This window comes from Onychostruthus taczanowskii, unplaced genomic scaffold (genome assembly GCF_017590055.1).
Source record: "Onychostruthus taczanowskii isolate IOZ18803 unplaced genomic scaffold, ASM1759005v1 scaffold211, whole genome shotgun sequence".
In the NCBI taxonomy this organism is placed as follows: domain Eukaryota; kingdom Metazoa; phylum Chordata; class Aves; order Passeriformes; family Passeridae; genus Onychostruthus; species Onychostruthus taczanowskii.
In genome coordinates, this window is record NW_024499363.1 from 249,064 (window position 1) to 319,619 (window position 70,556).

At 44.6% G+C, this 70,556-nt stretch overlaps 3 protein-coding genes across 9 annotated transcripts in view; 1 reads left to right on the forward strand and 2 right to left on the reverse strand.

Annotated features, from left to right (window-relative positions):
- The window catches only part of ZYX (zyxin), a 12,837-nt gene extending 8,613 nt beyond the window's left edge, over positions 1-4,224 (forward strand). For 5 of the 7 annotated variants that reach the window (XM_041404528.1, XM_041404527.1, XM_041404534.1 and 2 more), the window contains exons 4-10: positions 321-413; positions 713-1,219; positions 1,528-1,669; positions 1,754-1,923; positions 2,081-2,259; positions 2,520-2,640; positions 3,032-4,224. In XM_041404528.1, the coding sequence (XP_041260462.1) occupies positions 321-413; positions 713-1,219; positions 1,528-1,669; positions 1,754-1,923; positions 2,081-2,259; positions 2,520-2,640; positions 3,032-3,142 (1,323 nt within the window). In that variant the 3' untranslated portion in view covers positions 3,143-4,224. The remainder of the gene's footprint in view (positions 1-320; positions 414-712; positions 1,220-1,527; positions 1,670-1,753; positions 1,924-2,080; positions 2,260-2,519; positions 2,641-3,031) is intronic. The other 2 variants (XM_041404529.1, XM_041404533.1) reach the window with 1 other exon arrangement.
- Positions 4,225-7,671: 3,447 nt separating this feature from the next.
- On the reverse strand, positions 7,672-41,489 carry EPHA1 (EPH receptor A1). The gene is made up of 18 exons (XM_041404525.1): positions 41,423-41,489; positions 38,271-38,338; positions 26,272-26,547; positions 24,247-24,637; positions 19,600-19,755; positions 18,352-18,684; positions 17,037-17,161; positions 16,775-16,934; positions 14,209-14,305; positions 13,379-13,434; positions 12,980-13,102; positions 12,691-12,876; positions 12,200-12,261; positions 11,602-11,811; positions 10,865-11,014; positions 10,031-10,224; positions 9,559-9,714; positions 7,672-8,692 (listed from the first exon to the last, which is right to left on the reverse strand). Exons 1-18 carry the CDS (start codon positions 41,487-41,489, stop codon positions 8,614-8,616), a joined length of 2,889 nt encoding a protein of 962 aa, XP_041260459.1. The 3' UTR covers positions 7,672-8,613.
- A 17-nt stretch (positions 41,490-41,506) lies between these two features.
- LOC121335943 (olfactory receptor 10AC1-like) lies at positions 41,507-55,666 on the reverse strand. The gene is made up of 4 exons (XM_041404547.1): positions 55,544-55,666; positions 52,091-53,084; positions 47,717-47,797; positions 41,507-41,733 (listed from the first exon to the last, which is right to left on the reverse strand). The coding sequence occupies exons 2-4, from the start codon at positions 53,082-53,084 to the stop codon at positions 41,507-41,509; spliced, it is 1,302 nt and encodes a 433-aa protein (XP_041260481.1). The 5' UTR covers positions 55,544-55,666.
- Between the last annotated feature and the right edge of the window lie 14,890 nt (positions 55,667-70,556).

Here is a 70,556-nt window from a genome sequence, read left to right on the forward strand (position 1 = left end):
CCTGGGGCCTTGAGCAGCCTGGTGTTGTTTGGGAATTAGCCCTGCTGTGAGCAGAGTGTTGGACTACAGATGTCCAGATATCTTTTCCCACCTAAATCTGTCTGAGAGCTTCCTTGGCCTGTGCATTTTCCCACTGTTTGTAGACCTTTGAGACTGTGTCCTCTTCATCCTCACCAGCTTTTTATCCATTCAAAGCAAGGAGCAGATCTGCACCACAGTCCAAAGTATCAAAATATGCTATTGTAAGAGTGATACACCCGTTTCTGTGGCTGGTCCTGTAACATGCTCTGCTCCCTTTTTCCTCGTGGATGGCCGTGTAGGTACGTGGCAAGATGAGCAGCATTGATCTTGAGATTGACTCACTGTCTGTAATGTTGGATGACATGGAGAAGAATGACCCCTTCAAATCCCGGGTGAGCTGTCCAGAGTGTTGCAGGTGGAAGAAGAGGTGACTGGTTTGCTGAACAGAGGTAGTGAGAAAGCTGCTACTGAAGATTAAAGTATGTGGGTAAACCATAGCACGGAATTGTTGGTGAAGGACTGGAAAACATGGCTCTTGCAACTTGTCAGTACTGCTAAACATGTCACAGTGTGGAAGCCCTTCATGTTCTGGGTCTGGGATAGCTGCTGGCTGATTCACTGCTATAGATGGCCTATTTTCTCTTCCACCTTGCTGATACCTGCCTGTTTTCTCTGCTGCTTCTCTTTACAGATAACTGCAGGATTCACAGGTTCTCTGGAGAAACCATTGGCCCCAAAAGCCCCTGTGGAAATACCATCTGCACCCAAAGATACTCCTCATTCCTTTCCTTCCAAGTTCACGCCAAAGCCAAGTGGAAGCTCATCTTTCAAGCCCCCTGGGGTGGATTTGAACCCGACCCCAACCCCATGGGCAGCCCCACAGCAACGCAAGGAGCCCCAGGCACCAGTCCCTCCACCCCCCTCTCTCCCTTCTGCTCAGCCTACCCCTAAATTCACCCCATCTCCTGTTGCTGGCTCTCCTAAGTCCGTGTCCAAATCAGGTGACAACGTTCCAATGGCTCCCTCAAATTCTACGAGATACCCTACCTCCCTTCAGACTCAGTTCACAGCCCCTTCACCTTCAGGCCCCTCCTCTCGACCACAGCCCCCCAATTTCACCTATGCCCAGCAGAGGGAAAGACCCCAAGTGCAGGAGAAGCCACGCCCAACAGAACAACCTGCTGCTGCAAGAGACACGGTGAGGGAAGGAGCCCTGGGACTGGTGTCTTTGGACAGGCACACTGGGAGTGAAATTGGGAGGATGAGGGTGGATCTGCCCCAGGCTGTGGGAGGCTGTTACCCGTCTGAAAGAGAGATGTAACTGTAGAGATTGTAGTGCAGAGGGGTAGGACTTCGTGTGAGGGTGGGAAGAATCAAGCACAGTGGATGGCAGATTGTTCCTGGAAATGAACAGAGAGGACCTGTAAAGGCTAGGGAAGTAGGTTAATTAAGGACAAGGTGGGAGGGAGTCTGTCTTTTGAGATTTAATGTTTCCTCTTCCTGCAGCATAGACCCACAGGTTCCAGTGCAGATCCACCTAGGGGAAATTCCTGTCTGACAATGAAGGAGGTAGAAGAGCTGGAGAAGTTGACCCAGAAACTAATGAAGGATATGGAGCATCCACCTCCAGCAGAGGCTGCAACTTCTGGTGTGTGCCTTCAATGGACAGCAGTAGGATCAAGACTGTGATGGGTTTTCATCTCTCCTGATCCCTTTCCTCTTCCATTGACAGAGCTCTGTGGCTTCTGCCGGAAGCCCCTGTCACGAACCCAGCCAGCTGTGAGGGCCCTGGACCGCCTCTTCCACGTGGAATGCTTCACCTGCTTCAAATGTGAGAAGCAACTGCAGGGGCAGCAGTTCTACAATGTGGATGAGAAGCCTTTCTGCGAGGACTGCTATGCTGTGAGTCACTGGGGTGAAAGCTGCTGGAGAGAACTGAGCTCGCTGTGGTTGTTCTCTCTTGCCTTCCGTTCCTCCTTCCATCTTTGCTTTCTGTGGTGTAGCCTCACAGGGGTGGGAGATTGGATTAATGTGTCTTATTTGTTTTCTTTGGGCTCAGAGCACCTTGGAAAAGTGCAGTGTCTGCAAGCAGACCATCACAGACCGGATGCTGAAGGCCACTGGTAACTCATACCATCCCCAGTGCTTCACCTGTGTGATGTGCCATACCCCTCTGGAGGGGACCTCTTTCATTGTGGACCAGTCCAACCAGCCTCACTGTGTGGATGACTACCACAGGTATGGAGAGAGCACGAGCATGTGCTGTATGAGAGAGGGCAGATTCCCTCACACCTGCTTCTTTTTGCTGCATTATGGGGTTGGGTTGCCCGTGTCATCTGTCAGACATGAAGTTAAAACTGAGTCAGCAAAGTATGAAGATGTCTTTCCACCTAAACATTTATTATTCCTCTGCTGCTAATGCCATTGAACATCGCTGAGAAGCCTGCCTTGAATGTCACCGTGGTGGTCACGGTCTCCTCCGTGGTTCTGTGTTGCAGGAAGTATGCTCCACGCTGCTCAGTCTGTAGTGAACCTATCATGCCAGAGCCTGGAAAGGATGAGACAGTGCGTGTTGTTGCACTGGAGAAAAATTTCCACATGAAATGTTACAAGTGTGAGGTAAGCCTGGTGCCCCATGCCTACTCCTCCCATGTCTTCCATGCCCATCACCAGCAGCTGGGCACTTTTGTTGTCTGGGCTGACCAAACACTGAAGTTGTTTTGAATGAATCTGGAGTGTTTTTGAGGCATGTTCAGAAAAAGATTAGACATTGACAGGCGTGAACTCGGGGACTATGCAGGGTTGTTGCGTTCTCTAACACTCCAATACATCAGCTGTTTGTAGGAGGGGAACTTGCTGGGATTGCTCTCCCCTCAAAACAGCATTAGCACCACCAGGGACAGAGCAGTGGGCTGGGAGTGATTGTCCTGACCCTGTGGGGACATTTCTTATGTCCTTGAATGCCTTCACCCTGTTCTTGGCCATCACTGAGCTCCCTCTTCCTGTTTAGGACTGTGGGAAGCCCTTGTCCATTGAAGCAGACGAGAATGGGTGCTTTCCTCTGGATGGGCACGTGCTGTGTATCAAGTGTCACACCGTCCGTGCAAAAACAGCGCGCTGAGGAGCTCGGAGGGGGCATTCCCTCAAGACCCCCGCACTCAGTACTCCTCCCCTCCCTGCGATTGTCCTACCCCTCTGCCTGACAAGGCAGACTGCTGCCAACGGAGACTATGCCAGCGCAGTTTTTCACTCATGTAGGATTCACTGCTCCTAGACTTCACTCTGCACACCCACCAAGAAATGACCTCCTCTCCTGCCACCGCTTCCTGGCCACAGTGTATTCCAGGCTGGGGGCTGTGATCAAGGTGAGTGCACAATTGCTGTTCCCTCAAGACTCTGGAGGAGAAAGATCAGAACTCCACCACCGCCTGGTGGAAGAAGCAAGAAGGGCCTGGTGGCAGGTGCTGGGAAGGGCTGAGAGCATTCTTCACTTCCATGGAGCCAAGAACGATGATTTGACTTGAGAAAGGTGGAAGCCTGCACCTCGGCACCACTTCTGTCTTTTGTATCTTGTGACACCTCATTATCAGGATGTCTTCCTCTGCCTGCTCCCTCACTGGGTTAGAGTGTGGAGGCATAAAGTAGTGGGAATCTCTTACTGTTGCTGGAAAAAGCTAACCTGCTGTAGCTTTTGTCTCTAATGGGTTTTACTGATTAACTGTCTTGTCTTTTTTTTCCTTAGCCAGATTAAACTGGCAGTGTTTGAAATACTACTCTGAGTTTGGAAACTTCTTTTTTAAAAAAAAAAATCTTCTTCCCCTTCCCAAAATGAATTACTTCCCAGTGCGGTTTCTGGACAGCCAGGCTGGGAACCAGAGTAGCAAAGCAGTCCAAAGAAAGCATGTTTACAAATAAAGACTGTCATAAGGACGGGCAGCACATGGTGAGGAGGCGTCTCAGTGCATGGATGAGGATTCAGCAGACTGAGGAATGTCTCCTGTTCCAGTAAGGTTTCTTTCACTGCTGTCAGTGAAAGCTGCAGTGTAGTTTGTAATTGCAATGTACTGTCTGGCTCTGAGTGTTACTGCACCGAGCCCCATTTCCTGGACTAGAAACTGTCTCAGACTGAACAAACATTTTGAATAACAGCACTGTCCAACCACTGTTTGCATTCAATAAAATGTGTGGGTTTTTTTCCATTAACCTGTGTCTGCTGTGTTTGTTCAGCCACCCATGAGAGTTGCTGTCTTTGGCAGTAGAACTGCCATTGAACAGCCTTTTTATACATTGCCAAATGTATATAAGGCTATTCCACCCAGCCTCCAGAGATCAGGAGTCTGAACATGGCTTTTCTCTCTTCACCTCTTTGTCTCCTTTCCAGACTTCTATTTTTCTATGCCTGAAGAGTAGTTCTCATTTAAAACAGTGCAAGATTACAGTTCAGTACAGCAATATTGTAGTCTGCTTTACATATCACTCGGAGATGAGTATTCCAGTGAGATGGAAATGGGTTGTAAAAAAAGTGCACACTTTGCTTTGCCCCTAACTATTGCTTCTGAGAAGTGTTTGTGCTTGATGTTTATGGTACTGTGACGGTCACTGCAGGTGAAACTCCTCTTTGTGGTAAGCACTAATGTTTCTACACTTCAGAGACCTGAAACCTACTCTTGATCTCTTGCAGTTTTTGGGAAAATCTTTAATGACTCCTTGCTAATTGATCCAGTAAATGTCTTAAGGTTTTCTATAGAATGAGTAGAGAATAAATCATCCATTCATTTTTCTTACTGTAGTTTATTGCTAGTTTGTAGGCATTGCTGTGAGAGGTTGTTTCTAGACCATGTTATTAAAAGCTTGTGCCCACAAACACCAAGGAGTGCAGGGAAGAACAATGCTGGGGTAGAGAAGCACTAATTCTGCTCTTCCCAGAGCTATCATAGCCTTGCTGTCTGGGTAGAAGACCTGTCCAGTGGAGTCAATGGGAAGGGATTACCTTGTGGGTTAAAGGGAGGTTTCCCCTCTGAGGGGAATGGGATGTGCAAGGGGGAGATGAAAGGCAGGAAACGGGAGTGATCAAGGATGAGAAGTGCCATGGGGAAAAACTGACAGGAAGAGGGCACAGAGGATGTGGCTGCACGTACACAGTACACTTGTCTGGCCATGCCCTGTGTGTCATCAGTGTCCTGCCTTCATAGTAGCTTTTTGTTGTTCTCTGCATGCGATCTGTTCAGTGCAAGTGGATCTGAATGCCAGCAACAGGACAGACCTGAGTGCATGCAGATTGTGTGGATGTCTATGTCCTCGTGTTATTGCCAGCAACATCAAGTCAGAGTAGCTGGTGAGTAAGGTAAGAGATTTGAGAGTCAGGATGTGGCATGGCTGTGGATCTGGCTAAATGCTGTGAAGACGTGTGGGAGTGAGCTGCTCAAGCTCCCAGGAGCTACTCGTGGGCCTGGAGACCAGCTGAAAGAGGAGAGTTTGCATCTGTGTGTGAGGACACTGGGAGACCAGGGAGTTCTGGAGCCAGCTGCTGGGTAGAGCCAATGTCTGAGGCTAACTCCTGGAGAGCTCCAGGGGGTGTGTGTGCATGCCTGCATGCCCATCACTGCAGTAGGGCTGCAGGCCTTGAGGATTTGCGTATCCTGGTGCCAGCAACTGAGGAGAGCAGCTCAGGCTCCAGGGCTTGGAGCCAGCTGCTGGATGGCTGGTCTCGGGCACTAGAGGGATCCATTGTGTACATGTGTTTCCCTCTAACAGGTTCATCCTGATCAGCCAGAGCCGGGAAGAGGATTAGGCTGTTTGTGCTGTGCTTGCATGTCTGCTCTGCTCTCTGCCTCCGGCCAGTCATGTACAGTGTGCGCGTTTATAGACATGCACACATTATAGACTTGGGGATTTTCTGTGCGTGAGTGCCTATTGGGAATACATGCTCAGGCTTGCTACTGGCTGTACCCTGAGGACATGGAACTGAACAGCCTTTTCTCTACCAGGCCAGCTGATTCAGCAGCTCCTAACACTTGAACTTGGAGGGGACCTCCCTGCTCAGAGCAGGGTCAGCCAGAGCAGGTTGCTTTTTAATACCTTAGAGGATGAGACCTGGATAATCTGTTCCAGTGTTAACAACTCTCACTGTAAGTTTTTCTCACCTTCAAACGGAATGTACTACATTTTGGTGCGTTCTCACAGTTGCTTCTTTCACTGGATACCACTGAGGAATGTCTGGCTCCTTTTTTACTCCCATCAGGTATTTATACACAATGATAAAAGCCACCCAAACATTCTCCTCTTGAGGCTGAACAGCTTCCAGCTCTCTCAGCCTCTCCCTGTATGTCAGATGCTCTAATCCCTTTAAAACCACACTGGCCTTTCACTGGACTAGCTCCATTAAGTTTTTACTCTTTTTTGTACTGGGAACCCCAAAATTGGACACAGCACTTCAGGCGTCTCACCAATGCTTAAATAAAGAGGAATAATTGCCTCCTTCCAGTTACTGGTGATGCTTTTGCTGAAATGCAGCCCAGGTGCTGTTGTCTTCTTTTGCTGAAGGGCTCGGGTGCAACTTTCTGTTCACAATGACCAGCAACTCCTTTCCAGCAAAGCTGCCTTCCAGTCCCCAGCTTGTACTGGTGCATGAGACTATTCCTCCCCAGTTGTGAGGCTCTGCCTTTCCCTTGCTTCAGCTTCCTGAATCTCTTCTCATTTCTGCCCTCTATTAAGGTCCCTCTGTGTGGCAGCACGAGTACCCGACGTAACAACCACTCCCACTTCTCTATCACCTGCAGTGACAGGCCAAAGTTTACATGTGCGTGACACAAGCTCATGATCTTGTGTCAGCCTCACCAGGGCTTACCTGCCAGGGTGTCTGCCAGGTAGCAACTTTACTGGTTACCTGTACTTCATGTTAAAAATATCTATTGCTAAGACTGATAACACTAAACACTATGGCACTAAAAACTCAGAGCTTTGCTTTTCAGCTCTCTCTCCTGCTATAGTTGCAGTGACTTGAGTAGCCATGGTCTGTGTTGAATAGAATCCAGCTTTCTTGCATCAGGTTGCAGTTCTTTGGATCTCTGCTTCTCAGCCCTCCTGTCAACTATAGTTAAGCAAGGCCTTCCCAGAAGCAGCAGTGTTAATTTACAGCCTTAAGAACTTAGAGTGTTATACAGTTGTGGAAACACTGTTATCTCTAGCAAGGCACATTGCTGAATGTGTAGCACTCATGTGCACCAACTTTGACTTGAAAAATAAATCTCCAGGTAGCTACTCTTCCTGAGTGGGAGAAAGAAGAATTCTCATTGATGTTCCTAAGACTTTCTCCTGGACAGTCTAGTTTGCAGGAGAAATGTATTTTATCAAACATAACAGTAGTTGCTAATATTTATGATTTAGGAATAATCACAGGATCTGTAAAACAATGGACGTGGACATTAGATAGATATGCCCGTAAGTGGGTTGAAAAAAAATCTGAAGTGATCAGCTGCAAAGGTATCCTTTAATCCTAATGCAATTGCACTTCCATGTTACATCTGCAGTTAAATGGGCAAAGACCATTGGCTGAAACAACTAAAGATGGATGTAAGGACCCTGCTGGGACTTATGTATGCTGAAGGTCTCACTCACATTTGAAATAAGCCAAAGAATTCCAACACAGCCTGCTCTGCCACAGGTTTATTTACAAAATATTATTTACAGACTATAACTGTCTTAAGATCTGATAAATAATAACATTTCCTCCACAGAGAAGGAATAAGACAGACCACCTACACATTTTTCTGTTACAAATACCCTATTCCAGCCAAACAGGACTATTGTCTCTTAAGAAGGGGCAGAGAAAAATGGATGCATATAGGGTTTTCTGTCCACAGCAAAAGAAAAGGTATTAAGCAGTTTGGAGAGATGTAAATCTCCCCGCTGAAGTGTGCATGTGCAAAACAGCAACACACTGAGGTGATGTGATCACTCAAGTTACAGTGGGGTGTGCTTCTACTCCCAGCTTCTCCTCCCAAGAAAGAGGTACACCACAGGGTGGTGTTCATGGCAAGAACAGCTGCATTAAAAAATACATGCCTTACCAGCAGCCTTGTCAAGACTGAATAGTTTGTTCCTGATGCATATAAGAAAGACAGAAGGGTGCTGAAGTGGGAAGGAATGTATGCCAAGGAGTGAATGAGCCCTGTCTCTACCTGTCTCTATTCTTGTGCCTGTTCCCTGAATGTCCCAGTCTATCTTGAACCCTCATCTCCAATCTTAAAACATTATCCACCACCCTCCACCCACTTTGTGTTCCATGTGATATACTGAGGGTCTGAAAGTCCAGTATGAGGACTACAGGGCCTACTTAGTGCTGCACGAAGTCGACTGCAGAAAACAGAATATTTTGTAAGACCAGTGCTCTGAAACGTTGATGGCTGCTGTAGAGCTAAAGCAAGGGGGAACAGAAATGAGAGCAGGTGGTGTTGCCTCATGAGCTTTTTCAGTTCTGGTTGTTTTGCTTTGCTTGTCCAGTCACTCATTTGGAAGCAATTGCCATAGGAATGATTCCAAGTGATATCTGGTAAGGATGGGCATTTTTCAAGCTTAAGAATGCAATGCTGATCATTCCTTAAAGCCTTGGATGCTGCACAAGATCCTCTTCTGGTGGCCTGGAAGTGACACTCCCATCTGTTTCAAGTCCCTGAAGGAAATGGGAAAAGAAAGGAAAAAATTAATTGCTATTCTTGTTCATTAGGGACAAGGATGTGGGTAAGGGCAGAAACAGTTACCAAGCATAAGTTGAGAAAGCTTCCTTTTCCTCAGTGCCTCCTAGTGCACCTACCTTTTCTCTAGAGGGAAGAAACTTCTAGATATTCCTGCCCTCCCCTCCCTGACTATCTCTGCCCACCCAGTCAACTGACCTCTTCTACCTCGTGGCTAGGCCTGTGCTCCCAGTAAATCAGGACTTGTGATTAAATCAGCTTTGTGATAGGGGCCATGTCTCAACCCTTCAGCAGGTCTGAACCTGCTCATTTGTTTCATGTAACTGCCCTGGTTGGAGTTGGCTGAACATCCCTGACAAAATAACACAGCTGTGTTCTGAATCCTTCTGAGGAGCCCAGAAAGACTTACTCTATGACACAACAGTGCCTGGCTGATTGAGTGGGGGGGATATCACTAGTCTATATGGAGTTCATGGCAAGAAAACTATCCTACAAAGTCCTACAAGAGTGGGGAGACGGTCAGGTTAGAGATCTGTTTGCCATCTATTCTTTCCCCTTGCTGTTTGTGTCTCATATAAGTTCAGAGCAGCTGAAGACCCCTGAAGAGCCTCAAGCATGGACACGGGTAATTGGGGAATTTGTCTCACAGTTTGAGCTGCTCTGAGCTCTGGGCTGATTCTTCCCTTTTAGGTCAAAAAGCCAGTCCATTTCCATTTAACTGCACGGAAAAGGAAGGAGAGAAGCCTTCCAAGTAAATCTGAGTGCCTGTTGAGATCGCACAGGGATGAGCACAGCAACTTGTAGCACAGCCTGAGGTGCCCTGTGGGAGCCTGGCTGCACTTACTCAGCAGTGAGCTCCAGAATGGACTCCATGGTGTCCAGGCCGGCAGTGCGGAAGTTGGAGATGTAGCGCTTCATGCGAATGGATTCCAGCCACTCGGGGATGGATCGGTAGGGAATGCCATCGGATCCACTGCAGCTGGGGAGACGGAGTGTTACCCTAGAGACACAGAAACCCTTCATTAGGCAGGCAACCACCTGAAATGGACAGCACTAGGAGCCAGTAACCAAAGGGGAAGCGAGCACCCTCTGCCAGGGCTGAGCCAGCTAATCTGCTCTCTGCACACTGAGGTCAGAGCAGGCCAATGGCTCTGCCCTCTGTCACCAGGAGACAGAGATGACCACTATCTTCCGCACACAGCGCACTCAAGGTGCATCTTTCCAGTCTGCATGGCTCTCACTGCCTCTCCTCCTGCCTGGGACAGGGAGGTGAAGTGCCCAGCTAACCCCTCCTCCTCTGGTGACTGCCTGCTTACCTGGGATCAAAGTCTGCAACAGGCCGGAGGAGCTGGGGACTTGAGATGAAATGCTGCAGCTGTGCCCGTATTTCCTGAAAATGAGGCCGCCTCATCCGATCGTGTGACCAGCAGCTCTTCATGAGTTCGTAGAGGATAGATGGGCAATCCACAGGCGGGGGAAGCCGGTACCCGTCTTCTAAGCTTTTCATCACCTGCACAGAGGACACAGAGAAATCTGGCCAAGAGCAGAGAGAGCAGAAGAGGAGCCAGAGACCTCTGGGAGCAGCCATTCACCACTTCACAGTGTGCTGCCAGGGAGGGGTTGGTGTAGATTACACACATAAAACACAGGGTTTGGGCAGCACGGCACAGGATCAAAACACCTAAGGGATGCCAAAAACTTAAGTGGCATATGCATGTGTTTTCAGTCCTTTACTAGTTTAGCTCCCATATGCCACACAGGACATGTTCATGAGAAGTGAGGAAAAGTGAGGACCAAATGGTCCTGGCACAGTGAGAGAAGGGGAACCAGACTCTCAGGAATAATTTTAACAGCATGTGCTGAGGCTAGAATAAGACCAGACATAATGCACCAGAGCCAGAGGAAGGAGAAAACAAAACCAATAGAAAGTATCCCCAGATCCAAATGCCATGGCTCTAAATGACATGGATTTAAACACTCTTCAATCTGGCTTCTTGCTGTTGACACCTCAATACTTATTGCCCTTGACTTGGCTGCACTGATTTTAAGCAGGGAGGAAAACACACTGCAGGCTGAGGTAGATCTACAAAAGTTTTTCCCACATGCCTCGTTTATCTTTTAAATCAGCTCTTGAACTCAATGTTTGTTACCTCTTGATTGGTCATGTGCCCATATGGCTTGTCACCAAATGACAGCACCTCCCACATGACGATTCCAAAGCTCCAGACATCACTGGCTGAGGTGAAAATGCGATGAGCAATGGCCTCTGGGGCTGTCCATCGGATAGGAATCTTACCACCCTGTAAAACAGCAGAAACATAGTGTATCCAGCATATATCACTGAGTTGTGCTTCTCCAGTGTTTTCATGCAAGGACCTTACAAAGTGGTTCAGAGATTGAGCCCACTTCATTTGAAGTGACATGTAACCACCACACGGAAATTTCTCAAAAGGAGAGAAATATTCTTGGAAAGTAAATGAGTTTAAGCCCTCTGTTCACTTGAACGCTACGCAAAACCTCTGCTGTAAGAGAGGGAGTAAGAGCCTGACACCAGCCACAGCCCTGCTTTGAAGGACACCATACATTAGAATTACTGGAACTTTCATTGAAAGAGACATGGAGATGACTCTAGTCCAAAACTCTGATCACAGCAAGGCTATCTTCAAAGCTAGGTTTAGTAACGGAGTCCAAGAGATCAGATCTCTTATTTTGCTTTCATTTTAACACCACAGTCCCTCTGAATTTCTTAGCAAACAAAATCAACCTGGATTCCAGAGACTAAAGCACCACCTTCTGAACCATCCACACCATGACTTGCAATTTTATTACAGGTTTGCCTCAGAGCCTACAGTTAATTCACAAGGCTGAAAGACTGCGTTTGCATTACCTTGGTTTCATAGGTTCCCTCTGCATCATTCTCCAAAATTCGGGAGAGACCGAAGTCAGACACCTTGCATTGGAGACTGCGTGTGACCAGGATGTTGCGAGCAGCCAGATCCCGGTGCACGTAATTGTGTTCTGAAAGGTAGGTCATGCCAGAGGCTATTCCCTGCAGCATGCTCACAAGCTGCACAGGGCTAAATTTTTCCTCGTTCTCCTGCATGGAAGAAGAAGAAGAAGTGAGAGAAGTGACATTGATCCGCTTGGTTTCTAGTCACTGACCTTATGAACATACAAAAGTGGGCAGTGGTGAACAAGCAAAGAAGCAGTGCTGCAGCCCAAAGGCCCCAACAGGTTCTCACTAAGGGACTGGTGGTGGTCTCCAGTCATCATTAAGCAGTTGCATTTCAACTACCAAAGACGCCACTCTCATCGCTGAACAAACTGGATGGCATTAAGCTTCTGCTGCTGACACTGAAAACGTCAGTAAGTAGAAAGTAACTGGATGTCTGGATCTTACTTCTAGTTTTATCTTAGGGCCCTAAATCCAGGTCAAGTGCAAGTTCTGGCAGTGCACAAGCATATTACAGATTGAACTTTCTCACCCGGAGGAAGGTATCCAGTGCTCCATTTTCCATATATTCAGTGATGATCATCATTGGCCTCCCTTGAGGAAGACAAGAGGGTTTCAGCCTTTTTCAAATTTTACTCATGCCTTTCAAAGCTCTCCATATTCCCCAACACAGAGAACCATGTTCAACCCCAGCTAACACCCCCACTTCACTGGCACAGCTGGCTGCCCCTTCTCCTTACACATCTCCCAATGATCTTGTGCTCCTCCTTGTATTGCACATCCCTGCAGCATCCCTCCCTATCCAGACTTCTCATCTACTCACCAGCTCTAGAAGATCCCTCCTAACACTGCCTCAGGACTCTGTTGGAAATCCATACCTCTCCTCCTTCCCTCATTCTCTGACATGACAATGCCTGTCTTCTCCCTGAACAGCCTCTCTGACAGCAAGGTCTCTAAGAAAGGCCTGAGATATGTGCCAGCTTCTGCTGTTATCCCAGGACTCTCTCACACACTCTTACTTACTTTTGGTGACAACTCCCTCCAGACGCACAATGTTCGGGTGATTGAACTGCCCCATAATTGTTGCTTCACGCAGAAAGTTCCACCACTGTGAGTCTGAATATGTTGACTTCAGAGTCTTGATGGCAACCACAATACGTTCTTTCCCCGGGAGTCGCAGGGACCCACGATAGACCTCCCCAAACTCCCCTGAAGACAACCAGAGGCAAAATGTCACAGACGAACTCAGAGATAGGCAACAAAACAACAGTGTGGGGAAATTGAAAGACAGGGAGAGCAATAAGTAACTCACCCTCTCCAATCACATTCTCCATAGTGACGCAAGAGACATCCAGTTCCTTTGTGAACTCCAGCACACCTCTGCTGGGGTCATCATAGGGTTGCAGGTCTACATAGGGTTTTAACCAGACCTTCTCTGTGGTAAAGGAAAACAAAAGAGCAAATTAACTTTTCAACTTTTTGGACAACATTTTTAAAGCATAACTACAAAAGCAGAAGTGAATCCACGGGCTTCTGACAATGACAGAAAAAAAATCTACCAAACCTACGTTGAAGAGTAGAACTGCTGTGGGAAGAGGCAAATTACATCAGAAAAGCCATGCCAGTGTCTGGTTTCAAACTAATGTTTCTTTTCATTCCTTCCAACACATTCTAGGCTTCCCCCTGGTTTTATTACCCCTTTGAATCTCACCTCGCTCAAAGCCCGAAGTATTGTAATCCGACCGTGCGTGTCTCCGACGAGCCCTCCTGGAACATCAAAAAGAGTTGTGAAAATAAAATGGTCAGCAAATAGCAAAGGGAAAAGCAAGACTTCCAAGGTGTCTGCCCTAGTTGGTTAGGAACAGAGTTCAGGGTAGCATAGAGCAAAGCGGGACCAGACACTGCCCCTACTTGGAACAGTACAGCCGGCAATAAAATGTGATGCTTCATTAACATTTAAAAATAGAGCTTTGTTTTCATAGAAGGAGTTTTGTGCTGAGTTACAGATGAATTTCTGTTTATTTCATGGGTTTTATAGGCTGTCAGTAGAATATCTGATCTTCTTAAAACTAAGCAACAGCAGCCTTAAAGACATTGAGAAGGAAAGTAGAATTCTGTATATGGGTAAAGGACCCCAACAGTAACGGTATATGGAAAATGGTTTGAAATTACTGGACACATGTATTTCCACTCAACTGGTCAGCAGCTATAGAAATGATTGTACCATAACAATGTTTTTAGTCCTCTGTCATGATAACAATATGATACTGCTGGATTATAACAAAACTGAGAAATCACAACATATTCCTCTGTTCCCAACAGCAAACATTATATTACAGTATCAATCCCTCCAATCATGCTAATCAAAATTATTTACTGAGACCCTTTCCATCTTGCTGCAGCATGCTGGTGTTTTTCTTCTCTAACTAACCTTGGCCTATACAATATTCTGTGAGAAATCCGGGCCTCCCTTTCTCAAGCTCCCATGGCTCCACTATTCCTACATCTATACCTTTCTCAATAACAAAAGTCAATACTTACTTTCGCCGAAACATGAAAAATCCCACAATTAGACCAATAAATAGGAGAACTCCAAAGATGATAGAGACTATGACTCCACCAGACAGAGCTCCAGTGTCTGCAGAAACAAAGAGAGAGGCCATATGACTTAAGACCAATATGTACTTGCCTGGAACATACCACCCAGCTTCCACCAGTTAATGGCATTAGGCAAGTTACAGACCCTTGTCTTCCAGGCAGCAGAGCCACCAGATGGGAGTCCTATCACACTGTTATTCATGTGCATGGAGCACCTTCTGGTGGTGATCTGGTTGACTCTTATCTACAATCTTGGTCTTCCAGTTGAGTAATTTATCCCCATGTCTGATTTCCTACTTAAATTCCATTACACTTTCAAAAGTGAAGAACAGATGTTCTTTTCCCCCCACTTCTCTCCAACAATCCTTTCAGATCAGGCCCTTCTTCCTGCTGATTTAAACTATGGCAAAGCAAAGACATGATTTTCCTCAACAGTCTAAAGTGACTCTCTTCTTGTTTATTAAATTAATTATATGCTCCCCTCCCATCAATATCTGGGGCTGGTCCCTTACCTAATTACCCTAACAAAAGCCCCTCACTGCTTAGGACTCCTGAAATAAGTACTGACTTACAAACTTGCAGTCTATCATATTCCTATTTTCTCAAAACTGAGAAAATCAGGTGGTTTCATTCTGTGATTGGATAGCTGTGAGAGAGTGTTCACATAACACAGGCTGTCTCCTTCCATTTAGGTTCTCAAGATAAAGCTAGGCATTTCCACAGAGTACATTTGAATTAATCAGAGAAAATGCTATATTACCTCTGCTGGTCTTTTTAAAACTTATTTCTCATAATTAAAAAAAAAAACAACAACAAAATTAAGAACTTAAAATGCATTTGCATTAATTGAGAAGTAATGAGACTCTACATAATTTTTAATATTTTTCCAAAAGAGATTTAGGAAAACATCCAGAAGAAAAAAACTCCATAAATAATTTTTTAAAACAAATTAAAATATTTTAAAGCAAGGAACAAATGATACACAGATCTGTGTGGGAAAGTGTTTCCTAACATCTAGTCGAATGGCCAGCATCCATAAAGCCTAATTAACACTAGTTATTCTTCCTCTGACTCATCTCACTAAAATTATTAAAAACCATCAGCTTACTTAAGCAGAAATCAAGAGACAGAGCTAATGTCTTTGTTTTGTTAAAATCAGAAAGCTAAGATTTGGAAAGTGAAATAGTATCTTTTATTAATAAATGGAGAAGCATTTAGATATACAGGACTTCTGCAGGAATTTAAGAGATCTAAATTATCAAATTCAGATTTAAATACAAAATTGCCACTTTTTGCAAATCCTCCTACACTAATATTTCTAGACTATAACAGCTAAAAAATGCTCCTAGTATTATCAAACAAGAACCTTCAAATGAAACCTTGCTGGCACTTCTTTTTAATCCCTTTCATATTCAAAATACCTTTGTCTTGGCACGATAACATGATTAACTTTCATTTGAAATAAAGCATAATATTGATGAAAGTATTTTCTAACTTATTCTTTCTTAATCAAAACAATTTTTCATGATAATTTACATATTTTTCACAGGGCCTGGGTAGTACATTATTTAATTGGTTAAACATTTTTGTTATCATCATTTGTCACTGTGACTTCATGAAGATTTTACCAAAAGCTCCTGGTGCCTTTACATTCCAGTAATGGTATCCCAACTCCTTATCAGCTTTTACACTGTTAATCTAACTATTTAGTTACATTAAAGTATGCCTTAGCTTTCTTCCTTGTGTCCTTATTTCATTACAATAAAATTAGTCTTTGAAATGCAGCACTTTTCTAAAGTTATCCATAGGGTCAATAGGAGTCTGTGGGATGAAGAGAGAGCAAATTCCACTAGAGAAAACTTTAGATTAAGGGGAAGCTTCTGGGTGACCCAAGGAAAGAGGAGGTTGTGTGTCACGCCTATGTATGATGTTCTTTGACACAGGAGAAAGGTCTTCTTGTGGCCCTGACAGCTTGGCCTTCTACACATTGTACTTTGGTGAAGAACTTTTTTCAGTGGCACATACCATCTCTTTGGGCAGAGCTACATTCAGGAGCTGGCCTACATACAGTGGAACTGATAAAGCTGGAAAAAAAAAAAGCTGAGGTTCTCTGAGTTCTCCTTTTCACTAGGAACTGGCACACAGAAGGAGGCATATGGTAATCATTAGACCAGCACTCAAACTTAGAAATATTTGCCAAATTAAAATGTCTTTCAAGAACTAAATGAAGGTCTGGTTAATTATTATGCCAGTACAATACAATAAACTGAGACAGATCAGATCTAAAGGGGAAAGTGCAAGCAAATTTTTTAAGATGACAAGGAAACAAGAAAAACGTCTTTTGTCTCTACAAAGCAACAGGCGTAGCTCTGGTGACAAGGAACTCAGGAGAGTGGTGTCTTGCCTTACAGCCAGCAGAACACAAAAAGAGATCCATGTACCACGAGAATGTACAATCTGATGGGGAAGTGAGTTTCTCCCAGATGAGATACCAGTGCTTGGCCTTTACCTGGTGGAAGGGTGCGAAATTCCTGCTCCGGGGAGTAGGGCCCAGGCCCCAGGGGTGTGATGGATCTCACACGGAGCAGGTAGGCTGTGTCTGGCTGCAGGTCTCGCAGAGTGACATTCGGCTCAAGAAGGTGCTTCACTGTGTAACGTGCCTCCTCCCCCTGCAGGAACCAAACAGGATCAAGTAACAAATGCATGCTGAACAAGAGGATACTTCCACCCCTTTGGGTGAAAGGGGGAAGAGCAAATCAGGCAGGCCTTACCTTCTCAAAGAACATGACCTCATACTCCACCGAGGTCCGGCTGCGTTGCCGTGGGGCAAGCCAAGAAACAGAAAGACTACTGTCATCTCTCTGTGTCAGAATAAACTGGGATACTGTCACTGGAGCTGCAGTGGGAGAGAACAGAGAACATGAGGGAGAAATACAAACAATGAAAATTATGTCCTCTCTCCACCAGAAGCTCTGGTCATACCATGCAACTGGAACTGAGTCGCATTGCCACTGTCATTTTTTTCTTGTGTGGTGGAAGAGAAAGGAGGTCTCTGGTTCTAATTAATTGCTTTCTGTGAATGGTGTGCTTCTGCCCAAACAGTGGAAGCATAACTGTGTTTGGCCCTCAAAACAAAATCCATGTTCCAAGAAATTACATTTATTCCAGAACTGCACTGAAAGTGTCCAATCTGAAATAAAAAATATCAGGATTTTATGCTCCTACAGCAGCAGCACAGCTACCCTATGTAATGATTTATGAATGCAGCTGCATTGCATAAGTGTACAGTGAAATTCAATGCTCAAAATCTCTCAGCTGACTGCAAATGCATGCTGTTCATGAATAAAAAGATAATTCTCAAGAGTCTGCAAGGACTGAGGAGTTAAGCCTGGCTCTCTCCTTGTCCTTCATCTTCATCAGGAAGTGATGAGGCAAGGCAAAAGTAGCTCTGCTTTTCTAGCTCAGAGTTGTGCTGCCCCCGCATAGCATCAGGAAGAAAAGTCATATTTAGTTACTAAATTAGAACTCGGGGAATGCACCAAGGGCTGTTGAGCACTGTGATGTCACCTTTCTATAATCACATTTCATGGTGCTCTGGAAAGTTTACAGGACAGCCAAACTAGCCAGATTGAAGCTAACCTACAGAAATGTGTCAAGATTTAACATCCTCATCCCTACGTGCTTTCAAACCTTTTATTTTCCAGTTACACCAGGGTTTCAGTTGTGTTTGGTGTTTCGCAATATCTGAGTCACAGGAAATATTTCATGACACAGCCCTCATTCTTCCTGTCACACAGGTAACAATACTTAGGCTGTGTGACAGGGAGGGCTTCATCCTCCTCATCTCTGTTAAGTTCTTGGTGGATTCATAGCTCTTGGTGGATAATGATTACTGCTACATTGATTTGCAAGGAATATGACTAATGGACTTCACATGCCAGAGGCAGAGTTACTTTAGAACCCTTATCATACCATACCAACACATGTATCAGGCAGAAGGAGAAGATGGAGAAAGCTTAAATATTCACAGAGATTCCTCTTCCTTTTCATGATGAGCAGGAAGAAATTCTCTCTGCTTCTGCTAACCTGCATGTCCAACTGAGACCCAGACAGCTGGAGCAGTTCTCTGTGGAGCAGGACCCATTCCTGAGACACCATTATGGGCTTCCACAGTGAATGTGTAATTGGTGTAAGCTTCTAGGCCATCCACATCCACTGCAGGTTTCGTGAGACCAGAGGCACTGGGGGAGAACACCACGCCAGCCTCACAGGGCTCACAGGACAGGAATTGACAGCGCTGGCAGAAGACTGTGTAAGTCAGGTCCTTCCTCCCGCCGTGGTCACTGGGCGGCTGCCACCACAGACTCAGCTGGGTGCCAAGGAGGGAGAAGCTGACATTGCGGGGAGCCGAGGGTGGGCCTACAGGGAGCACAAAAGGAAGTGTTAGATCCAGCTGTTAATGCCCAAAGTTCTGTGACAGCTTCCCATCTCCTGATGCACTTCAAATGGAGCCCTCTAGCCACCCCAGCCTCTCCCTATCTGATCTCTCATTCCCATTTTCCAACCTTTTGTTTTCTCCCCCATATCATTGTTCACGGAATCACAGAATGGTTTGGGTTGGATGAGATCTTAAAGATCTTCTAGTTCCAACCCTCCCGCCACGAGCAGGAACACCTTTCACTAAACCAGGCTCCTCCAAGCCCCATCCAGCCTGGCCTTGAACACTTCCAGGGACAGGGCACCCACAACCTGTTCCAGTGTCTCATCACCCTCTTCATAAAAAATTTCTTCTATGTGTCTCGTCTAAATTCACCCTCTTTCAGTTTAAAACCATTGTCCCTTGTGCTGTCACTACAGGCCTTGGTATAAAAGCCCTTTCTTCGTCTTTCTTGCAGACCCCACTAAGTATTGAAAGGCTACAAGATGATCTCCCTGAAGCTTTCCCTTCTCAGGCTGAAAAACCCCTCCTCTCTCAACCCTTCCTCATAAGAGAGGTGTTCCATCCCTACAATCATTTTTAGGGCCCTCCTCCGGACCGATCCAATAGATCCCAGTCTGTCTTGTACTGGGTGCTTCAGACCAGGATGTAGCCCTCTAGATAGGTCTCATGAGAGCACAGTGGAGGAAGAGAATCCCGTCCCTCGCCCTGCTGGCCACATGCTTTTGACGCAGTCCAAGATACACTTGTCTTTCTGGGCTGCAAGCTCACACTGCCAGCTCATGCCCAATTCTTCACCCACCAGTACCCCCAAGTTCCTCTCTGTGGTGGTGCTCTCAGTAAGTTCATCCCCCAGCCTGTTTGGATATTGTTCTTTCTTTCTGCGTGCGACTCACGGGTGCAAGCAATGTTCTGGCCCTCCGAAGGCGCTCGGTAGAAGCCTGCATTGCAGGGACAAGACGTAGCCCCTGACTCGTTGGACAAGCTGTTGGGTGGACACTTCAGGCAGCGTTTAGCATCCAGGGAGTGGCGGTAGAACCCTCGCTGGCAGGCTGTGGAAGGACAAGCAAGCCAACATAACATAACCAATAAACCCAGATCAACAAAAAACTGCCTGGCGGTTTTGCTCAGCTTCTTGAACACTCCTTTATCTGCCTCCATTTTTTTAGTTTACAGAAATATTTAGGTTGAAAGGAACATCTGGACACCTGGCAGTCACCTAGATCAGTCATCTCAGAGCAGATAGAGAGAAGATGCAAACACAAGCTCGCATCAGTATTATGACAGGACTTGCAGACTGAAGCAGGGGGACCTAATTCCTCACAGATGCTGTATGAATACAGAATCCAGTCAACCTCAGAAACGTCTTCCAATACAAACCCAGATTGGTCCTCACCTTGTCCTTCAAGCTTTTCATACCACAAATAAGAATAGTAGCTACAAATCCTTGCACTCCTCAGAGTCTTCTGCTTGCTGACTTCATATGAGTTAGCCAGTAAGCTTCTTAGCAGAAGCATCTTTGCAGATTTGAAGTGTTGCACCAGAGCATGGCCTGGCAGGGCCCTGGGGGATATCTAGGAAGCTATCAGTTCACCTCACAGCATCGAGTGTAACTGGCTATGGAGCCAACACAGATTGCAAGAGAATAGGTGACACACGCTTTCTACTTCCAGTTCTACAAAAATGAGCAGCCACACTCTCCCAGTATAACCTCTGACCACCTGTTTTTGCTGTGTTACTATTAGTTCAATCCACAGAAGCACTGGTCAGCTTACCAGTTGTCTCAAGGTCAATGCTTCACCTCTACGGTTGTAGCAGGGAGGAGAAAATCAGTGACGGAGCTTAAGGCAACCTGTGAATTTAATGGTTTGCCAGCCTGTGCTAAATGAATCAGAAGTTCTTTAGCTAAAGAAACAACCAACCTATTGCTAATCAGAGGTTGAGAAATGCATAGACTAATTTTCAATTTTCTGCCAGAGCTACCACTTTGCATTTAACTTGTGCATTGAGGGAATGACCCTTTTTATATTGCACTATAAAAGCAACAATATCCTGTGTAATCCTCAAGAGATCCCAATGGAGAAAACCATCTGTTCAGGAGCTTCACACAAACAGCTTTCTGTGGTGGAGCATAGTATAGGAAATGATTCTTTATCCAGAAGACAAAAAAAAAAAAAACCCACCCAGCCGTTCCTACTATGTGACAAAGAGGAACATCTGAGGGACCTTGAAAACTTTCCACTAACACAGGCCAAACAAGAGTACTCATCATCAGTCTGCAGAAGGGATGCTTAAAGAGCCTAGAAAAGAGAAGTAATCACAAGTAGGAACAACCAGCACCTTCTGATTCTGGGAAATGACAGAACCACTCAGGAAAATCTATCATTCTGAGATACAATCATGCAACTATGTGATTAATGATAGCAAAGGCCATTGAAAATAATTACAAGGCTCAAGTATTGATTGTCACAGCCTAAAGAGATTCCACTTACACTCCAGATCAAATAATCCCTTTGAGTAACAGGCAGTAAAAGTTACTTTGATCTTCAGGCTGCTCACAACTGAGAACACTTCTACAGGCTGGACTGAAGATGAAAGTTTTGAGGCCTCCTGCCACTTTGTTCCAGCATAAGATTTGAGAGTCCCTGACATTGGATCAATTTGGGTCAGGAGAGCTTTGACATGAAAAACAAAGTGCATGGCCACATTCTTGTATAACACAGAGGTGCTGATGTTGCCTGTGTAATACTACCTGCCACAGATACGACACAATATACATACACTCTTATCAGGCTGAGACCGCCTGCAAGTAAATGATAGAAATTTGGGGTTGGGAACCTTTGCAAGAATCACAGAATCAGTCAGGCTGGAAAAGATCTCTGAGACCAGCAAGTCCAAGCTGTCATTGAACACTACCATGTGAACTGGACCATAGCATTAAGTGCCACACTCAGTCTTTTCTTAAACAATTCCGGGGATGGTGACTCCACCACCGCCATGGGCAGCTCATTCCAATGTCTAATCACCCCATCTGTGAAGAAATTCTTCCTAATGTCCAGCCTAAACCAGATAAAGACTATGTCCTCTTGTCACTACTTGCCTGGGAGAAGAGACTGATCCCCGCCTGGCTGCACCCTCCTTTCAGATATTTGTAGAGAGGGATAAGCCTCCGTGCTGAACACCCCCAGCTCCTCCAGCCGCTCCTGATAAGACTTGTGTTCCAGGACAGGTAACTCCGACCCCAGGAGAGCCTCTGTTCGACCCCAGCGCCACTCCAGCCCACCGCCCACCCCTGCTGTGCCACGGGCGGTGCCGAGCCCCTCCAAGCAGGAGATGCCTTGCAGGGAGCCCACAGCCTGGCAGAGATGCCGCAGGGCGGGAGCTGCACGGGGTACTCGGCTCCAAGGGACACATTCAGGAGGCGAGGGCAGCAGCGGGGACACCGCCACACGAGCTGGCGGCGGCGGCCGGCAGGGGGCGGGAGCGGCCCGCGGAGCCCGGCCCGGCCCCGGGGGCGGCTGCCCGCGGCGGGGGAGGCGGGCGCACAGCCAGCAGCCTCGGCCCCCGCCCAGCCCCGCCGGCCCCCGGTTTCCCCGGGCCTTGAGCACCCGCTCCGGGCGGCACGATGGGAAAAACGAGTCTGGGAAAGGGCCTGCTCACCAAGCACCAGAGGGCAGAGAGGATGGCTGGGCCGCTTCCCTCATTCCTTATTCCTGCAGGTGCCCCTCGTGAGTCTGCCAGCCAGGCCGGGAAGGCTGCAGGCACCAGAGCGGGCTGGCGGGGAGCTCGGCTCACCTGCCGGCCTGCAGAGCCCAGCAGGGAGCCAGAGCACAGGCCGGGGCACAGCCGGCCTCCGTGGGCACAGCAAATTGCATACTTGAGGAAGGTAATCACGAGCTCTGGGTTTATGGGCAGCAAAGTCTGAATGCTCTGGGGCAGGCATAGCTTTTCTGGGACTCTGGGGTGGCTGAGCCATTCTACACTCAACAAAGCTTTGGGAATTGATGGAGAGATTGAGGGAACTAAGTAAGGACCTGATCTTCTGGCTTTCTTTTGTCTCCTGTCCTGTAACAGAGGTCAGGTTCTTTTCTCTGTTAAAAGGAAAGGTACAGCTTTTTTTTTTTTTTTCTCCTTACTCCAGGCAAAACTCAGAATGACACTGCCAGGTCTTCCATCATTCACACTTTACATGGCTGAAGAAGACCTCTGTCCATTGCACAGTCTGGTCTTTTCTGCTGGGGGAGCTGATCCTAAGATATCCCCCCCCCCCTGCATTCTCCTTCTCCCCTGATGCTCCAATAAGACACTATTCTGGTCATGAAGTACCTCTCCCTACTCCTTCTAGGTTCTCCCCTCTTCCCTTCTTCTCCTGGGAGACCTCCCCGGTCCCTACTAATCCTGCAAAACATATTTCTGGCTGCAGCTGTACTTGGGTGGAGTGGGATGAAAGCACAGATGTAGAATGAACCTGTGCTGCGATAGCAGCCGAGGCTTGTCCAGACATGACGGCTTCCCTGCCCCTTCCCAGAGGAGTGCTCTCAGGAGGGCGGGGAGAGCTCTGTAGCACCTAAGTGGAAAAACTGGCTGGGCTGTGCAAGGAGAGGGGATTGCTGCAGGAGGCCAAGGATCTTGTGCTTCAACCTTCTCCAGCTCCCCAAGCAAAACGAGCAGCAAGCAGTAGGGATTCATAGAGACACCAGCTCCCTGTAGCAGAGCAAAGCAGAGACACGGGGCACCTGCTGAATCTGAGAGCGCTGCATGGATCCCTATGGCCTTAGCTTTGTGCCACACAGCTCTGACAGCAAGAGCAGAGATCTGCTGTCTTTTACCTCTCTCCCCGCAGTAATACATATCCCCCAAAACACCACACATGTCAAACTAAGTTGCTTTAAGAAGCTGAATCTTGTATCCCCTGCAGCCAAGGGAGAGCCCTGAACTTCTTACTCCAACAACCCTTGCTTGCTGTGACTCCAGTACCCTGGTGACTCTTTTGCTTGCTAATTGCTCTTCTTCAGAAGAGCAGGCACCACGCTATTGCGCAATATGCTTTACATGGTTTCCCATGGCAGAAAAGCCATCCCAGTCCAAGAAGAATGAGGGACAGAGGAGAAACCTCTCCCCTCTGCCTCTCAGCTTTCTAGTCATGGGACAAATACCCTGCTCTGTGTGTCTGACCCGTCTGCCCTGAGTGAACAAGGCTGCTGTTCAAGGGTTGAGAACCAGTTGTTGAGTGAGTCAGTGTCAATCACACAGTTACAGCTCGCAGAAACCAGCTCCAGAGCTGAAAGCTCCTGGATGAAGCCCAAGAGGGAGTGGAGAGGTGTGTGCAGGTCTTACACCTGACACATGAGGAGAAAAATCACAACTGACTAAGAGAAGCTAAGGAGAAGGAAAGGAGAAGGAAAGATATAAGATACAGAGGGCAGGCAAGAGAGAGGCAGACCACACTAACTCTCCTGATCCCACTTTCTGCTTACAGATACTCTGATCTTTAGCTCTCTGGAACCTCTCCCATGGCCTACAGCTAGTGTCTGCATACTCACCTACGCAGCTCCCATCGACTTCCTCAAACCCCACAGCACAAAGGCATCGGCCCACTGGTACCAGCCACTCCCCGTCAGTGCTGCAGTGCATCCTGGGGGGAGAGCCCACTTCTTCAGCTGCGTACTCCACACAGACTCCAGGCACTTCTGTCAGCCCCTCTGACCCTGCCAGCGTCTCTGGAAAGCGGGCCAGGCCCCGCACCGCCTCCGGGCAAGTCTTGTAATACACTCGGACAGACACCATCGCTACACAAGCCCCAGAGTTCTGGAAAGCCAGGTAGAAGCCCCGGCGAGAGAGCTTCCCAATGGGGCACACTTCTGTGTTCAGCTGCATGGCCCCCGACTCGATGTCTCTGCTTGTGAAACTTCGATCTGCTGCCACAGTGTTGAGCTACATGAAAAAGAGAAAGACAACAGCTTCACCATCTGAACAGGCCACAGCAGCTGAGATACCCATTCCTCTCAAGCCTCTTTTATACTAAGGCCTTTTAGGGGTTGTCTGGTCAACTGCTTCTAACGCCACTGCACTGTATGCTTTCTTTGCACTTGGAAGAGGTGTTAAAAATGGGGCAAGCATATTTCCCTGCCTCTGTACCTTCCATCATCTCCTTCAACTGCTTTGTAGTCATTCACTGGTCTTCTGCAGTACCCCATGTTTTGAGTCTTTGATTTCAGAGATCTTCAGGAACTGCCCCTTTTCTGTCATAATTTTCTTTGCAAGTTGCATGCAGTAAATCTACACCACTCAAGAGCTGTGCTTTGAAACCAACCAGGGAATTACAGCCACTTGTTTTTAGGCTATAGTTGCTGCAGTTCAGATAATCAACTGTAAGGTGCTCCTTGTGCAGCACTCAACATATTTCAGGACTGTAGGTACTTGGGTGAAAAATGCTCCCATACTTTTGCATTCCCACTGCCTCTGCAAACAAAGGGTAAGAATGAATGAGTGGGTGAGGATATTTTCCATGCTTGAGCAAATGGGAAAGGCCTCTGTGACACCCTGTGACATGGAAGAGCAGGACTGCAGGTGGGGTGGTCTTTCTTCTTGGTGGGAGAGCCTGATAACTGATCCTCTCCTCTGCAGGCCCCTTCCCATTGTACGACACCACCCACTCCTTGTAGTTGGATGGGAGATGAAAGGCTCTGTAGAGCAGCTGCGTTTGGCAGGGATCATAAAGCATGTTTAGGAGTTGTGGAGGTATCGCACAAATTCATGTTGTAGGCTGCAGGGGAGGTGGAGGAGCACTGGGGAGGGAGGGGAATCAGTTACCAGAGTTCTGCTCTGCCTGTGGTGGCATTTATTACTCTTTGTTTCCATCGCATCTCATTTAAACTGCAAAGGAACGGGCAGGTCTGTGGCTTCTATTAGAAGAGAATGGGCTTAGAGAATTTTCTCTGAAAAAAAAGCAGAGGTTTTCTGTCCTGCAGTTCCAATGTTTCCATGGCAAGAGAGCACAACATTGGGGAAAACAGCAGGTAAAATACAGCAGTGCTAAATACCTTAACACCAGGGAGAACTTCACTGTAGCAAGCCATCACCTCCAGGTTTTTGAAACAAGACCCTATACCTCATGGCAATCAGAGTAAATAATCAGGACCACTGAGACCTGAACTGGATTCTGTTCTCTGCTTGGTCTAATCTTGTTTTATTCCCTAAGGCAAATAAAATTCCTTTGGTCTCTGCTTTACTATTTCTAAAAATTGGTGTAACCATCCAGCCCTGTCACAACCCTTTAGAATCCTTACCTTCGTGGTGTCTGGTTAAATAAGAGGTTACACAGAACACAGGTCTGATCTCATTTGAAACCTCCTATGCCTCCTGTGGCAAAGAGTGCTCTGAGCATCACAGAGGGCACCGGGGGTAAAGTTTACTCTAAGGACAACACTTACTATCCCATGCCCTTCCCTACATGCTGGTTCTCCTGGCCTGTCCCAGCCAGCAAGACACACCTAGCTTAAGCTGAAAGATATGACAACTTTAAGCCTGAAAGATATGACTCAGTCTTCACCCCCAGCAATACAGACCTTGGTGAACAGTGGGCGGCGAAACTGGATCCCAACATCTTGTTCAGACTCCATATAATAGAGGTTGAAGGTCTCTTTGCAGGTCACCACTTCACCTTTGAAGCTCTTGCAGTCCCTCACAGTAAACTTTAGCTCCACATAAACACGCGAGGCTGCCTCACCCCGATAAATCCAGTTGGTGCGAAGCCAGTGATCGGTGTCACCCTCGGAAAGCACACTGCAGTCCTGGTACATGTAGATTGGGGTACCATTTATCATCTGCTGCACCTCGCTCCACTACTCCCAGGGGAGAAGAAAACACATACTGTTAGACAGGTGTGAGAAATAAGTTTCACTTCAAATATGACAAAATCGTGCCTAAAAATCAGTTCTTTCACAGGGTTCAGGGCTCGAAGCCTCACCAGCTAAAAGTCTCTTACACTCATCAAAACCTGCATCTGGTCTAGAGCCCCTTGGCTACCTAAACTCTGTACACAGGGGGCAAAGAGGATCCTGCAATTTGATCTGACTTACGCAGACCTTGGTACATCCCCTTCATCCTACCTTGGTTCCAGTTTACTTCTTCCATGCACTGCCTTATCTTGGAAATTGAGATAAAGACCCACTACTTCTATGTATTGGCCACTTCTCTCTGCCACAGTTTACATCCAGGGTGTACAGTAGGACCTACCAGACCAGGACTATTATCTGCCCCTGGAAATAATGCACAGCATTTGGGAGTAAGAGAAAAGATGGCCTGGCATAATGGAAAGGTAAATTGCAGAAGGACTGTTCTAGAGCAAGCACTCATTAACTCGGACTTCACACTTCTTTAAGTGGGATATTTTGCAAAACTTAATTTAACTGTTAAAACTCAGTTGATTTTCCTGAGTTCATATTGCACTAAGGTTCTGCATCTTCCCCAGGCCAATAATGGCCGAGGGGAGGACACGGGCCCAGCTGGTTATATGACCTTACTAATATTATTTGCATGAATCTAATAAAGTTTGATACTGATTTTAACATATGCTTTTGCCAAATCTTAGGTGGCTCTAGTTTTTCTTTCCTTACCACAGGTTGGATACAAAATGCAAAGAACGTTCTCTTTTGAGTAATTCACATATGAGAACTGAACATTTGGAAAGCAAGGTTTTGTCCACAGGGAAAATAACTTACATCCTTTTTTCCTCCAATGCTAAGACTGCCTTTCTCATTATGCTTTAAATGTTTAATCAAATTAAATTGAAACAAGTGCCCACATAAGTACTGGCACAAGTTTAAGCATCTTTGTTTTAAATCACACCCCAGGTTAAGATGCAATTTAAACAAGGCCTCAATCTCTGTGTTACTCCAGACTTGTCAAATCTCATGGGCTGAGCATGAGATTCACACATTTCTGCTGCACCACCACCTCCTGTGCTCACAGCTCAACAGCTTTTCTCCCCATAGACCAGGTCACTCTGCTAGTGGAATACAAGAGATGGACCCACAGAGTGCATAAGAGGCTCTGCTTTCATGCCATGAGTTAAAGTATACCTCCTATATACCTCCTTCACAGCCCCACTCTGAAAAGTATTGGAGAGCCTTTTCCAAACTAGCAAGTCCTGCTGATAGCACAAGCTCCTCTCTGCATGATTTCAGCCTTTTACCTAAGTGCATACTAGCAGTCTCCTCCCAAGAAGTTCTGGGGATGGTATCTATGTGTCCCTTCTTGTTCCCTTTTTTCTCCACATAATTAATCCCCAGTGTTACCCCACCCTCTTAATCTGATCCAGCTGGCATAGACCTGCAGCACACAGGATTTACACTTATTTCACTCACTGAAGGTCAAAGGATTTATGATAGCACAACAGAGAAAGAGACTGATGGATCAATCCCAATTGATCAAGCAGAAGGGACAATCACTTAATGACCTCTTGCAGTCTATAACTGAAAACCTTCTGGAAACTGTTACACAACTGAATTTACAATGCATCCTGAAATAGACTGGAGTAGAAGAAAATAAGCTAGGAAGGAGAATAAGAGTAAACTGGCTTTCATACACTGCCAATGTTAGGACTGGCTTTTAGAAGCATTTTTCAATGTGTGTCTGCCTGGGAAAAACATAATTGCATTTGGAGGCTGAGAATTAGACAACTTTCCATTAGCAGTTTGTCCCAAGGCAGTACCACAGACAAGTGTCACCAGAAAGTGGTTTTTGCATGTCTCACTGAAAGACATGAGCTGTTGTGGTGCCCGTACAGAAAATACATTTTTAAAACTTACATGATACAGGACCAAAGTTTCACTTTCAGTGGTGACAGCTCTAGTAACAACAACAACAAAAATTCCTTTAAACTATACTGCTGGAAAAAAAATCCAACTGCTAACTCCTGTATTTCTTAGCTCATCTCAGCCCAGCTTCTTCCAGACACAGTTCTTCAGGGCAAAGATGCTTGGCACTGACAATTGCACAGTTTCATATGCAGTGTGGTGCAAAGAAATAACAAGGGAGTCAGACATGTTTTTTCTAGACTCTACTGCTGATGGGTAAAGGAAGTAAAATGAGAATATTATTTATGCTAACAATACAGAACTATTGTTAAATATGCTTCTGACTTCTTTTCATTATTCAGTGAAGCTTTTAAATTCAAAGTAGTAGAGGAAAACTGTTACATACAACATTTAATGAAAGGGTGATGAGACCAGAGGCCCATCCTCAAAGAATCTGCTGCAAAATCAAAATGTATGCCTCTGATTTTTAATGTAATGTTCTTAATAAACATGTGTGGTAAAGTTTGGCTCAATCAATATTAATTACTTGCCTCTGCAGTTTGTCTGCCAATGACATTGAATCAACCTCCTTTGATAATGTAACTTTTTACCCACTTCATTCCAGACACTGTTGCCTTACTCCAGTTGGCCACAGAATAGGTAACATTCTTCTAGAAGTGGAGAACAGTGTTAGTCAGACTTCCTTATTTTAGCAGTGAGGGAATTTATGTTTGTTTTTTGTGTTTGTTTTTTTTTTTTTTTTTTTTTTTTTTTTTTTTTTTTTTTTTTTTTTTTTTTTTTTTTTTTTTTGGGAGAAAACTTTCTCATGAGATTCAGAATCATAAAAAGATTTAGGATGGAAAAGACCCTCGAAGATCATATAGTCCAGTTCCCTGCTCCAAGCAAACTAAAGAGTTCTTAAAGTCTTTGCATGTTATTCTTTAAAATGCCTTTTAAAGTTTTTTTTTTAAGCCAAGAGTCTAAACTGTCCTTAAACTAGTCTTCAAACTCTTAAAATCTTTTCGAATTCTTTAAAAGTTGCTAAGAAAACAAATTCCAATGCGTTCAGGAGAGTGCCATAGGTTAGTAGCTTGGCTTCCTAAAAAGTCTAAGTAGGTGGCCATTGAATTTGAGAACAAATGGGTTTCCTGTGCTTTTCAGAAACCCATATACTAATACAGGCACCTACTTACAGAGGTTTGTTCTTGAAAATCTTGGTGTGGTGGTGTAATACAGAGCAAAATTATTCCAGCACAGCAATTAAGAGTCAAGTGAAACACAACCTCAAAGCCAAGCTACTGTGTCAATAACCTCAAAACACTGTGAGTTCAGAAAAAAGGAAAAAAGGAAAGCAACTTTCCTCGTATTGGCTTGATTCCATATAAAGAAAGCTGCCTTTATAAAGGCCGTTCAGAATGACTTCAATGACAATCTGGAAGGGCACCAATAGGTATTTGTAGTAAACAGTATTGGTTTGGTCTGCCATGTGAGTAAAAATCCAAAGATAAGATAAGGTATGTGTCTTTTAATATCTGCCTGTATTGATTATGAAACGATGACACAGTTTGAAGCTCTGGAGCCTATGGAATACTTACTCTGCTTTTTCTACATAATAAGCCTTCTATAGATTAGGTTTGTGTCAAGGATCCTATCTAGGACAAGCTGTGATTCCTTTATCCATCTGTGGACTACACTTTCTAGGATTTACCATCAGGTATGAGAGACAGTTTGCACACCTTGGAGCCACTGTCTCAGGCTTTGCAGGTGTCAATGAAGTGGTCTCTTTTGGTTTTAGCCTCTTTTAGTGGGTAAAAAAAAGGAAGGAAACAAGTTTTAATGTTGACAAATACAAATTTCATCCCTGCTAATGGAGAGGTAGGCTACCAGTGACAGAGGCAGCAGACTGTGACAGTATTGCAAATTGTAGGCTGGGACTGGAGTCATGAGAGCTTGTGACTCGCAGTAAGAATACTGTCTCCATCTCCAGCTTGCCAGGGACCTGCCCTGTCTCCTTTCAAAAAAGAGCCTGCCTGCCTGCTGTGACCTTCTGTCTCATTTGCTTTCACATTACCTCAGCACAGTGACTTCCAATCTGTGGTCTGCAGACCCCCAAGGAAAGGCACAGTGATACTTTTAAGAGACTTACAGAAGCAAAAGCTAGGCAAGCCTAGACAGTAGGCTTAAAGTTACTAAACTGAGATGCATGTCTCCACTGGAAATGATAATAAAAATTCCTACTGGAAAAGTCAAAGAGTTCATATGCTGAAATCTAGTGACTTGTTTAACTTTGCGTTAGAAAATTCACTAAGACAAAAAAACCAACTAAGTTTATAAAGCTAGCTGCAGTGTACTTGTGCATAGTGTGTCTCAATCTCATTTAATTTTCAGCAGAATTGAGACGCCATTAAATCTCTTCCTGAAGAAAAATTGCAAGGCCCCAAAATAGCAACCTTTTTCAGCAACAATACATCACTGGTGTGGCAAGCCTGAAACCATCTAGGAAAACATGTGCCACTGAACAGTTTTTATCCCTTTTCCCTGGCTGCAGTCTTGCCTGTAGAGCGTCTTGATTTTTGTATAGCATTTGCATGCTACCATGACCAAAAACCCTTCCTGAAACAGATTCAGCATTGAAGGTAATTACAGCTGTGCTACAATCATAGTGTAGTTTCCTCAGAGGAAAGCCAGTGACAAGAAAGGCACCTTGCTGGCACCTGTTTTAATACAGTGAAGATTTTCTCTTCAGTTGAAATACATCTGACAAAAATTTGTCAGGAGACAAGCTGGACCAGCCAACCAAAAATAGCATCACCACAGTGGTGTATTCTAGAAGTGAAGCTTCTATGACCCTTTACTGAAAGTTTCTCAATACTCTTTGAAGTTCTTTTGCTGGTGTGGAAGACTATTTAGATGACGATGATGAAAGAAGCGTGGTGACATCTAGACACTTCATGAGTCCTGTAACTTTAAATCTGAGAACAGCTGAGGCTGCTCTTATTTCTTTGATCATTTGGCTATGGTCAGGCAATTTTAATTTCATCACATCATCATGGAGCCTTTGACACAACTGAACACAGAAGAGATGTTTACTTATCTACAGTATCTTTATGGGTGGGATGATATATTTTCCCCCACAATGATCCACTGGTTATTTTCAGGGAGGAGCAACTCCATTATGTAATTACTCGTTCTTTAGGGCACTAGCACATAGGTCTCCATCCCACCCATGTCCTTTCAATTTAACTGGTACTCATACTCTTATGGGAAGATAAGGTGTTCATGTGGGACACCAAACGTCAGTGCATTGATTACAGAACCTGTTTATCAGACCCAGGTTCTGCTGTCTGCTCATTCTCTGAACTGGCTGACCACATTAAGGTCTTGCATGAAAACAGTTCTGGTCATAACAGATGGTGCTAGATGAGTGATAATGATACTCTAGTCCAACATTTCACCTAGCTGGTTTGGAACACTTCTTTTACTAACACTCACTAACAGCACCAATAACGACAAAAAGGACAGGAGTGAAAAATCAGATTGTACATCTTAAGAGTTCAGAATTCATGGCTAAAGCCACATTACCAATAAAGCAAATGTTAGCTCTCATGTTATTTCTGCATTACATTGCATAGGATTCATTGTAAATGGAAGTGATTTTTTTTTCATTTTTCAAGGTAAAGGGCTTTATATTGTGAGCTGTGGTTTTGTATGGTGTGTCAAGTGTACTTCTAGTGTTTACAGAGAAGCTGAAAATTAGTCTGATGGTGATGGGCAAAACTTGCTCTGTTTGTATAAGTTGTTTTAAAGGCGGATCAGGTGGAATCCCACACAGGGATGGCATAATTATGCCTTGATGATGATCAAACCTGCCTGGAGAAAAGAAGCTGCAGGAGATGGCAGCCTGAAAGTCATGTGAGGAGCTGGCAATATTCAGGTCAAGCAAAGAGAAGCCAGAAACTAGGCCTTGGAAACAATGGAAATAACCTTTTGAGAAATAAATCAGGGGAATTTTTTCCTGCAGATCTGCCTCTGAGATAGTGAGAATCGCAGTTCAAAGCATAGGTTCATCCTTCGAGGACACAACAGGCAACAAAAGATATAAAGCCTTTTTTTTCTAATTGCTTGCCTGCAAACTCACCAGTATTTCAGTTGGTATTATAATAGAGGTTGTTTTGTTTGGGTTTTCTGTTTGTTTGGTTGGTTGGGTTTTAATATTATTATTATTTTAAATAGCCTGTTAGTCTTCTTGGAGGACCATGCTATAGGCAGGTTAATCTCCAAGCTCCAGCTGACTTGTGCTGCTTTTGTGTTGACACAAGGAAGTTCAGTGAACCTTGTCCACCCATTCAACAGCTATAAAAGAGTGAAGCAGCTTTCTGGAGCTGCCAGGCAACAGGGCTGTCACCACCCCAGTGCCCGAGCAGCCATGGTGATGAATGTCATGGCTGTACGGCATCTTCAGCTCACAATGTGCTGTTTTCTGCCCTTCAGGTCACAACACTGAGTGCACTGGCTAAGACTGTTACTTGGGTCTCTGGCAGTGACTCCTTCCTAGGCTGCCTAGTTGGCGGCTCATGCAATCTGGCCTTCCCTACAGCTATTAATTTACACTTCACTCGTTCTCATCTCACTGGTTTGTATTCCCCCTTCTCACACTTCTGAGTAAAGTATATCTGGATATGCATAATAATTTTTTTCCTTGTCTCCCAAATTGACACAAAATAATTAATTTTCAATTAACAGAATATCATCAACAAATATCTCTCCACCAGTCCACAGATCAACAGCAGCAAGTCATGTCAGGATGCAACCCTGAAGCCAGAGGTGTTCTCATTTCCAGGTGATTGTTGACTTGACTAAGCATATTTCCCTTATTTCTATACAGATCCTGTTCACTCGGGGGAGCTAATCCCCTGTGCCTGATACTTAACTGAGAGCAGTGAGGTGTACATGGCTACTCTACTCCAGCTTCAGAGGTGATGGCACTCCTCTGAGTTAGCTCCTAAAGGACATGCATGAACAACAGTAGTGGGAAGATGTGCACAGAACAGCTTTTCTGATGGCTGTTTTTCACACCACCTTTGGATGCTACAAAAAGCTGACTGGCTGAGACTTTTCCAAGTAAGACTATCTGAGTAAGAGATCATCAAGTCTGACTAAGTGATCATCGAGTCTGACTCAGTGAACTGCCCAGGTTTAACGAGATAGGAGTGCTGTGCTGGAATTGCTTGCAGGTGGAAGGCTGTGTGCCCCATAGCACTATTTCCTTCATGACCAGGACTATCTGTCTGACCAAGAAGTGATGGAACAGAAACCAGCCATCTGCTGATGCTGAAATGTGGGACCGCTGAGTCTTCTGGAACACAACCTCACCTTGCTAGAACCTGAAGGCACGCAAATGTTATGGTGTGGTCAGTGATACAGAAGTTGCTGACAGGTCTCAGGTACTTGATCTAGTCTATTACCTAAAAATTTATCAGTGTAGAATTTGAACTATGCCTGGACTTTAATAGAACAACAACAGCATAAAAAAAAGAATTTTTTTTTTTTTTTTGCTTAATCAAATTGTATTCACGTAGCTTTGGCAGTTGCTGTGGTCATAATTAAACTTTCCATTGAACATGAGGTGCAGAACTCAGAACTCTTGTTCCTGAACAAGAATCACATAATTTCCAAAGTTTTCAAGTGATTTTGGAGCCACAGTAGTTGTAATTGGTGGCTATTCATTGATAGCCTTTGGGATACTAATGCCAGTTAGGCCACTGGTAATACATGCCTGTCCTTAGTCTTGTTTGAAAGTAGACTTTGGGAAAGCTGAGTAGATCAAGGGCCGTGCACACTGGGAAACTGGTAGAAAGCTTGAAACTGATAGCAGTGCTTTGAAGTATGTGTGGAAGCAAGCAAGAGTATGGAATAGGCAGGAAAATAATTATGTATGTCCTCCTCCTCACTTTGAATAAAAGACTGAGAACAACAGCAGCCTGGAAAGGAGATTAAGAAAGACATTAGGAACCTTTAATAATGCTATGATCCAAGCAGGAATGTAAGTTGGGAAAAATAACTCCACAAAGCAGCTACCAGCTGAGAACTGAGCCTTGCTGAACTTTTAATATGTAATAAACATGGCACAATTTGGCAGCAGTGGAGTTCATGTGATTCCTGAAATAACATACATCTGATTTTAAAAATGAAGTCAACGTGAAAAAGGAACCTTTTACAAGCAAAGACAGCTGTAGGACTGGTGAAAGCACATCTCCCAAGAAAATGTAGCAGCTAAAAAAAAATGAAGTGTGTTTAATTTACAATTTGTTCAACAATATAGAGAAAATCGTATTGAGAAGCTCAGTGTGTAGCATTCTCCAGCACAAATGCCTTGGAACTTAAGTAGTCACATGTACTCATGGGAGTATGACTGGATTGTGCAAGTACTATTCACATACACAAAAATTGGAAATTGGATAAAAATTGGATAAAAGGAAAATTTCAAGATAGGCCCACAAGCTGGGAGTGAGATAATCACAGCATTAAAGACAAATATTGGATTGCTCAGTATGTTGTATTGCAGGCGTACGTAAACTGAAAATCCATTGGAATAGATATTACATAAAATCATGAAAAAAAAATCAAAACATAAAATCATGAAGACCTTTTATGCCTTGGCTAAAAATTCAAGCTCAGAATTCTAACAAACAAATAATTGTAAATTATCACAGAAACACAAAGATTTAGGAAGGAAAGGACCTTTGGTTCTCTACTCCAATCCCCTGCTCAGAACAAGGCTGACTTCAAAGCCAAGCTGGGGTGGCTTAGGGCCTTGTCTATTAAAAGCAAAATGCAAGAGGAAAGCATAATTCCTCTTCACAATCTGTTCACAGCTGATGCAATTATATTTGAAAGCAAATTAGTGATTAATAACTTTTTATAATGTCATTTTACAAACTGCCAAGAAGCAGTGCCACTATGCCTGATAAGTGAATTTATTCATGATTGGATTTGAGAGGTTCTTTTTGAAGTTTCAGTGGTATCTGAAACCAGTTCAGGTAGCTAGGCTGTTTGTGCAGCATGAGGAGTCTTAAAGAAATGGGAGAGCAAGCAAATTCTGTACTCCTGACACCTTCGAAGTGGCCATCATTGGCTCTCTAATGTATGTGAAAAGCTGGAAATCTACCACTAGTACTGTAACACACCTCTCCATGCCCACCTGGTGCTGCTGTGGCAGAAATTCAAAGCCAAAAAAGAATTATCAAGGAATATGCTAGAGGAGGGGGGTGGTGGGTGGTAAGGTAGATAAAAGGGGGTTGTAGGAACTACAGTCTGCCTTTTTAAAAGCCTAATTTCCAATAGTAGCCTAAAGTGAATGAAACCTTTTCTAAATAGTTACTACAAAGCAAGCTAGCACAAACCTTTTAACAAACAAAACTCTACAGACACTTTACTTAAAGTACAGAGACTTTCACTCAAAGACCACCCTTAAGCTTAGGCAAGATGCTGGCAAATGTGCTGCAGAAGTTCTGAACTACGGAAGCACAGTCCAAAACCAAGTGGTGTTCTCAGGCTGAGCCCGTGTGTTAATGGAAGCATTGTCTGCCCTGGATACAGCCACGGTCTGACCATGGAACAACCACACCTGGCAAGCCACTTCATCCTCTGTCATTGGCTACAAGTGAGGAGAAAACAAAGGTCTAGTTCTGCCTCCACAGACTTAGCCAGCCTCTTCTGGGCTATGCCTCGGGGGCCTTGTCCATATAAAGCATGAAAATTCCCCACAGCAAATTCCTCCTCTGTGCGATAAGTATATTGACACAAATCCAGCTCACTGATGGGAGATCTCCGGCATCTGAGGTTAGGTACAAGTAGCAGTGTTACACGAAGTACACCCTTCAGCTCTGTGTGCAACACAGCTCAGACGTTTCCAGCCTGTTACTAATCAATCTAGTCAGATTATTCAGTACTAATCTTGGCTCCTTTTTGTCAAAAAATGTCCTGAATTAATTTCCGTTCTTTTTTGAATGTACTTAATTCTTCCTTTTGAAGGAATGGTTTCAGAAACACCTGTTCAATGTTCTCATTACAAGAGAATCAGCCATTGTTCCCTTTTTGCTTGTGGCAATTTGTCGGACTTCCACCTAACAGTTATTGGGAAATTATGTAATTAGACAAATCTCAAAAGACTTGCTTGTGAGAAGTCAATGAATCTATTCTTCTTTCTCTGTTGTTTTATCAGTCATCCATATCCTGATCTTTTAGTTTTGATTTTCTCTCAGGCCGTGTTTCCCATAATTTTCAACAATTCTCATTACAATTACATTGTGAATATACGTATTTCAAAAAGCAAATATAGCACAAGCAGAAGGATTTGCCAACTCCTCACACTGCTCTGAACCTACTCAGATGTTCTGTAATAAAGATTTTATTTTCTTTCTATCAGATTTTGGTTTTAGAACGCAGTTTTCAGTTGTTTTGTTCAATCTTTTCAAGAGGCAAACTTCATCCTGAACATGCCTGGAGCCTAGAATTGGGGTAAAATTACCACACAGAGAGTTGATGAGACAACAAAGGGAACAATGGGCAAAACATGATCTACACGTATGTCTCACTAGGGCACCTGTTTTGAGCAGGGTATAATAATACTATTAATAATAACAAAACCAGCTTTACTAATGAAACAAATGCAGTTATGCCAGTACAGGAGAACTTCACTGTCTGGCTCTACTTCACCCAGCAATGCTACTGGGGAGGAGGAGGAGGCTGGGGTGGATTTAAACCAGCCACAGCCCATTACAGAGGAAAGTTACGGAAATGAGTTAGGAACAGGCTCTACCCAGGGCTACTTTAGAGCAGGAAGGGTGAAGACTCTCCATTGGAAAGCTTGGGACTTGCTACAAACACAGGAGCACGGATGAGGAACTGAAACTGTGTATTAACATACGTGCTAACTACCACAGCATAGTCCCTAAATTCCCTTTCCTTTGTGCATTCCTTCCACCACTCCCACAGCACCGCTGCTACAGAGGAAACCACCTTCACTGGTGTAGGCTGTGACACCAGAGAGACTGCCCAACTATGCTTCATACAAAATAGGTGTACTTGCACAAAAATAGCTGAGAGTTCAGCTGTCTTTCAGGGTCCATTGTTGCAGTGGTTTCAGGAGTACATTTTGAAGCATTTTCATCAACTCAATTTTACAGTCACAAAACAAAGGGAAATTCCTCTCTCATTGTCAGCTGTGTGGACCAAACACCACAGCTTGGTGTAAAGTCCGAGAATCTTGCAGCCCACCCACACAGGCAGATTGCTGCCCCATGAGTTAACAGTTATTTCTTCAGTCAGCTGCTGAATTAAAAAAAAAACTATAATGTGTTTCTAATTTCTTGAGAGACTGAGACAGAAATACTTTTGTTCTGCCTATTTTCCTGGGGAAAAAAAAAAAAAGACATGAGATTTATGTGCAGCATAACAGAATGAAAAACTGGGGGATGATTTGATTTTTTCATTTTTCTTCATTACTTTATTACTTCATGGAAACAGTATATTTTAAGGATATGTTTAATCATACTGGAAGTCAATAGGCATCAGTCCTTAAAAAGCTGGCTAGGGTTGAGGCTGCACAAGTGAAGGGAGAGAGACTTATAAAGCCTAAAATGTCCAGGAGGTGGTGGAGCCTCAGAAGCTCAGTTTCCAGAGGTAGGGTGAAATTTCAACATGGTTATATTTTTCCATCATATAGTACTGCCAGTGGCTCCCCTTCCTTGAATGTGGGTACTCACCCCTACTTCCGGAGGGTCGGGAAGCCAGCCCAGTTCACCCTGTGCAGTGCTTGTGTCAAGTAGATCCACTGAAAACCAGAAGAGAGGGGGGAAAAAAAATCCATGACCCAACTCATATGGCCCACAGAATGGTTTCATCCTTATTTTGTCAAAGAAGGTAAAGCCTGCATTTCCTCTCTCAAACCCCCCTCATCCTTTGAAATCTTTCACTTCAAAAAGCATGACTAGAGGAGAAGGGCAGTTAGTCAGGAGTTAAAAGTTTTACTAATATATGAGACCCCCCTTCTATATATATCCCAAAAAACACAACCCTGACAAATTTTATCACTTCCTAAAACTGTCCCAAAAAGGAAGAAGGAGGCTGAAGCCTATTCAGATGGGTACCCGGCATTAGCAGCTGAACACATATTTCCTTCAAATAGGAAGGCAGCAAACTAAATGGCTGAAGAGTAAGGCAATCAAATAAATTACCAACACAAAAGATCAATCAGTGTCGCCTGGAGGGACTATTCAGTACTTGAAACACAGTGGGAAAGTACAGAGGTAGTGTGAAGTTGTAGAAGGGACTTTCCATTGTCACAGCACCCAAAAGCCCGGAGATACACCACTTGTGCAAATTGATGAGCCCCCCACGTCTAACTCAAACTGTCCACCAGCTGACGATGGCCTAGAAATCATTTAACCCTCTCCCAACCTTCCGACTTTTTTGGCCGGGACATCAAGAGAGAGTAATGGTTCCGGCCATAGCATGGCCAGCTCCTGCGGAATTGCACGGCTACTCTAAGCCTTGCTGCTGGAGTCGTGTGACAAAGGAGAAATTATTGGTATGTTCATTTTTAGCCCTCAAAGGAATTTGAACAGGCGATCACAGTTTGGCCTAAAGTCTTGATCTGAAGACACGTTTAAAAATGTGTCACTTTGTAGGCAAACATTGAGAAAGCAGAGGAGTTGGAATAAGACACACTGTGGGATGTGCAGCTTCGTGCCTGCCTTTGGGTCTGCCGGTGATGCCAGAACAGAATACTGGTTTCTGTGCACCTATCGAAGTCCCAGCTTGGGAGCATAAGAAACAGAAAAATTCTTTGGATTCCCTTTTAGATTCCTGTGGGTGTATTCAGAGGGGTCGTTTCTGAACATCTCAGAAAAGAAACTGGGGGTGAAAGGTAGGAGTGGGGAGATTTTTAAAGGGCATTTAAATAACCAGGTTTCCTCCCCCTCATCTGACTCTTTTACAAATACTCCCTGCCAACTATAAGTAATAGTGTAAAGTGCAGATCAGCAAGAGTCCTGTGGAATGAGGAAGCAGGCTGTGGGCCCAGAATCAGAGATAAGAGGGATTGCGCTGCTGTTCTCACCTCTGAAACACCCTTTCAGGATTGGGAGAAGGGAAAAGCAGGAATCCAGGTTTTGCAAGTTCCAAGTGCTCACAGTATGGTCATAAGGCAAAACCTTCCTAGCCACAGACTCCCTGTCCAGACAACGCTCCTCATTCACTTCCCCTCTACTCTCAATCTCTTTATTTGAGATAATATTCTTTTGTGGTTAGCTCCAAAAGCTCAGAGGGTGAGGTAGCCTGTCCTGCCAGAACCATCACCCAATTAAAATCTATGCCGTCCCATCCTCTTCAGGAGTGAAGCAGCGATGTGGAAGTGAGAGGGGCTGCATGGCAAGCTCTAGCAGAGCAAGGGTAAAGGAACTTGGAAGTGGCTGGGACAGGAACCTGGCAGAGCCCTTGTGCCATGCTCTGCACCGCCAGCAATGGCAGCTCCTTCAGCTGCTGAGTGCCCACTGGAGGGACAAAGCCCACTGGCAAGAAGTACTTCTCAAAGTGAATCCCACAACAGGGATTCTCCATGGAAAGGATGATTGTGTCAATAAGACTACAGAAGCAGAGGAATAAAGTCCTCAGGGACTACTGACTCTCTGGTCCACATCTTTGCTTCTAGGAGTCTCACGTGGCTGCCCAGCCACAGGGGAGGAGGTGTCCCCAAAAAGAAGAAAGGCTTCAGATAAGAGAGGACGCCTGGAAAATGAGCAGTTTCCCTGAGAGACAAGTTAAGGAAGAGTGGATCACAGACACAGCCCAAATGAGATGGCTGAGATAGGGGATGAGCGGGCAGACAGGTCCCTGACTGTTAGTGCCAACTACTGGTCACACTTCTGGAAACCGAAGCCTGCGCGGTGCCACCCGGTATTACTTCTCACCCAGGCTGGCCTTCTCCACTGCTTCTGCCAGCTGCATCCACAACCTAGCTGGATCCTTAGTGGAAACGGGCTTGTCAAGGACCCTTTAAAAGATCACTGAGCACTCGCAAAATCAGAGCTGAGTCCATGGTTGAACTGCCAGTTATGACAAAGTGCCCTCAGTCCAGAGCCCGGAGAAGCGAAGGAGGATTGTCCTTGGGATGGAAAAGCCCCAACACCTCTTGCTGTACAAAACAGAAGTCCCTAGCAGGAACTGACTGCAGGAGGAGGTAGGAAACAGAGATTTACACTTCCCTCACCTCTCTATTAAAAAGTTACCATTCTCCCATGTTTCATAACCACTGTGCAACTACCAAGATGGAAGGAAAAAAAAAATCACTACATCTAATAAAAGGGAATAAGTGGTACAGGGAAAGGAAACATGGAAGCCTAAAGAGGTGGAAGAGGAAATTTTAAAGCCCAGCTCATTCCAGGAGTAGGGTAGGTAAAAGACTCTGATAAAATGACTGTCCGCTTGCTCACAAGGGTTAACTCCTAGGAGGGCTTCCTCAGGAAACTGCGGGGGTGTTGCCAGAGGAGGGGAGAAACTTTCTGAGTTTGTGTTTAAACTTGTTATCTGCAAGGCCCGTGTTTGAGGGGAACAGGGGCAGAATTCTCTTGGATCACTGGATATGCCGGGGCGTTTGTGCTTCGGCTAGGAGGAGGTGAAGGAGGGCGAGAACACACCTGGGCTCGCTCACTGAGCCACCGAGATTCGGATGGGATTGGCCAGGCCGTGGTCCCCCCACACCCGGCTGCCCTTCCCTGACCCCCCAGTCGCTCGGAGGTGTCCCTGGAGCCCCAGACGCGTGGGCCGGGTCCCGTTCCCTGTCCCTCAGCGAGGTCGCTCTCGCTGCGCGCCCCATCCCAGCCCTCCAGGCAGAGGGACCGGCGGGTCCCACGCTTACCTTCTTTGCCGTGCGCCTCGGCAGGAAGGAGAGCCCAGAGGAGAAGGAGCCCGAGGGAGAGCTCCATCCCGCCGCTGCAGGCGCTCAGCCCCGGGCTGGCCGGAGAGGGGGCCCGGCTCGCAGCCCCCGCCGGCTCCGGCCTCCGTGCCCGGGCTGCTGCGGGCAGCGCATGGGCCTCTCCCGCAGCCTCCCGAGCGCGGCGCGCACGTTGCACAAGCCTGGCCCACGGTGGTGATGAAAGATCAAGGCGAGTGGGTGGAGAAGCCTTACTGCCTTTACCTGTTCTAAGGGGCTGGTCACAGACTTCCCATCTGGCAGGCAAATAAACCCACCTTAAAGGCAGCCACCTCTTTCCTGGGAGCCTCCCTCCACCTTTGCTCCACTCCCGTAAGAGGCTCCCGATTGCCACCTCCTGGGCAGCCCTCGCCATCCTTCCCGATCCCGCCGGCCCCGCCAATGGCTTTAAACTGAAATTTTAGGAAGAAATTCTTCAGGGTGGTGAAGTACTGGGACAGGTTGCCCAGGGAGGTTGTTGCTATTCCATCCCTGGAAGTGTTCAAGGCCAGGTTGGGTGAGACCCTGGAGCAATCTGGTCTAGTGGAAGGTCTAGTTCCAACCCTCATGGCAGGACAGTTGGAAATAGATGATCTTCCAGGTCTCTTCCAAGCCAAACCATTCTGTGATTCCGTGATCTGTGATAATGGGGCTAAAACCACTGAGCCATCCTCACTGAATATGTTTAGGAAATCCATCTGTACACAGCGACAGCAGCCCATTTAGTTCCCAAGTATGTCACAGCGTGACAGCAATACCACTTTGTCTGGCAGAATTACTGATTTTCATTTAGTATGCTCCTCAGCATTGATGGACAGTGCCTGCTTCTCAGAAAAAAAAAAAAAAAAAAAAAAAGGAGAGGAAGCAAACTAGAATTCTTTCTCTGTGTAGGAAGACCTCATGGGACTCTTTGTTTTCTTCCTGAGGGACATAAATACAAAAGAACTTGCCTTTGTTCTGTCTCTTCTGGCATTCATCAAGGATGTTACTCCCACCCATACACAGCTATTACACCCCTCCCCGTAAAATACAGATGGTATTATTACACTTACACTTGCTGTACGGCTGCATTCCTCCTGCTCTCTTCCTCCTCCCCAAGGAAGGCTAAAGAAAGGACCTTGTCAGGTTGCTTAGAGAGGCTGGGGGATCTCCACCCTTGGACATGTTCCAGATTTGCCAGGACACAGCCATGAACAACATATCCACCTCTGGAGTCAGCCCTGCTCTGAGCAGCATTTGGGACTGTGGACTCTCTGAGGGCCTTGGCATCTAATCTTTCAGTGAATTCTGTGATTCTTAAACTATACATCCTGAGAAAGCAAGATCTATCCCAAGATGTCTGAACATAGGCAAGAGACATTTCAGAACAAATGGTTACAATACTAAGCTTATAATTTTACGTAGCACATGAAGTAAAATATAGGTGCAAATAATTCACATGTAAATGGCATTCAGAGTAGTTGTACCTTAAATTTGTTACAGTTTAATCCTGTCTAAAATTCTCTGTATCAGTCCACAGTGCTAAGTCAAATTGTTATGCCTATGTTTCTCCCATAATTGAATGACTCCCATTGCAGGAGTCATATAAGATTTTTTGGTCTACAACCCATACCTTTAGTTTGTGCTGGGGGAATGTGTCCATTTAGGGCTTCATTTGTACAGTTCTGTCCCTTCTTCAGTATGTGATGTAGCAGTGGGGCGGACAGACCCACAGCTAACTTCTCTGTGATGGTACGACATAGGCAAGGCCTAAATAGAAATGAAATGGGAAAGAACCATTTGCAACTGGAGGATAAGGCTCTAGGGAAGGCCAGGAGCTCATGTCCTTCCTCAGGAGAAAAAAAAATCAGTGACGATGCCTGATATTTGGCTCCTCAGGACTAACAGAGTTTGCATCTGTAAAATCCCAGAAGTGACAAGTTCTGGAGTGAAGAGCCTTGGGATGTTCTCTCTCCATGCCCCTGGTGTGCAGATACTCAGAACATTTGATCCAAGGAGTAGGCACGAACCAATTTACTTGAGCTTACTGGAGAATGTGGCCTAAAAAAAATTACTTTCTTTTTCTTCTCCTTGTAGTGTTGGCAGAAGGGGATCAGCAATTGGAGTTTTCCACGTAATGGTGGTCAGAAATCGTATTTATTGCTTTGTGGTTTTTCAGATTGGAGATAATCTAGTGTAGCTCACAGTCAGAATGTGTACAATGATAGTGAAACAAAATACAGTCTAATGTTTCAGCAGCATCAGGATCTGAAGAAAATCTATAAACAACTGGGAGCATACAGAAGTAAAAACACAAAATGCCTGGAACTTTGCTGATACCTGTAAAAGCTCTGCCAGATTGTTTTCCCATGTGTCCTCTGCACCAAAATGCAGATCCAAAGGGAAAAAGAGGGAATATACACAGAGACTGTAGCCAGAAGAGTGAATACCACAACTGCATTTTCATACTCAGTATTTCATTGACATTGTTATTCTGTTTGTGCATCACAAGCTTGGATTTTGTCTTTGGATATTGTTGGGCAAAATTAATTCTCTGACTGTAAAAAAACACAAACAAAATCACCACCAACAAACAACTAAAACAAACAAATCCCAAACAAACACCAAATAAGCAAAACTGAAAGAACTTAATTTAAAAAATCTTTTTATGTCTTGTTTACAATCATATTCTATGATTCTATGATTTACATCCCCACAGCCTCTCACTCTCATGGCTTCCCAGTGAGCATCCCATCTCTGGCATGCGTCTTGGTGTTAAGAAGGTAACTTCATCTTTTCAGCTCACTCTCAGCATGTCTTTGGGCTGATTCTCATCCTGTCTTTCTTGGCCCTCTGAGTATTTCTGAATTGCAGGGCATATTTTTTCCTTCCATTTCCCAGAATCTTGTTTTGAGTATCACTGTGATTAGGTATCCAGCTGGAAAATATCACCACACAACACACCTGGGCCTTCCTCCTACAGCTATGTGGGCTTGTGGTGAGGGAAGTGAGGAGGAAGGCTGTGCACCAGGTTTTGTTTTAATGTGCTCTTGGGAAAGTCAAAGGGCACTCCCAAGGCTGAGTTGGGACGTGCTTCTTTTGAACTGCAGTTCAGACAGAACTGTCTCATATGATTCTTACAAATTGTTTACTCTGTTTGCTGCTCCTCATATTTTAGAATTAGTTTCACCATTGTGCTGTTAAATGTCCTTACAGATGATGAATTAAACAGAACCTAGAAATAATCTCTGGAGTTTCTCACTTGATATCACTTCCCTAATTATCAAAGCATCCCTTTGCTACTGATAACTTGAATCTGTGCATCCTGAACTGGCTTTGAGTAAGGTATCCTAGTAACATAGATGTATAGGTCTTCCAGAGGCCTCAAATCCATTTTGCAACAAGTCTCACCTCAGTTTAAAGGAGGAACTTGCTCTTGTTCTGTGGTCTCTGATTCACTCCTTTTATCTACTATTTCTACAACTCTAGGAGTAATCTATGACAGCTTTGTAGAGCCTAAGATATCCTCTGTTTCAAAGTCTTATTCCCTGCACAAAGTGTGTGCTTTCTGTCCCTTATTCTCACCTGCATGACCACAGTTAAATATTCTAGTGTTTTCATGTTTATCTTAGAAGGTTTTCTGGCTCTACTCCACCAACAATTATCTTAGAGTATTTCAAACAGCTGACTTCAGACTGTTTTTCTGCAGAAAACAGACTCCAACAATTTAGACTCCTACCACATGTTTCATTCAGAAACTCAGATTTTATTTTAAATAAATATTTTAAACTCCTATGAAGTAGTACAAGTAGCTCCTCTGGATCAACATAGCAGCCACCCCTATGTTAGAGACCTGAGGACCTGACTGCACAAGTAGTCAAGCTGGTTATCTTTCTCCCTTGAGAAGAAGAACAAGGGCAAGGGAATGAATGAAGCTGATAGAGACAAGGCACAGATCTGAGTTTTCATACACAGAAGAAGCAGGAGACACTCCTTTATTCTTCCTCACATATGTGAGAAAAGCACCCTTGGAGATGTAAAAGCTTTACCTGAAAGGCCCTGAGCAACCTGACACAGTTTTGGTGTTAACCCTGCAGTGAGCAGGTATTTGGGCTAAAGGCCTCCAGTCATCCCTCCCTACATCAATCTTTTGCTCATTCAGTTCATCATTGGTAGATGAGCAATCACATTTTCTTCCACCAGGAATGTAGGCAGTTCCTTACTTGGGCTCCAGTCAAAACAAGAGGGTAACTTCCCAAATGCATTTTCCACCCAGCAGAGATGTCATACAATACATGGACTAGAAGAAGCCCAGTATTCCTGAATAAAACTCCATTTACTTGATCATCAGCAGCTCACTAAATAGGTGTTTCTCTGCGTGCTGATGCTCTGGCTGGATACCTGATCAGGCAGGGAAGCTTGTTTACACTGCTGCCTGAACTGCAGGCTCGCTGGCTTTTGTCTCTGGATAAGCTCATCCTGCCATGGTCTGCCATGCTCTTATTTGGCTTGCAAAACAGGGCTCAGTTAAATTATTACACCATCCTGCAAATGAGGGGGAGGACCTAGCTTTTCGGCAGAAATTACCTGAGATAACTCTCTTGCCGTATTAGCCCGGCTCGGCTCCCCCTCGTGGTCCAGCGGCTGTGGAGCCCCAGAGGTCCCGGTGCCTGCGGAGAGCAGCCAAACAGGGCTTCGCCTATGCTGAGGCGTGACATTTTGTACAGACGAGAGGAATCCAATGAAAAGCAAGTCATAATAGAATCTGATTCATTCTCCTAATCATAAAACTTCCCTAAGTGGTACAAATCTGGGTCACAGGAGTTAGTTACTTTCTATTATACTGTTGCAGCACATTATATACTTAGAAATTCAAAAAGTGCAGTTCTACACTTAGCACTTCTCTTTGAGGGCACATTCTTCCTGGGTATCTTTAAAGATATGTATTCATCTTGGCGGCATTAAGATTTCATGAGAGGATTCAGTTTCTCCTTGAGCATTACTAACACAACAGCATATGTGTGATAAACATAAAATCTGACCCAGATAAATTTGATTTCTAGTAGAGAAATGAACTGATTACTTATTTCTAGTAGAGAAATGCTGATGACTTATTCCACTACATTATAGAAAAGTGAGATTATAATATTTTTAGTAGGTGAATCAAAGCTCAAAATATAGCAATAGTAACCTCTGCATGGCAAACACATACCTCTCTGTAATTTTTTCATATATTCTAGCCATTCTTCCCCACTCCTGGATTAATTATGTTCAAGCATGAAAATATCTCACTGACGCTGAAAAGGCTTTACTAAAATACAAGAAAAAGCCATGTCACTAGTCACTTAGATAGTGTGATTTTAAATTTTTTTTCTGCTCTTACAGGTGAAGGTGTAAGTTAATAAATCTTTTATTTTCTGGGTGTTTATAACAAATGTTTTAAAGCTTTTATGTATGTTTCTAATATGTTTTTTCAAGATATTTTTATGGTCCTCTTCTTAACAAATTACATTTTCCTTCACAATCTAAACACAAGAAGCTTGTCCATATTTGTTGCTGTTGTAGCTTGATCCTGGTGTTGAAGAGTTGCTGTCCAGTGCAGAAATGAAATAGTTTCCACTGTTCACTGTGTTAGCAAGCAGCATTCTCCCTGAGAGGTTTCAAGGTGGGCATCAGGAGAAGGTATTTGAAGCAGACACCTTGCAGGTGGAAAGAGAGCAGTGAATGTGTCAACATCTTCCCGACTCACTGCCAACTCTATTCTCAGTTCAGCCTCCCACTTGATTTTTTGAAACTTGAACTCATTAACTAAATCAAAACATGAAAACTGAAATGAATGCTGAGAGCAACTGTACAGCAAAACCACAATGAAACACTACACAGATTTTAGGAGACCTGATTTTCAGCAGTGACTAGGCTAGAGGCCATATGCTGCTGAGCCATCAGGTCTTCCCTCAACTTTACATGCCAATTTGTAGAACCAGACGGTCTTACATCTTTACATACCAATTTGTAAAACCAGCCTGTCTCATATTCTTGCACTTATGCAGGTAAAGCCAAAGGTACACACTGGGTGGGTATCGACCTTCCCATTCTCACTGTTTCCTGGAATTGCTTGGAAGACAACTGAGTACAATAGGATCTTTAGAGCCAAGAGCTTTAGGTTAGGGATACAGTGCTGGAATTATTAATAACACCTTCAGTCAGCTTTTTGATGTGGAGGTACTTGTAGGGCAAGGTGAAACTAATTCTGAAACCAACCAGCTGGCAGGAGCTTCACCTCATTCTTCAGCTCCACTTTGGTCTCCTGATTAGTTTTTGTCCTCTGTTCCTGGTTGCTTCCTGAAACAATCCATTTAATGGAAACTTAAGGCCAGTGCAACAGCCGAGTTGATAAATAAAAAGCTTGTAGAAATGTTTAATTCTGTGGAGAAATGGCAGATTATTTAAGTATATTTCTTTCCCATTAGCTTGTTTATGGGGGTGTGGACTATATTTGTTTTATATCATACAGGAAATTATCAGATTTTATATGCTGGATACATAATTTCATATAATAGTAAAAAACAATCTCAGGAAGGACTTGTCTCTCTTCTTTTGTAAATCTTCTATCTATAAATATCTGCAAGAGAAACTCCTATAGCATTCTAGCCTTTATAATAGTAAAATATGTAAATAGTAAAGTAATAACAGTAAATATTGCTCCTTTGGCATGTTCATAATAAACATCAAAAACAGAGGCCTTTTCTTAATAAAGAAAATCTTTGACAACTTTTCACCCTCATGATATTAACATCTATTTTCTAGGTTTACTACTAAGCCCACAGCCATTTAATTTTACAACTCCATTATTCTAAATAGCTGTATTAATTTCACCTTCCTGCTTCAGATCAAAGGATAAAAAACATCTCTTTGGGTAAATATAGGATTATTTGCAGGTTTTCTAAGCTTTTAAGGAATGTGAAAGAAAGAAAGGCTGGTGGACACACTTTCCATATAAGCCAAAACAGATGGAATGTGATACCATGACTTTGTCAAGGGAAGATAAATACACTGAAATTTCTTTCTAGTTCTTAAAACTGGACTTTTGACAATTTTTCAACTTTCCTTACCCGTAATGGAAACAAATCCCTTCTTACCCATAATAGAAACAAATCCCCTAAATAAACTTTTTGTATTTATACTCCTATGAAAATAAGAATTTTCTTTTAATGCAAGCGCATTTATATCTTTTAGGAGATTGATTATTTATAGGAACACCTTTTAGGAAATGTCTTACCTGGGTTGCCAGCAAAGCATAATAGTGTGCAAAAAACCCCAAAACAAAACAAAAAACCCCAACCAAACAAAAACCAACCAACCAAAAACAAACAAACAAAAAACACCAAAGCATTTTTCTCTGGTTTCTCTCTATACTGAAAGGCAGGTTTCACTTGTATCCTCCCAGTATCACTGGTACTGGTAGTAGCTCTCTTTCTGAGTGGAGAAACCTTTCAGTGGCATGTACCATTCAAGGTGCTGGACCTTGAGTATCCTGGATGCTGCCCAAAGTCTGGGCCATCATCCTCCAAACTCTCTTCATTTTTGAGAATGTGGACAGCTGATCACTGATGTGATCCTACCGGTTGAACTCTTACAGGCTGGGCTCTGGTGCTGCACCATTGATAAGATCTGTGTTCTCACACAATGCTTGCTCAGGGCCGCCTTTACGAATTAATTGCAAAGGTGAATACACTGTTTTTATGGCTGTGTAAACCATGAAGTGATTCTTAGTGATGTCCTAATTGGTTTCACTGGAAAACTTCATGACATCTATGTTTGCCACATCTCAGATCTCTGCATTCCTCTTCCAAGAATGGCCAAGACCATTTGTGAAATGCAGGTACCCAGCTGTACTCATTCACTGGCGAGTCTTGAATCCCTGCCCAACCCAAAAAACTACAACACCCATGGAAAGATCTTTTCCATACCCATCTTTGGTTGGAGGTGGAATGTGCACTTGTCAAAATCCGCACTGCCTGACCCTGCTGTTCCCCAAGAAGCTCTGAAAAGAACTTAGAAATTACCTTTTTAAAATTAATATTTGTGCTCATGCCTACATCAGGGATGGTGGATACTTCTCTTGAGCACTCTCCAGCTCTCAGCACACAGTGTGTTGAGTCAACAGGACTGAAACTGCCACTTGTTGAGTGGAAAAGGGACCTCAGGCAGGTCCAGTCTATTAAAAGATAACATTTTAGAAAGAAGATGTGTCTGATATCTCTTATACATTACTGCTGCTCTTACCTCATGCTCTCTAGAGATCTATGCAGTGCTCAAAACAGCTGGCATGGGGTGGGGGGAAAGGTTGATGTGAATGGGTGTGGGAATACTGATGGGGCTAGTCTTGGGCTAGTGGGTGTGGGAATACTGGTGAGGATGGTCTTGGACTCTGGGATATCTCCTCTGTTCATCTGCAAAACATTGGGTAGAGAAAGTGTCTTCTCAGAAAGCCTCCACTGCTTGTTGTACTTCCCACATGTCTCTCAGAATGAAAGAGCTGGGGGTCTAACCTGGCTGCTGTTTAGGTCATGTCATCCCTTTCAGAGGCATCATCTTATATCCCTGGGGTGGGGAGAGGTCTGCCCAGATGCCTCCATTCTGCAGTGGTTGACGAGGAACGTCCTGGTTCAGGGGACAGCCCTGCTGTCTCCCCACAGCAGGTCACAGTTATCTCTCTGCTATTCCATGCCCACAGCTGCCAGAAATATGTGAGGGCCCCTACCAAGGCTTTGAACAGTATTATAAACCTCAGTGTCTTTCTGTCCTTCAGTTTTATTGCCAGGCTTTTGGACATATCAGTACCTCCTAGATGGCAGGTTGGAAACCTGTGATGCAGAGTCTTGCTAATCTCAAGAAGGACCTCTGGCCATTTCAAGTCCAGCCAACTGCTTGCAGCAGGATTAACTTCAAAGCCTAATTTGACTTGACAGGATGTACAAGTGATGCTTCCTATTTTTCCTGTGCTCATTACAGTTACTTAATAGTATTTGATTCAAAGTACTTCTCTAATGTAATTCTGAAGTACTTCTCTATTAGTACATAGTGTTCTCTCATTGAGACCCTCCCCTTCTCACTTTTGGAAGAGCTGGCAGGTGATTAAAATGTTCACTGCAACTTTGATAATTTTAAATAATGCAGCTAAGTGTTTGCCCACAGAGTAATTAGGTATTCATTGACTTGAGAGCCAATATTCCGTGTTAATGTTTTAGTCAGGCTAGACTCTGAACTTGAAGACAGCTTTTAATGTCAATTTTAAATTCCACTTTTCTCTTTCCTCAGAAGGCTCCAAGTTAACTTCCTTAGTTACAGTGCCAATTTCTTACATTTGTCACATCCACTTACCATAATTTTTAATGATTGTAGCCCACAGAAAGCAAATACCACTCTGCTCTCTCAATCTGCCCAGAAAGAGAGTTGAGGGCAGCTGGGGTGATGAAATTCCTTTTGATTACACAGAGGAACAGAAGCAAACATTTTAATTTTTTCTCAACTATTTTCTGTGTAGAAGGTGGGTTCTGAATCATAGGGTCTCTATGGCCTTTAAAGAGACACGGGGGAGGGAAGTATTAAATAAAATAATTAAGTTGGTTCTTTTCCCCCCTTCTCCCTGGCCAAAATTGATCTTCTCTAATTTGTCTGAATCATCCTGTTCCTCCTACACATAGGAAACTCACAAAATACTCTGCACCTTTCAGACTCTTACGTCTGCTGCAGTCCAGCTTGTGCTGTAACTCTCACTGGTTTTGCTGAAGAAATTGCAGTAACTGTGGCAGCAGAAATATTACTTTTACAATTACAGATCTCAACACTCCCCAGGCGTTCATATTTATATGGTGCAGTCTTTGCTGGTGAAAGTCACATGATAAAGCAAGTATCTGAGCCTTTGTGTTGCCATAGGAACAATCCAAACCTAAAGCATCTCCCTATAAAAGGAAATATGTTTTGCTTCCTGCAGAACAGGCACAGCGAAGTCATACTCTTGTTAGACTAATGGCATTTTAACTTTCAATATGTAGAATAATTCAAGGTTAGATGAGTTTACACTAATAATCTTTCCATTTGTCATGTGATGCCAGAGTGCAGCCTTCTACTAAATTTGGAGAAAACCACAGCTATTTTACCCTTCTTTCTAGCCATGGACTTTCTTCTTCTAACCTTCCTTTCAGCCCCTACAGATTTACTGTGCTGCTAAACTTACCAGTCTAAAATTTGAACTGACTACCCAATTTCTACTGTCATCTTGATAGAAAAATAACAAAATTAATTCTGTAGTATTGGTTTATTAGCTTTAGAAATTTTTGTGTTGATCTTCTGATTGTGCTGGGATGACTGTGAATGTGAGTCTGAATATGTATGTGATCAGAGAAGCGAGACCAGTGGCTGATCGAAGCTCTTCATCCTCACAACGCACTAAAGCATTTTCCTTTAGATCAAGCGTTATGTTGGGGATTTTTTTGAGCAGAGATATCTTTTTCTCATAAATGTAGTGATGCATGTAGAATTCTGCCTGGATATTTCCCTTAGGGAAGCCTATGGTGGTCTGGTTATGGGGCTGTTTTCCAGCAAGCATGTGTTTGTTCTACTAAAATTTACCACATACACATGCATCACAACTCCTATAGTATCCCAGTTCACCTATTTTCTTCCTCCTCAGCATTTTCCTGAGGATCCCTCTGATTTCCTTGTTCCTCAGGCTATAAATGAGGGGATACATTAAAGGAGTAATGTTGGTGTAGACCAGAGACACCACCTTGTCCCGAGCCGGTGAGTAACTGGACGTGGGACGAATGTAGATGAAGGTGGCACAGCCGTAATGCAGTAAGGTGACGGCCAGGTGTGAAATGCAGGTGGAAAAGGCCTTGCCCCTTCCCGCAGGGGAGGCGACGCCTAACAAAGCCACAGCAATGCAGAGGTACGAGGCCAGGATTAGCAGGAAGGGGAGCAGCAGCAGGAGCACGCAGGCCGCCAGCGCGGGCAGCTGGGCGGCGTAGCCCTGCGCGCAGGCCAGGCGCAGCACGGCAGGCACATCGCAGAAGAAGTGCTCGATGCGGCGGGGCTGACAGAAAGGCAGGCGGAACACAGCCACCGTCAGGCCCAGGGCGACGGCAAAGCCTCCCAGGGCGCAGGCCAGAGCCAGGCGGAGGCACAGCCCCTCGCCCATCAGGGCCGCGTAGCGCAGGGGCTGGCACACGGCCACGTAGCGGTCGTAGGACATGGCTGCCAGCAGGAAGCACTCGGCCCCGCCGAGGGCCACGAAGAGCTGCATCTGTGCGGCACAGCCCAGCGCGGAGATGGCGCTGCCGCCCGCCGCCAGGCTGAGCAGCGCCTTGGGCGCGATGACTAAAGTGTAGCAGAGCTCCACGGCAGAGAGTTGGCCGGGGAAGAAAAGCATGGGGGGGCGTGAGGGCTCCATCACCACCGCCATGAAGATCATCATATTCCCTGCCAGTGTGACCAAATGGACAGTGAGAAAGGTAAGGAAGAGCAGGACCCGCAGATGGAGCAGCTCGGAGAAGCCGAGCAGGAGGAACTCCATGGCTGCACCAGTGCTCATGTTGTCCCACTCCGTGCAGCCCTCACATGGCATCTGCAGGAGAGAAACAGAAGGGAGACAGCTGAATTCAATGTCTGGCAGTCAATTCCATATAGGAAATTGTTGCCACATTTCTCTTCACAGAGAAAAGCAAGGCACAATTCTTCCCAGGAATATTTCTGGGATTCACATTCTCTGAACATCAGAGAAAGAGAAAACACAATTCTTACACTTGCTGTGCCTGTGTTGTGCCAAAGTGGAATGCAATATGGAGATTGTTTACCCAGAGCGGGGATGTTTTGTTTCCTTGGCCTGTCAGGGCCAGCAGAGTGTGTGTGTGTCAGATTGTCACGAGACAGTCACGAGAGAATGAGAGATGAGTGCAGTTCTGTGCAGTTGTGAGCAAGGGTGAGTGCAAGGCACATTCAGTTTAGGTGCAATGTATATAGTATAGCATAATAAAGTAATTTTTTAGCCTTCTGATGATGGAGTCAGATGCATCATTTTCTCTCCCCTCGTCAGAGTCACCCTTGATTTGTAATAGGAAATAATGCTGCATTACTGTAGAACAAGTGTAGTAAAGCTTATTGGGTAGGGAGGAAGGTGATTTCATCCTTCCTTTCATCAAAAAGGAAAAAAAATCCCAAACTTCAAATGTGATTTCACTCGGCCACATTCAGCACAATCTCAGGCCCAAACTCTCACAACCACCAAGGTTCTTGTGCCCAAACAATCTGCCTAGAATTCTTTGTCATGACATTGGTGACAAAGACTGTCAATCGTTGGGTCTTCATCACTTCTTCTGAGTTGTTCTGGGATTTGTGACCATGTGTAGGCTTTCAACATGCATTAGGTGCCCTTTAGGAGTTGATTAGTCTGACTGAGCTGTCCTGCTTTTGAGAGTCTTCACTGGACTCTCCCTCCTGATCTGTGCGTCCTAAGAAGCTGCAGACAGAGGTGTTTGGGTCTTGACAACCATCAGCTCCTAGGTCTCACAGAAGCTGCTGCTGTACCTTGTGCTTCTATTCCCAGGCACACCTGTTAATCCTCTAGTCCCAGCACTTCTGCAGTCCCCTACATCTGTGTCAGAGATGTGCAAGGACAACCAGACAGTGAGCTGGAGCTTCTGTGCTGCAGCCTGACTACCATTAGTGGGAATTTGAGGTGTTCTCTGACTGGCTTTTCTCCACAGTGGGTCTGCCATAATGTCCATACAGAAAGAGGGTTTCAGTGATTAGGCATGAGGATTCCAAAATTAGGGCTGACATTTTGGCTGCTTACATCTTTATGCCTGGCTCAGCCCTGTGGCATCAGAGTTAAAGTAAACAAACTTCCACTCTCCAAACCAAAGCTGTCCATGGCAACATACATATACATACTCTATAACAGTTTTTTAAGGAAAACACAATGCTAACATCCTGGACTTTGAGACTGAGATCTTGCTTTTCACAGGAAGAACAGAAATTTCCTAGGAAAGTGGACTGATACAAAACTACTTAAGCTGAAAAATCCAGGAAAGATAAGAATGTAGAGGAATATACAAAAATATATATACTGGTCATGGTTGAACAGAGTTCATTGCTGACATGTTCATCAATACAGTATTAACTACAAGGAATAATTACAACTCTTTCTACACTTTGCCATAAACAGAAATAAAATCAGAGCTTCCTTGAAGACTTCTGCATTTTTAAAAGTCCCAGCAATATTTAAGTGTGAAACAAACTGTAAAATTACATGAAATGTCATCAAAGACTAATAGAAGGAATGTGAAATTGTTGGAAAACCTATTAGTGGAGATGGGTATTTTCCGGGAAAAAGAAGTTTCAAAAAAACTCCAGAAAAAATAATCACTACAGTTGAGGAGGTGAATCTGCTTAAAGCCTACAGACCTTTGCCTTTTTATTTTTTTTTTCTTGTCCCAAGGTTTCCTTGTGATTCAGTATCTCCACAGCATTCGAAACATCTGGGGACTCAGGTAAATGTGAAAATACCCACAATTACATTACCTCAGGTGCAAAACTAGGAATTTAATCAGTCTGCCTTAGAGCATAAGTCAGAAAAATTAACAAGCTAGGAAGAAACTACCGTAAACTCCACGACTGTCAGTGAAGACCAAGAAGGAGCTCTTTAGAGAACATAGGGAGAGCAGCAATCCTGCAAAAGCAAGTAAAAATACTACTGCTGGACACAGTTTCCAGCAGTTATAAAGCCATGGTTAACTCCTACATCTAGATTTTGCTGCTGCAAGACCTCCCCAAAAGCAGTTCTAAGCAGCCTGGCTGTAAATCTTTCTTGACACTCCATGCATCAGAAGGTGTTCACTGAAAACAGGAGTAAGGGGTTGGTGCATCGCTGTGGACTGAGTCACTGAGGACCACCTGGGGCTCCCCTCACTCCAAGTGCTGAGGCTTTAAGAGGATTCTACTAAACACAACAGGACTAAGAAGTGGGAAAAAAACAGGAGTTTCCCTTCCTTTCGTTTGAAGCTGTTTGCATCAGTGGCAACATACCTTCTCTGGGTTAAAAGGTAAGAAAATAGAGACTTCTTTCTCTTGATGATGTGTGCTGTTCAGTCTGGCTGAGATCCTGTTTCTTGCCCAGTCTGGGCTCCCTCTGGCTGTGGGTGCCCCTAGAACCAATGCTTTCTTTCATCATCTCATGGCCATCCTCTCTTCTCCTCTGCAGGACCCTGCTCCTTATATGCCATTTGACACAGAAGTCTGTCCTGTTCCCTGCTGCCTCCTCCCTGCACCAAGGGCAGGCAGTTCCATTCCTCCCAAGAAAGGGGGGGTTGCAGCTTTTCTGTAAATCGAGCAATAGGATGTAATTGCATCTTCAGAGATGGCAGAGCTGCAGCACACTGCTCTCTTGTTCTCTACACCGAAGCAATGGAAAGTAGCTGATTATTGATGGGGCTGCTTTGTACCTGGCATGGCAACATTTTAAGTAACAAAATCATTGCTGCTCTTCTTAAACAAAAATAAAGCTGTGGGTCTTTAGGTGAGTTTAAACCAACTAATACTTAGAGGCAAAGCAAAACAGATATAAAGACTTTAAACACATCTGTGTATGGAGTTTTCACCAGTTCAGGTGACCCATTATCTTTTACTGGCTCAGATGAAAATCACCTTTCAGCAATTGATAGGACTGAGATTATTGGAGCCCAATTTATTTTTATTGCCATTGTTACATTCATTCCTGGCCACTTACACTGAGATAATGAAAGAGATCTATAGCCTTATGTCAGTAGAAACGAGAAGCAAAGTCAAGATTTTTGACCGCTAAAATGGATCTGCTTGGCAGCAACATGTAAATATGGTACCTCAAGATTTTTCACAGGACCTGGTTTAGAAGGAATACTTTCAAAATGTTTTTCTCTCATATTTTATCTATGTGGTATAGATTTTTTTTGGGAACAAAACTGCCTCATACATTGATCTAGTCTGGGACTAATTGTGCTGGGAAAAGAACCTGGGCTTCCAGTGGACAGCAAGAAACAGGAGCCAGGAAGAGGCAACAAAGACCAACCACTTACTGGGCTGCAATACTAAGAATGTGTCCCGCAGGTGAAGGAATGTGATTATACCTCTTTATCTGTCACATGTGTAGCCATATCTGGAACACTGGCAAAGTTGTATTCAAGTATTTTTACTCTATTTTAAACTTGTTGTTTAACTTTTTGGAATTACAGCTATGACAGCAGAGTCTATCCTCTTTAGTTTCTCAAGTCACTTCCTTAACTTTCAATTTTTTTTTTTTCATTTCAATTATTTTCCTTACACTTCTTATTGTTTAAGGTTCTGCAAATAATTCAGGGCACAGAATGTTTTTTAGAGCATTTACAAAACTGAATTCTGAATCTGTCTTGAATTCTAGGCACTGTTGTATAATGTTGAACAAAACAGCAACTCTAAAGCCTCTCTTGATGACATGTCTCTGCAGCTGTAACAGGAGCAAAATCGAGGTGCTGGTTATTTTCTAATTACACCTAGCCACTTGGGTGGATTATAAATGGAAGCAAATCTTTACAGTGAACTCTATTTTAGTCAAATGCTTTGCAGAGTAAGACTGCTCCCTCTAGTAAACTCTGTCAGGATTTCAGGACACCAGCTGATTAACTCATGTAGAGTTTATCTTTGTGTTACAAAATAAAATTCAGGGGCTCTGGTGCTATTTCTTACTTTGTCCTCTTCTCTGACCCAAACTGCAGGAGAAAATCTGCTGCCTCAGTAACAATGCAAAAATAATTATCAGGAGCTACTTTGACAAGTCTATTCCAGCTTTCTCATCTTCAGATGGTCCTTTCCTCCTGCTGGACTGGAGGTGAACTGAGGTGAGTCAGCACGTACCCAGTAACCAATACCACACAGTCAGCAGTTATATACACTAATTTTTTTTTTTACCATAGTGCCCAGCCTTACGCTGAAATAAATCAGGCAAATTACTGTTTCAGTCTGTGTGTGTGCAGATAAGCCGTCATTTATTAACATGCAACTTACACCTCCCCGCAACGTTTCAACACACTCCCACACCTTACCTCCAAAACACGGCTCCCCAAGAGGGGAGTGCTAGCTGGAGTGAGCTGTGCAGCCCAGTGCCAGAACACACAGCAACCAGACAAACAACAAGCAGCAGAGGATGAGAATATGCATGTCAAAGCGACTCTGTACTTCCTCCTCTAGCCCACACCTTTCAGGTTCCCAGCACTTCCATTGCATCAGCTTACAGCCAAATTCGTAACAGATTATTAAAAGCTGCACGTTGGCATTAGTGTTTGCATGTCTTGAGTCTGCAGCATGTTACCGAGCTGTACTTTCTGCCTGGCTGCAGAGTTCAGCCCTGCTCTCCTCCCCCGCACTCTTAACTGTGTGATTTTTTTCAGTACGTGCCTGCAAGGCTTTGGGACTGGCCTGCCTTAGCCCGAATTTGTATAAAGAGTCTCTTGGAATCCAGCTACGGTTAATGAATCACATCGTATCAGCTTCTATCAGCCATTGCAACATACTTCAGAGCATATTGCCCTTGGTCTTCAGAAAAAGGGCCAGTACCGGGCTTGCCTATCCACACCCGTGGATCGCCAGCCTTCTCCAAAGAAGGCAAGAGAAACTGGGAAGCTCAGTGTAATGTGGAGCCATCTGGGCAAAAGGGAAACAACTGAGAGAGGTACCTGGAAACCTGGAGGAGAAGGACAGCCAGTCCCAGCAATGGCCAGGGAAATGGCGCTCTCAGCTCAGAGGATGCAAAGCTCTTCAGCAGGCTGAAAGCAATGTTCAAGCAACACAAACTACCCAGCCAGTGGTAAAAGAGAATAAAGAGGATAAGAAAGATTGCAGATCTCCTTTGCATGCAAAAGCACGCTGATATTGATCCTCTGGGGGTATCTTAGCACCGTAGAAAGCAAAGCTTTTGGCTGTCATAGCTGCTCTGATGTTCTGCTGCAGGAATGTTCAGTGGCAGAAGCTACTGAACATTCAGAAACGTCACGGTGACTTATCTGATTAGAGAAATTAAGGCAGTTTTAAGGTGGATTGCTTGAATTGGCTTTGGTGGTTGATGAAATGTAAGATTCGCTCAAATGAAAATGTTAAGAGTGGCGATGTAAAAATAAATGCCAATATCTTTTGAGAACGTGCATTTTTGACTCCAGTACGGCTGATTATGATCATAACATAGCAGGGCCAAGGGCTGAAAATTACAGCATCTTGACAGAGACTTTTTAACAGATCCCTATTCTGTAGTAAAGAGGAGTCAAGAAATGTTGTCTCCCACAGAGGGAAGGCCCTGAACAATTGGGCATAGCCTTTAGGAGGAGCAGTGTGTCCTTATTCCCACAATGTTCAGAGCTTTCTGGAAACCGGGAACTGAAACTGGCTGGGGTGGTAACAGCAGGATGGCTGGCATCAGTTTGCCTTGGTGAGAACAATCATCACGCTGCTCTCCTTGAGTTTCTGTTGTTTGGCTTGATAAACCGTGCCTGGGAACTCTGTCTGGGAAAGATGCTGAACCATAAACCAACCAAAACAGAGTTTTGCAAAAAAAGGGCAGGCAACCTGGCAGCTAAGTACTCCTCATGATTTGTTGAGGGTGGGGCATTTCTTTCACCTCGTTGTACTTACTCATAGTCTAACCCAGCCAAAGGCATTGTCCTGCGTCTCTGCTAAAAAAAAAAAAAAAAAAAAAAAAAAGGTTTTTACAAATAAGTTAATAGTATCATAAAGTTTTCCCATTTGGAATAAAATGGAGTTGCTAGAAGAAAACTCATTTAGAACTAGAGAGAGAAAGAAAAAATCTAAAATAGGAATTCATGAATAAAAGGATGAAAATGTTTTACCTGGGAACAGCAAGTGAAAATGAAAAAGACAGACAAACTGAAAATTAGGGCTACAGGCCCTGGAAAAGATTTACTAGAACTCCAGTAGTTAAGACAAGAAAGAAGGTGAGGGTAGTAAGAAAGACTGATATTCTGAACACATGTCTAAATTTTCTTCTTGTATCTGAAGTTATTTTCAGATTAAGTTGGACAACTTTGTGGATGTCTCTGTGGATCCAATTAAAAGTTTGGGTTTTAACTACCTTCAGCCTGAAGGGCTCATCTGGAAAGAAACAGAGTAGCCGCAACTCTCATGGTCTCTGAAGGAGCTCAGCAGTGTTCAGCCCTTCTTGGGGCAGGGATGACAGCACTCTGGGGCCTTGCTGAGAATCACTGGTGTTGACTTCCAAAAATCAGGTATTTATTGTTCCCTGTGCAATGGTAAATGAGGCATTGTCTTACCTGAGCTCTTCCTTGGGGTGACAGTGGCGGAGACACTCCACCTGGGGACATCATTTGTTTTTGCTTAATTTGTTCTGATGCAACTACAGCCGTTGGGAGAAAAGCCAGAAAAACTCATTGTCTTATGAAGCTCTCCACAGGAGACACCATCCCAAGCTGATGCTGCACACACTTCATCCCCAGTGTACTCAGCTACTACTCATTTCATCCTCCTCCTCCCATCTCATGTTTGGTCATCTAGAATAACATTTTTCATCCGTGTCACTTGGAAGCCCAAAGCTCATTTTCAGAATAGTGAGGTAAATAACTATTAGGCCAACGTGTTTTTTCTGAAGAAGCTTATTTAAGAAAATAAACTTTGGAAATCAGCATCCCAGACTAAATATACAAACTCCAGATGAACTGGAGCTTGTTTAGACAGAAGAACTGTGGTAGACAGTCAATATGTGTGGTCAGAGACTGCAGATGGGATGTAGGATCCATTCTAGCACTGAACTCTCAAGTTTGTTTCAAGCTGTGTTTCAAGAAAGTCAGTGGAGGTGAAAGAAAAGAGCAATCTGTCCCTAAATGTAGAAAGAATCTATGTTTTAGAAACAGCGGCTTGCTGGACTGGATGGCAGGGGAGCAGGTGCTCAGTCAAAGAGCCATCCAGCTGTTGCCTTCAGCATTCTTTAGCATCATTTCCACTTATTGTCTCACACAATGATGTACATATTATCTACTTCTATTATTTTTTCTCTTGTGTTCACAACATCTCTAAATTCTTACGTAACATAAGAGCAAAAGCTGAAACATCTCAGTGAGAATTCAGCAAACTATTCTTGGTACAAAGCCCAGCATTGCATCACCACTGTAGAATACAGGATGAGATGCAGTAAAATGTTACTTGTCCAGATGTCCAGGAGCACAGAATTACAGGAAATAGTTTCAAGACAAGTGGATGCAAGAGAGAAAGACTTTAAACAGCTTTTCTGCATGAGGACCTGCTAGAGATAGGGGAAAGACTTACCAGCCTGCAAGGATCCCTGTCTATAGATATGTCATATATTTAATATTTTCATTGTGCTTCTTGGGTGACCAAAGCCCTTATCTGAAAGGAAGCATCACATGGCACAACAGAATCATGAACTGCTTGGAGGAACAAGAGAAAGAAGAGGACAGTAGGTCACAAAAGACTAAAAACAGGCCCTTATCTACTTCTGTGAGTCTCAGCAAAGATGTGGCAGTAAGAGAGGACTAATGCTTGACTGAGGTCTCTGGAAATCCCAGGAGTTGCACTTCGTCCTTGTGGGGTCCTTTCCAACTCAGGATATTCTGTTCTATTCTATTCTATTCTATTCTATTCTATTCTATTCTATTCTATTGTGGCACCTTGTGTTTTATTGCTGGCAAATGCCCTTCAGCTGTCAGAGTCCTGAACGCTGCCCTGGGCTGGGGAACTGTGGCCAGGCCTACAGTTATCAAGAGACCACACTCATATTTACATGTTGGTTGACCACTACAACAGATCTGGGTCTTGGATGGCTGTTGTGAAGCCTGATACCTCTGGTGCCCCTAATGATTTCCAGTCTCATGGATCTATTTGGTGCAAAGGCTTTTATTCTGAAATAAGCTGCTTGTTAGAGTACATGCTAGCTGATCTGCATACTTATGCTTTTTTCCTTTATATTCAGACACTGAGAAGAGCTTCCTCCATATTCAGTTTTAGCAACTTTCTTTTATTAGCAAAACCTAATTTTCCCTGATTAGGGAACACAGGCTGAAGACCTGTGACAGCCTGAGCAACAAACCAAGCTAAGTACTCAGTAGTTCTTTCAGGCTGATGAATGGGAAATATAATGAAACTGCATCAAGTGGATGTGATTCCATAATATTCTCCAGTGCTACCAAAGTCTGAGTCACAGAAACATAAGAAACCAGCCTGGAACACCCAGCCTCCTGCTCAGAGCTGGAGTATCACTGGCACTGCATCCCATCATAATGGATTTTTCTTCTGGAGTCCTGGGAGCCTCCAAGGCTGGAGACTCCTTCACCCCTCAACATGTCAGTTCCACTGCTAAGCTGACTGTTGGGGAAAAATTTTCTGAATTTCTAACCAGAATCCCCTGAGATGTGATTTACAGCTACTGACCATTACTGTTGGTTTAATGGAGCTGTAATAAACCTCTGGTATTTGGGACTGGAAGTATGGGAGCAAAGGGAAACAGGACAGGAAGGAGGAAAAACAAGATTAGTGCATCAAGAGAATGTTGGAAAAAGCCTCTTAGCACAGCATAGAGTAGCTTCACAGAGGTTACTAGATGTAACTTCACAGAGGTTACATCTTCAGACCAGACAGTTCAAATGGGCTGCAGATATGAAAATTCTTCAATGTTTTAAATGCCAGCTGGAAATATCCAATGAAACTCTTCAATATTTGCATGTTCTTAAAAGATGATTTTATTTGTTCTAGGCTTTGATGACAAAGAGGAGCCTTGTGCTGCCCAAAATTTGGAACAATGTTAATGTTGCATAGGTTAGTTCACTGAGATAATAACCTTTATATGTGTTTCTCAACACTACCACTGGACACTGAAATCAGAAGAACAACTTAATTGCAATTAAGTAATGTATATTGTTGTATCTAAGAATTAAATTTTTTTTCAAGATGCTCAAACTAAGGCTTTACACAGGTTTTACCCAAGATGGAGAAAAAATACCCATATTTTTCAAATCACTACTATAGTTTGGAGAAACCACAATCTCATTTTGGAAGCTCTATGGCTATTCCCAGAAGTGTGGTTGCTTTCCCAGACAACAACCTTCCTACAGATTTTTCTTTTTAAGCGTTCATATTAGACTTAATAATATCCACTTTGTACACAAAAATTGAGGACTGTGGAGCTATGGAAATGCCTGTATGACAGGTGCAGTGCAAGATGGAAAATATAGCTCTGCTTGTTAATTAGTTGCACATGCCAGGACAGTAAAAAGCGCACAAGGCCACCCTGAAAAAAGTGAAGTCACTGGTAATAAAGGTTTTTCATAGTCCTGCAACATTAGGCCCTAGTCAAATGTGGGAGCAGACTAAGCCTTCTACTTGTCTCATGGAGTATTTCTTTAGAGGATAAAAACTGGAAAAACATGAATTTTGACAACCCTGTTGCAGTGGAAGGTCAATAGTCTGCACGGTGTGCTGGCATCCAGGCAGATAAGTGGGCTAAAAGCACTGAGAAAGAAAACAAAAGTCTGAAAATTCAGATAATAAGACAAAACCAGAAATATTTCCTTGTAGTCAACTCTGTCTGTGATGTTTGATGTACTGACAACATTAGGCCAACATTTACACCTCTACCCAGTAACAGTCTCCTCTGTTACAGTGAAGTTTTTAAAGATTCACTTCAGTTCAGGAATGGCTTTGAAAGAATATCTTACTTAAAACTGTAAACACCAGCTTTTTCTCCCCAGTAAAACTTAAAGACAAACTGAGGATGGCAATAGAATTGGTAAGTACCTCAGCCACCACTGCAGAATACACGTACATTGTACATTGTCCTTGATGTCCCTGCAGTGCTGTAATTACATTGCATTCAGATGGAGAATTTGGCTGTGTCTCCTTGTTTTATGGGAGTGCTGGTGGTGTCAGTGTGGGGTGGCTGGGGGCAGCCCCGGTGTGTGCCAGCGCTGCCGTGCCCGTGCCCGTGTCCTTTCCGTGCCCAGGTGCGTGCCTGTCCCTGGCTCACACAGCCAACCCTGGCACGGGCTGTCCCTGCAGCCTGGGCAGTGGCACTGGGAAAAGCAGCCCTGGACAGAGAGCCTGCAGCCTGGGCTCCAGCAGTGGAGCAGGAGGAGCTCCTGGGCTGAGCTCCATTCATCCTGAGCTATCCCTACACACGGCACTCAAAAAGTGACTTGGCCAAAACAGAACTCTGGAATTGGTGTTGCCCCACAGAAAAAAAGAGCTTGTGTAATTTTACTGTTCTTTCCTCTTTCTGTCCTTCTTCTATGATATATTTTTACACTTTGGTTCCTAGGTGCTTGTAGGAACAACCATGGGCTTTCTTGGAAGACCATCCTGTGTGTTAAAACTCTACAAATCCTACGGATCAGCAGATGTTATCTCTGTTCTCTTTTTCTTGGAGTTTTTGCAGGACATTATTATATTTTGCCGTGTAAAAAGCAATGAAAAATTCCTTTCACAAAAAGGAAAAAAGAACATATTTACAGAAAAACATAAGGAGCAACCACTGAAGGCCTCTAGCCCAATATCCTGCTGACAACAGGGCTAACTCTAGTTAGGTGAAGTTCCTTAAGGCCTTGGCAGGTGAGTTCTGAACACTGAATCATAGAGGATAGTTTGGGTTGAAAGGGAGGTTTAAAGATCATCTAGTTCCAACCCTCTGCCATAGTCAGGGACATCTTCCACTGAAGCATGTTGCTCAGAGCTCTGTTGAAAATGGGCTGGAACATTTCCAAGGATGGGGCATCCACAACTTCTCTGGGCAATATGGTCCCCTGCTTCACTACCTCCACTGTAAAAGGCATCTTATGTGTTCTGTATATCCCATCTAAATGTATTCTCTTTCTGTATGAAAACACTGCTCCTTTTCCTGACACTACAGATCATTATAAAAGTATCTCTTTCTTTCTTATAAACCCTTTTTATATATTGAAATGTCCCAATAAGATTTCTCCAGAGTCTTCGCTCCTCCAGGCAGAACCACCACAAATCCTCAGATTTTCTTCATAGCAGAAGTGTTCCAGACCTCTAACCATTTTTGTGGCCCTCCTCTGGACTTGTTGCAACAGGTCCATATTTTTCCTGTGCTGGACTCCAGAGCTAGACACAGAACTCCATGTGGAGTCTCTCTCGAGCCAAGTAGAGGGGCAGAATCACCCCCATGACCTGCTGGCCACACTGCTTTGGATGCAGCCCAGGACACAGTTGGCTTTCTGGGCTGCAAGTGCTCATTGTCAACTCATGAGCAGCCTTTCATCCACCAGCATTCCCAATTCCTCCTCAGCCATGCCACTTCCAGGTTCCTCAGTTGGTCTTTACCCTGATCTTTTCTGGTCATGGGAGAGACTTCATTCCCCAGTACCTGTTTTGAGTTTCAGAAGCTTTGGATATGTGGGAAGAGGGAACTGAGGCAAAAAAAAAAAATTATTGAGTACCTCACAACCTTCTCCATATCATTTGTCACAATTATCTTCCTTCTCTGGTCAATGTACTTATGAAAGTCCTTATTATTATTCTTTCTAAATTAAGCTCCACCTGTGCCTTGACTTTCCTGTTGCTTAGAGGACAGTTACATCAGTTAGGAACATGAAAAACCTCGGGGGACTCCTGTTTCCCCGAGCTGCTGAAGGAGATCGCTTTTTTACACTTTGTACCTCTCTTAGGAGGAGCCAAAAAGCTACATCTACTTAGTCATTAGTACTGTAGGAACTCCTTAACTAAAATAATGCATTACTGTGATGTGTATCCACTGTATCCACTGACACAAAGTCAGTGTTTACACACAGGCTTGCACCAACTGTGCTCACCATAATCTCAGTAAGTACATGTCACTATAATCTCAGTAAGTACATGTCACTCAACAATCTCACCCTTTTTGGTGTTTGCACATCTTCATCCATCTTCATAACTGTCCTGACGCAAGCTGTGATTTGGGAGGTTTGGACATGGCATTGAAAGGAACTTTTTCACTAGCAGTCAGTGCAGCACCGGACCAGGTGTGAGATGGTGACTTCTTCATCAATATTTTCAGCACTTGGCCAGTCAGAGTGACCTGATGTGGTATTGAGGATAGTCCCACTTGAAGCAGAATTTCTGAACAATGCACCACCCACTCGATGACATGGACATCCATGAACAACTGATAAATAATAAATGAACACTTGTGCTTACAGCTCTGGCTTCTCACACAGAGGGCATCTTAACGTGCTTCCCTTCCCAGTTTGACTGCGAGCTATTTCCATCGCCAATTCTTTATATTCCTGTCATATTCATTCACTGTCAGGTGAGAGCCCTGTCCAATGATAGATTGAAGTTCAGACCATGTCATCTTTGCTTAGTCTCAGTCCTTGACAACTTGTTAATTGTAATGACAGTGCAATCGAGTGTCCTGATTAAATTCCAGGCAAGTATAGCAGTTTTCTTCAGAGACTGCAAGGATGGATTAAAAAAAAAAATCTAACTGATAAAGACCCTACCATTCCCTCTCCTTCCCATCCTTTTTAGGCTATTCAGGAGCACAGTAAAAAAAAACCAAAAAACACACCAAAACCACGATGTTAGTGATTGCTATATTTTATTTTTCTAGGAAGCAGATATTCAGGCTATCGTGACCACAATCATCTCATAATGGCCACTGTATTCTGCAAGTAATAGTCCAGCTAAGGATTAATTATATCACCCATGCATATAACTATATTCTTGATGTGTTTAGTTTGCATTTCAACTTCTCTTGCAAGGACTACGAGTAAAAGGCGTTTCTAGTTTTAAAGTATTTCCTCTTTCTCTAAAACCCTCTAGCTGCTGGCACTGCTGCCCCAGGGCCAAAGGCACAAGGCTGTTGCACGATGGCAACCAGCTCCTCAGGCACACTGGTCCCAGCCTTGTTGCCCACATCTTTCCAGTCAGAGCCACCATACTACAGTGTCCCTTTCCCTCCTCATGGCCCAAATTAAGGCCAAGTTTTGTTACTATCAGCAAACCCACACAACCATACAGAGGAAGCCCATTTAGGATCAGCTCACTAGAGCGGCACCCTGTTCCTCTCCAGAGGATGGCAGCAGAGCTCAAGCAACACTGAAGGACCTTTTTCCCCACCCTGGCTTATAGAATCACAGAACGGTTTGAGTTGAAAGGGATCTTAAAAATCATCTAGTTCCAACCCCCAAAGTTCAGACTCTGCTGAGCTCCCTGCTATTTTCAGGCTTGACCTAAGCAAGTTTTCCAAGGGATCCAGACATGACCAGGTGAAGTAGTACTGACAAGTACAAAAAATCTGGATGAGAGTTCCAGGTAACATAAGGAGACATTAAAACAAGAAGCACTAGAGAAGCAGAACCTCCTCCAGTGGGTGTCCAGGGTAGGGGGGTCCTACCTGGATCCCATCCGGTGTGCTCTGCCCTGCAACTCCCCAGGTTGCGCAAGGAGAGCTGCTTTCCCACTTTTCTCATTTTAAAAAATGGGATTTCAAGGGTTTGGAAAGGCTCACCTGCCACACCACAAGACTGCCTGCCGAAAATAAAATGTTTTTATTTCAACAAGCTATGGAAAGTGTATTATGGATTATTAGACCAGCATGAAACAGGGGCCAGGAAAATTTGTGAGGTAAGGAACTTTCAGTGTTAAATAAAGGTGAATGTGCCTTGTACTAGCTGTAGATTGTTTGTCTTAAAGTTATCCCTTTTATGGTAAGCTATTTCCAGAGTAAAATGAAAATGCTATATTTATAAATAAATATGTCTATATCAACAAAAAATAAGTGCATCAACAAAAAATATGTCTACAACAGGGTTGCAGCACTGGGGATAGGGGAAGAGTGTTTGACATTATCTACTTTGCCTATGGAAAGCATTTGAAGCTGTACAGCCTGACATCCTTCTCTAAACTGGAGAGGCATGAACTTGGTGGATGGGATCCAATGGATAAGGATCTGGCCGGATGGTCACACTCAAAGAGTTAGGGTCAATGACTCAATGTCCAAACAGAGACCAGTGATAAGCAGCATTCTTCAGGGGCCAGTATTGGGACTGGACTGTTTAACATCTTTGTTGGCAACGTGGGCAGTGGGATTGGGTGCACCCTCAGTCGCTTTGCTGATGACACCAGATCTCTGGTGCTGTCAAGATGCTGCAGGGAAGGGATGCCATCCAGAGGGGTCTTGCCAAGCTGGAGTGGTGACCCTATGTGTACCTCATGAAGTCCAAGAAGGCCAAGTGCATCATCAGCCTGTGAGTTGGGACAATCCCAAGCACAAACACAGGCTGGGCAAAAAACGGACTGAGAGCAGCTGTGCAGGGAAGGACCTGGGGGCTTGGCTGACAAGAAGCTCAATGGGAGTTGGCCGTGAGGACTCACAGCCCAGAATGCCAAACGTGTCCTGGGCTGCATCACAAGGAACATGGCCAGCAGGGCAAGGGAGATTCTGCCCCTCTGTTCTACTCTGGTTAAATCCCATGTGGGGTGGAGTGCTGCATCCAGCTCTGGGACCCCCAACACAAGAGCATGGACCTGTTGGAGAGGGTCCAGAGGAGGCCATGAAGATGGTCATAGAGTTGGAGCACCTCCACCACAAAAATAAGCGAAGACAGCTGGGGCTGTTCAGCCCAGAGAAGAGGCAGCTTTGGGGAGACCTTACAGCAATTTCCAGTACATAAAGGGACTACAAGAAAGCAGAAGAAGGACTTTTTAAAAGGACATGCAATGATGGCACAAGGTGTAATGGCTTTAAAATGGCTTTAAAGAGGGCAGGTTTAGATTAGATATTAGTAAGAAATTCTTTACTGTGAGGGGGTGAAACACTGGAATATGTTGCCCAGAGAAGCTGTGGATGCCCTTTCCTTGGAAGTATTCAAGACAATGTTGGATGGGGCAATGGGAAACATTATTTAGTGAAAGGTATTCATGCCCATGGACTAGAGGATCCTTAAAGGTACTTCCAACCCAAACCATTCTGTGAGTCTATTATTCTATTTGTTACATGCTCATTTAACCAAGGTACCCTTGCCTTTGTCTTCCGCAGTCATCTTGATCTCCTAAGGCAGCACTTTTGCTTCCCATGTTCAACAATCAGCACTTTTCCCCAGGCAACAGTGATTTTCCAGTGTGTTCCTGTCACTCACACCTCCTGGAAGATGGTGTTGGAGATGTTTGCAAGGATGTGAGTCCATCTGATGTGCCATGGGCATTTCCAAGAGAAGACATGCCGAGTACAGGATTCCCAGCATGATTCTCATCGCCTGCTGTGTGCACTTGGTGGTCACTAACTCTGTTACTATCTCCTGCCTTGGTTCCTGAAGAAGAGGGGGAGCATGAAGTGACAAGTAGACACCTGCCTTGCTGTCACTGGTCATCTCTTAAACATGCTAAAGATTTTCCTCTGGTATATACATTTGCTGTGATTTCCTGTGGGGAAGAGCCTGGCTGGTAGGCTCTGGCTTGACTGATACCAATAGACAATATGTCCCAGCCTTTTCAAAGACATTTGACTGGGTTTTTCTGCCTTGTTTGTCACTCTGTCAGATTTGTGAGGTCTGGAAGTGCACATGAACACCTCATTCCATCTTGTGCTGCTGCTAAGGACACCTCAAGCTGCGTTCTCCTTGAGCCTGGGTGTCACTGCACTGGGAGCTGCCCTAAATCAGTAAGTTTATTCCCCTGTGTTGGTTTTGCATGGCCTGGTTTTTGGTAGTGAGGGGGGCCACGGAGGTGGCTTCTGTGAGAAGCTGCTGGAAGCTTCCACCATGTCCAGCAGAGCCAGTGCCTGTGAACATGGACATGCTGCTGGCCAAAGCTGGACCAATTAGAGATGATAGTAACACCTCTGTGATAATGTATTTAAGAAGAAACCAAAACAAAGGTGGGGGAACAGTTTTCATTCCAGATGGAGAAGAGGAGCAGGTGTGAACATGTGAGGGAAACAACATGGGAACACCAAGGTCAGTGGAGAAGAAGGGGAGGAAATGCTCCAGGCACTGAGATTCCTCTGCAGGCTGTGGTGAGACCATGGTGAGGCAGCTGTGCCCCTGCAGCCCTTGGGGATCCATGGGGAATGGGGGAGGTGCCCATGCCAGAGCGGGTGGATGCCTGGAGGAGGCTGTGATCCAGTGGGTGGCTTGGTGGAGGGAAAGGCCCCCTGCTTCCAGGCCAGAGCAGCCTGTCCTTGGAGGACTGCACCCCAAGGAAGAGTGACCCATGCTGCAGCAGTTTTGGGAGGACTGCTGGTCATGAGATTGGAACCACACTGGAGAAGTTCACAGCGAATTTTCTCCTGTGGGAGGGACCGCATGGTCTCACAGGGAAACAACCTGTCTCCCTGTGCAGGGGAAGAAAACCTTGGGTGATGAACTGACCAAAACCCCCACCCCCCGTCTCCCTGAGCTGTCACCAGGATGGAGGGGCTGGGGGGGAAAAGGTGGTTTTGACGGCTTATTTTACTTCTCATTATCCTGCTCTGATGCTGTTAGTAATAAACTCACTTTGTACCTCAAAGTTGAGCCTGTTTTGCCCTTGGAGTGTTTCCTCCTGTTCCTTATCTCAGCTAATGAACCCTTTGTTACATTTCTCTTTCCTCTGTCCAGCTGTAGCAGGGGAGGTTGAGCGAGTGGCTTTCATGTGTGCCTGGCGTTTGGCCAGTGTCAAGCCATGACATCCCCCCAGGTGACATTGCCCTGGGAAGGTGCCTCGCAGCACCAGGTGTAGTTCGAGTGCGCTTTTCTCTGGGGCACAGAGAGCATAAACAGGCCAGGGCCTGGGGGACCCGTGATGAGTCTGTGCTCCGCTCTGGGCTGATGGTGTTTACCTGGGCAAACTGCACTCTGACAATCCGTGGGACTGTGTGAACAGGAATAGGGCTTTGGGACCACGCAAATGACAACGGCAAGTTTGCTCCAAGGAGGGGAATTCCTCATAGGAATAATCTGCTGCAGCTGCACACATTTGACCGTGTCACATTTATTGTCCCGATGACCTCTACAGACCTCTGAAAGAAGGTCTCTCCTTACTGCTTTTGACAGCAATATGCTTTGCAGTTTTTGAG

What these genes read in the sequence shown, in the direction of transcription:
- EPHA1 (XM_041404525.1), bottom strand. Translation starts at nt 41,489, where the DNA reads ATGGAGCTCTCCCTCGGGCTCCTTCTCCTCTGGGCTCTCCTTCCTGCC. An exon ending in CCGACCCTCCGGAAGTAGGG is followed by an intron (nt 26,548 to 38,270) that starts GTGAGTACCCAC and finishes CCCTGGGAGTAG; the next exon opens with TGGAGCGAGGTGCAGCAGAT. An exon ending in GCCGCCCACTGTTCACCAAG is followed by an intron (nt 24,638 to 26,271) that starts GTCTGTATTGCT and finishes TTTTTCATGTAG; the next exon opens with CTCAACACTGTGGCAGCAGA.
- LOC121335943 (XM_041404547.1), bottom strand. Translation starts at nt 53,084, where the DNA reads ATGCCATGTGAGGGCTGCACGGAGTGGGACAACATGAGCACTGGTGCA. An exon ending in TTGTGATGCATGTGTATGTG is followed by an intron (nt 47,798 to 52,090) that starts GTAAATTTTAGT and finishes GGATTGTTTCAG; the next exon opens with GAAGCAACCAGGAACAGAGG. An exon ending in GGTGAAGCTCCTGCCAGCTG is followed by an intron (nt 41,734 to 47,716) that starts GTTGGTTTCAGA and finishes TTTGCCTGCCAG; the next exon opens with ATGGGAAGTCTGTGACCAGC.